At 39.2% G+C, this 72,089-nt stretch overlaps 1 protein-coding gene across 2 annotated transcripts; it reads right to left on the bottom strand.

Annotated features, from left to right (window-relative positions):
* Positions 1–513: 513 nt before the first annotated feature.
* EFEMP1 (EGF containing fibulin extracellular matrix protein 1) lies at positions 514–50,084 on the bottom strand. 2 transcript variants are annotated; one of them, XM_055725361.1, is made up of 11 exons: positions 49,973–50,084; positions 49,398–49,485; positions 46,391–46,439; positions 45,952–46,212; positions 13,441–13,563; positions 9,686–9,805; positions 7,220–7,339; positions 5,662–5,781; positions 4,090–4,213; positions 3,772–3,967; positions 514–1,779 (listed from the first exon to the last, which is right to left on the bottom strand). In XM_055725361.1, the coding sequence occupies exons 2-11, from the start codon at positions 49,476–49,478 to the stop codon at positions 1,621–1,623; spliced, it is 1,353 nt and encodes a 450-aa protein (XP_055581336.1). In that variant the 5' UTR covers positions 49,479–49,485; positions 49,973–50,084; the 3' UTR covers positions 514–1,620. The 2 variants fall into 2 exon arrangements, with proteins under 2 accessions (XP_055581336.1, XP_055581337.1); XM_055725362.1 differs by lacking the exon at positions 49,973–50,084 and adding an exon at positions 49,575–49,901.
* Positions 50,085–72,089: the final 22,005 nt, after the last annotated feature.

Genomic DNA, 72,089 nt, shown 5'->3' on the forward strand with positions numbered 1-72,089 from the left:
TTATATTCTGGAGTGAGTTTTTGCTTTCTTGCTGTGCAGGACTTCTGGATGCCAAGTCCTCCAGCAATGCTTATTGCCTCTCTGGGCACATCCTCTGAAAGCAATCACTGAGGGTGACTGTAAATACGAATCAGTGGGTCTGCATCACAAGGGGTTTTTTTTGTATAATCTATGCACTATTCACAAATATGCAAATATTTTCTACAGAAAATGAATTTTAAGTAGAAAAGAGGCTCCTTCCTGTAAATGAGCAACTAACTAGCATTATATGTATGTTGGTGTATTTTTTCTTCTTTTAATGACGGTAAACCTGCAACTCAGTAGGTAGTATGTTTGTCCCTCTACAAAGGAATTGTGGTTTTAGTCTTCCATGAACTAATACCATATGGACAGATATCTGGTTCATTCTGACTGCAGAACTTGACGGGGCTTTGCTGACTCCCACAGTAGCTGACAATTCAGCCCTCTAATGCGGCCTCAATAATAAACTACCTTAAAAAAGACTAAATACAATATGGTAAGTGATCTTTATTAAAAATTTTGTACATCAAAAGATTAACTACTATGTTTTAATCAAGAAAGATTTTACATATTACAAAAGATGTTATTAGTTCTTGAATTAGAAATAAATTTTATGAACACTGTACATGATAAATCTGAGTTGTAAGAGCAGGAATAGGACCGAGTGCCTGAAAATGATATAACTTATTATTGCAAATGCACTCAATTATTAGTATACAACATAATATTTCTGGAAAAATAGCATGTTAACTTCTGTCTGAAAATGCTGTATTCCTTTAACCAGTAACTACCAACAGTGCTCTGTCTGGAAACGCTGTATCCCTCTAACCAGTAACTACCAACAGTGTTTTCAGGAGAAAGCATGGACACATGTGCCCTGCGTGCTGATTTTCCATTTGGAGTTTCTTTCCCTGTCGGAGAAATTTTCTTCCTATGGTCTATTTTTCTTGGAGAGAGCAGAATGTTATTCTGTGGTATGGTTAACGCAATCTGCATATAAAAACCCAATGCAAAATGTTTCTCACAATGTAACTTTGCCTCCAACCCAGATTACAAAAACCAACTGTGATAGCACATAAATGTCTACAGAAATAGATTTTTATTGACCATTATCTTTTGTTACAAAATAGTTAAAAAGAAATATATTTTAGCTTATCAGATAACCATTACTTTGTGTATCACTCATACTACATTTTTTTTTTTCTTTTAGAGATTGTCAGTGTAGCTGCATTAGCATTTGAAATAAAAAGAACACCTCATAATTGAATGACCTTATTTGGCTAGGAAGGATGTGTGAAGTTTTACAGGATAGTATGAACGTACAGTTTTCACACAAAAGTGTAGTATGTATCTAGTCCAAGAAAGGTAATAAAAAAGATTTAAATCTTTATACAGAAAGTGACAATGCCCATGTTATACTATGGAACACATCTACTAATTTTGAATTACAGGTGTAATGTGTGGATTAAAGATATCAACTTACTAAACAAATCTTAAAAAAAAAAAAAGAGCAGAATCTATAAATAAAATAGTAAGTGCTTTCTTTAAGATAATATTCTTTGGCTGCTTTAAGTGCCAGTGAAGGGTTATTGAAAACCACTAAAATGCATAAGGTCCCACTATTATTGTTAATCTTAACACCGAGCTTGTACGATAATTCAAACTGTTGACTGTTAGCATCTCCAGGTCCACAATGTGTTCTCTTGGTCCTGATAGTGATTTCACCAGTACAAGCATTGCACTTACGGCGCTTGTTTGCTGGAAGAACAACAGAAAAAAAAAAGTTTAATTCTGTCGAATCTAAAACGATTTCCTAGTTACTAGCATGAAGAGAGTGCCTGTGTCTTACTACACAGTAAAAATGCTCTGTCTCAGCACAGAGATATATAATGCAAGTATTCTTTTAACATTTTTAAATGGCCATGACTAATCTCACACCTGGCTTTGCTGCAGGGAACACTTTACCTGACTAGGGCTCAGAGGAATAAACTGCACAGCAAAATCTGTTTCTGGTTATGCTGCCTCTTCTAAAGGACATGAAAAGTGGTAATCTATCCCAGGATGGTCTTTGTTTTTATCCCCATCTATCAGCTTTTAAAATATATGGAGAATAAGTAAAACAAGAGAGATCTAATATCTTTAACAGTGATGTAGCTTGTTCAGTGGAGGGAAACTCTATCTCATGGTTTGTAGTCCAGAGGAAGTCGTGCTCCCCTTATAAACACTGGGAATTTTTGCAACTGGTATGCCTATTGCCATCCCCATATTGTACTGCTCTGAAGCTCTTTTCTCAGTCTGGGATCGTGCTGCTGGGGAACATTGACAGGCCTTGTCTGTGGCATGCTGCTAGTCCATTAAACAGTTTTGTAATATACTGATGATAATAAAAGGGTAAACTCCATCTCTCCCTTTACCTACTACAAATATTTTCTCACCATGTCAAATAAGGGCATACAGATGAATCCAATCCATCTGCTGTATCTGAAACTCAGCTCAGAGTTTTACTAAAACAATGGGAATAACTTTTAAGTAAGCCTTTGTTTACCACAGTCCCTTAGCAGGAATAAACACACGCTTCCTTATTTAAGGCTTGCGATTTCTTGTTGGGTGGCAACAGAAGATTGGAATTGTTAGTCTAAAGAAAGTCAGTCTGAAGGAAGGCTAGGTTGGGGTTTAACCCAAACTAGAGCTGGAGTGATCTTTTTTTTTAAGCAAATAACTGCTTGTATTTTTGGGGTAGGTATGGGGTTTTGATCTGTATTAAATCCAGAGAAAAGCACTGGATTATAAATTATACCAGAACAAGTGAGATACACAGATGAGTAGTTCCTTGTTCCCATCTTGGGGAAATGTGATTTACATAGGCAATGCCATATCTTGGTACACTTTGTGGATGTACTATCAAAACTTCTGAATGTTCAGATTTGAAGAAAAATAAACAAAAGTGAAACCCTTCCAATTAATGTAGTTCTGATTGAAGCTTTTTGTGCTGATTGTTTTACTGAGTGCCAAGCCACATATGAAGCAAACAGGATTTCCCAGGAATTTGTAAATATTACAAGTGTCCAAGAAAATCAGATTTCTTCCAAAAAAATCTTAAAAAGCAGATGTTATAGACACTTTCACTCATGTGTATCTACTTGAATGCGTTATACCAACAGGAAATACTGCTATTGTAAGTAATTTAAACTTTTGTGGTTTTCTGGATTAGTTGCAGCAACATGGGGAAACAGAGGTTTAAGCATGTCTCAACACAAAACCTTTGTAAGTTGGCCTGAACTTAGCGCTCTAGAAATCAGTGCCCCATCTCAAGCTACTATTGATTTCTTTACTTTTTTTATAAAAATGAGAAATGTGATTAAAGTAATTGTAAAACTTTCTTTTAATCCTCCCCTAAATACAGGTATGTGGTGTGTTAGTACAGAGTGAAAAGCACAGAGATATCTCATTTGAATCCAACATGGGTGTCCCAGGATTGCTAAATGTTCGTGATCACTACTAGTGTTAATTTGAAAGAAATATTTGGCTCTCAGTTCAGAGGTTTCAGGTACAAAAGTAAAAGGCTTTTCAATATTAGGAAACTAAGCACATTTAATAAGGAAGCATCAAAAAGCTGATAAACCTTGGGATGCTGTGATAATCTTACAGGGGATGTTTGATGGGTTTGTCAAAATGGCAAGATGCTATAACACTTAGTAGCACTGGTGGTTTTTATAGCCCGCTCAGGGTCCAACTCCCACTGATACTTACTCTCAGGTAAAATTCTCCATTTTCGTTTCCAGACTTGATCCGGAATGTGTTAATAGTATTAGGGTAAATAGTGGTTGCCTGAATCTGGAAGATATCGGAGGGTACTGTTCTGTCAGAACGGATGCTCATGTATTTGTACACAACAGAGTAAGGCAGCTCTCGGCAAATGGCATTTGATACAGGGCAGACACAGCGGCTGAAAAACAAAAAAGGATGAAACTGTGATAGCTGCAAACAAATGGTACTTGCTTTCTGTTGTATTTGGTCATATTGCCTGTTGAGGAGGATCCTGAAAAATGAAAGACATCTTTCTCTTACTTCTCAGATGTAAGGACGTAGGGCTCTTGACAAGGATTTCTTGGGTAACAACGAAATCCTCCATGGTAATTCCAGCAAATTTCATCCTCTCTGCATTCATTCGTAGTCTCGCATTCATTTATATCTAGGAGGAAGGAAAAGGGGCTGTGTCAAAGCAGATGGAAATGGGTTTGCTGAAAACCCACAATGTCTTCAAAATAACAACAAAAGGTACCTGCTTGTCATCTTTACCCTGCTTTTCTAGGGCCTGGCTATAAAGGATTTCTCTATGCAGACATGTTTATTGAGTGTTAATTAAGCCTGAAGATTTTTTAGTTGGCTGAAGATGCACGTTAAACAAATGTAATGAAACTGTAGAAATACTTTGGCAAACAATGATGTTATAGCAGCAGGTATCTTGTAGACAGAGAAAGGTTTGAAGGAAGAATTGTGATTTCCTGCCTTCTGCTGGTTCTCATCTTTAGTTAGATGATGAAACACTAGCAATTAAAGTGCTTAGTTAATGGCTACATTTTAACTAAAATAGCCTTGAAAGGAATAATGAAAACTTAAATTATTGTGTAAAGCAGAGCTGCTTCTTTTGCTTGGGAAAATAACCCTGAATAGAGGTGGGGACTGTCAGACTTGCACTACATTAATGCTCTATTATCCTGAGTGTCAGAACCCCACTAGTGTCTACATATATGGTATCCTGAAATTAACAGTGTCATAGAAAGGGTTTACTTAAATGTAATCTCTCGGAAGGCACAAACAGATTTTTAGATGGTCAAACTACCCAGTCCACAATATTAAGTATCAACTGTGGTTCTTAGGAAGGGATAGAAATTATTCTGGATTTTTATAAAAAGCTATTAATAAAAAATGAGTTATTTCCTCATCCCTTCTGTCAATAATTAGCACACCTATTTATGTCTAAAAATAATGACTGTTAAATTGGGTTCTGGATCACAGAAGCAATAATTCTTGCACTTAATATGTTGTTCTGCAATATTCTCTAATAAGATGCAGAGATATTTAACACCAGTGAGGAAAACCTACAAACTTCAAAATTTTGTCATTCAGTGGCACCTGACCAGAACATTTCTTTTTCTAAACACAAATTATCTAAGCTGCACAAGTCTTGCTTTTTTCCCCTCTCCTGTTATCAGAAGAGCTGTATCTTTAATTTCTACTGTGGCTGGATTTAGGAAAAAATGAAACATGATATAAAGCTGTGTTTAGTGTCTGAAAAAACAAACAAACAAACCACAAAAAAGGCCTGATTTTTTTCCGAGATATTTATCTCTGAAACTTAGACTTGCTACCTAGACATCCAAGACAAGTTTTATCTAAGGGTTTCAACAACTGAAATTTTCCTAGTAATCTCAAGGACTTAAGAGTTTGAGCTGAAGGAATCAAATAAGAATTAATATAAGATAGACAATTAATCATCAAATGCTTTATCAACCTATCTTTTGCTAACATAATGATAATTCTGTCCTGACAAATATTTAGATAGCAAGCATTCTTAGTCTTGCCTGAAATGGTGTGATTAATAATACAGTATTGAGACTGCTAAGATGAGACACTTACCTTGACATGTTCTGCCTCCTACTACCTGGTATCCCTCAGGACAGACACATGAGAATTTTCCTGGTTCATTGACACACTGATATTGACATATATAACTTGAGGTTCTGCACTCATCAGTGTCTGCAGAGAGCAAGCGATATTAAAGTTCTTGGGTTTTTTTAACATCTACCTTGTTACAGAACTAAATATAATAGCTAAATGCTGGTTCTAACAGGAAAAAAAGAATGAATTCTGTCTAAAAAGAGTAAGTTATCAAAAACCTGAAATATACCGCTTAATGCCTCAAAGTTGCAAACAGAAGGGCTAGTTCTACCTGTGTTTTATTGATAACCTTCCAAATGAGAATCTTGGAACTGAGGAAGCAGAAGCTAAACTAGACTTCAGAACATATTTGGGAAAATAATTCTTGAAAGAATTTATACTTCTAGTATTCCAAAATGTGAGTACTTTCACAACAGACACAGATGTGAGGTTAGTTCATAAGGCAACAACATTGCCTTTGTACTTGTGCCCTATGCTAATGGAGTAGCTCTTTGGGAAAGAGAGGAAGGCCACTTTCTTATCTTCAAATAATATTCAGTGTATACCATTCTCCTTTGCTTTTTTTATCCTTGTGTAACCCTCCGTCCCTTGCTAGAGAAGTGTAGGGTGAAACAGATTTTAACAGTATATGTCTTTAACAGGAAATTAAATTAAACCCATCAAAACTAGGGAATGGTTTGGAAAAAAGCATAACTCCCTCCTACTACCTCTGAGGTTTGAGCCCAGTTCTTGATTTTATGTCAGGGATGTCCTTGGAGGCTGCATACTTGCTGCTCCCTGTTCTGTTCACTTGCAAGGAGAAATAGCTTAAGAAGCTTGGAAAGGGAGCATCTGTAATAGGTCTGCTGGCTTGTTTAGGAGGGCAGTGGTAAACCAAAACGACCTCTTTGGCTCGAAAAGACTGGTAGAAAGGATATGGGCTTTAAGGGTGAGATCATCATGTATCCAAAAGGAGATTAGAGGACCCCTGTGGAGGCTCTGGCAGAGGAAATAGTGTTGATTGTATAATCGTCAGGAGACACGCTGTTTGTATACACAGGCTTGAAAACACCTCAAAAGCACAATTGTCACTTCCTTAAAATAAAAAATTTGAGGTTTTATTTTCAGAGGAACCTAACAACACACAAAATTACACTTGTTTTTGGTTTGCATTCCTTTCAGATTCATTTAATGGTCATCAGCATTAGACCACACACAATTCAAGTGAGTTTGTGAAACAAGTATTCAGAAGCCTTATTCTTCCCAGCTGTGATCTGAAATGTAATGTCTGTCCTGTTTTGCACTTACTATTAGAGATACCCATATCTGAGTGTACCTGAATGCAGCCACTAAGGTGTGCATAGCAACCACATTTGCAAAAATCAAACAATAAATTTCTTAAGGGTTTTGGCTACAAACTGCACCCACAGGGTGGCTCCACTTGAATTCTATCCCTTAGCTCAAAGAAAGACTTCTGAGAAAATAATTTAAAAAAAACAATAAAATGCTCTTCCAAGACAAAAGAAAAATTGCTTACCTTCACAGTTAATTCTGTCACTGCTTAACTCAAATCCTGGATTACACTGACAGATGAAAGAACCCAGTATATTGTAACACTGTTGTGCACATGGGTTATTGGCATCACATTCATTTATGTCTGAAAGGAAAAATTACAGATCTTTATCTTGTGTAGCTGATAATTAGGCTGATTAAAGGGATTAGTCCTCAGTCTGGGTCTATTGCTTAGCAGAAGCTCAGTTGACTGTATCAATACAGATCTGCAGTCACTGGAACAATGTCAGATCTATGCTTTACATTCCATGTAGAAAAAGAGTGTTTTTCCAGGAATGAGAGTTATTCTAATGTGTGATGAATTCTTCCAAAAATGTTTAGTGTGGCTATTAAACTCCACATTCCAGTGTCTCTTTTTCAGGTATGAAATGCCAAGTCTCTATAAATAATTGATATAAGGAACATATACTGATAAGGCCTCTCAGCATGCCATGGTTAAGATTTGAGCTATTTATTACTCTAAAATTTGTTCTTTTAAATTCCATTACAATTATAACATAAGCCTTTGAGGCCAGTAGAGTTTTGCAATGCTGTAAGGCCTAGACCATATTGGGGGAAGGTATGTTTCTGTGCTAGACTTTTTCCATGATGTGTCCATCCTAAGAACATATGTGAGAACACTATGGTATGAGAAAAGCAATTTTTAATAGGAAGTTTATATAACTGTAATCATCTCTGGAATCTGTAACACTTGTTTTTCATAGGCTGTTGACTAACTGCTGCTCCTCTGTAATTTTCTCTGCAGATTTTAGTGTATTTTCCCTTGTATTACTTCCCTGCATGATTTTAATTCATATTTGTGTTTATCAGATATAACCATTAGTAGAGAGCTGTGTCTGGAAAAAGATAGAGTTCATGGCTTTTGCAAATGCTGATATGTCAGCAACAGTCAGTCATTTATAGATACACCTAAAAACTGACAAAGACGACTAAGATCAGGCATTCACAAAAACTAAACCAATGAGAAGGATATTAATTCTCTATATGATGAACCTCCTAGTCTTGAAAATGAGTGGTAATAGAGGAAAACCGATTACAGCATAGTTTTATTTTTTCTTCCTCTCTTTAGTTAATTTCTGGCAAGAGTGCAAAGAATGTACATCATGACAATGCTACCAGAAGGAAAAAAAAAAGCTAGGCAAAGCCACAATTCTGTTTGTTTTTCTTCCAAGAAATATTGACCCACTTTCAATATATGCAAAAGCTGTAACACAAGTGCAATTGGTGCAGCTGTCAAGTACCTCTTCTGCCAGATGACTGTTGCAGATGTGAAAGTCTGTCTTGATGCAGCAACCATTCATGTACAAATTTTCTTCTTAAGATTTACTTCACCTTTCCTTGTATGAGTATGCTTTACTAGGCTGGGAGGCCAGCAGGTTAGAGAAGGGGTGTTTTGGTGAAGCACCTAACACATGCGCAGCTGTCATGGATTTGTGAGTGTAACTGAAAGAATACACCTTGCATTTGAGCCATGGAAAGGGTCAAATAAGTAACAACTTGTCACATGATTACGTTGTATCCACGTGCAACTCTTTTTATACTATCATTTGGTGAAGAACAAAATTCCTCTGGCTTCTGTGCTATGCAGTGTGCCAGGGCACTTGGTAATACATGGCAACACTTGGAAGTAATGGTAGAAGTTGGAAAACCCAGACTGGTTTTTTATATAAAAATATGTATATAGTATAGATTTTATATATATAAAAATTATAGCCATAAAGGAATTCTGACCATCTCCATCACCAACCTGTTGATTTTTTTTAATGGCCATTCTCTCTGTACTTCAGCAGACAGTTACTTTTTATTATTAGTCTAATTCTTCTAGAACAGAACTTAGTTTCAATCTTAACAGAAGTCTTAGTTTATTGCAAGGCTTCCCTTAGTGTTTGCCTTCTAAAGGGCCACTGTCCTTAGTGACACACATTTTCATTTTTAACATTATTTTCCAGATAGTCTAATGTGACATACATGCTTGCTTTCCTCACCACGTTTATCACGTGCTGAGGATAATCACTTAACTGCAGAGGTACAGTATTGCTTCTCCTGGTTTCCAGTCCCACCCTTTGTTAGATGAACTGGCAATAATATCATGAAAGCCAATGACAATGCAAAGCAATCCAGAAGTGAAAGAATAATTAAATCTAAGATTAAATAATTAATATAAACTTCCAGGGTTCCAGTTGCCAAACTAGATGCTCCTCAGAAACCTGCTATGCAAACAAAGTAAGAGGCTTTCGATAAGGCTCCAATTTTCTTTCTAATCCTTCTGTACTACTTGGATCACTTGCAGTAGTGCCTGTCAATACAGCAACTGATATGTCTTACTCTTTGGTATTTTTTTAAGGGATGAAGATACTTAAATTTTAACTGTGGCAAGTCATCTGTCAGTATTTGTGAACTCATGTGTAAGTACATGCAGAGAAGTTCTTACCTACACAGGTGTGGTTGTTGGATGCTAACTGGAAACCAGCATTACACTGGCAATAATAGGAACCAGGAGTGTTCACGCATCGATGGTGGCAATATGGAGGCAGGGTGCATTCGTCAATATCTGAGTAATCAAAAAAGAGAAATTAATTCAAATGGAGTTATGGTAGTTCACTGTTGATGTCTTGTATCTGAAGAGACTGTAGAGTTTATTGCTCTTCCTGAAAAGATGGGAAAAAAGCTTATGTGAGCTAGGTACTGCTTCCATGGATATTAACAGGAATGGTACTTTACTTTTTCTTCCAGTAACTTTTGTAAATATCAGTTTTATGCTGATTGTCTTCCAGCCACTGAGATCAATTTGCATTCTAACTCTATTTTTATATTCAGCTCCACAATACTGCTTAGTCTTGTTTATTTTAAATAGGTAAAACTCCAGAGCTTTTTGTTCTGCTTTTCAACCAAGATTTCTCATGATCAGACATAATGCTGACCAATACAGTGAATGTGGCTTGTAGGTCTCGTTTTTCCAAAACCTTGCATCCAGCACTCCTAGCATGTGCTAAATCTTTTCAGCTCCATTAGGAAGAGTCCACATTTTCTGTGCAAGTACAGGGGAATGGCGAGGATAGAAGATTAATGGGCCTGAAAAGGAAACAGGTTACGCTTCCACAGGGATTCCCCAGAAACAGGCTTGCCTCCCCAGGGGGCTGCTGTTGCTCCGTTGCCCCTCCGTGCCTCTCCTGCATACCTTTCCATACAGCAGCACTAGCCCCTTGTGCCTGACCGAGGAAGGTGAGCAGACTGGCTGCAGTTGGTGCTATCTCAGGCAGTATTAACTGTCCACAGGCTCTCCTTGCAGATTAGCCCTAGTTTTGAGGTGGAGCAGGCTGCTTTTCCAAGTTTCAGCATTCCTAATGTGCATTGGAGCTGGGTTTTCACCTGCAAACCATACAACATGTGCAACAGCCCATTCTTGTACCTGTCTGCATGTACTTGCATTCTCGAGGAGATGCTGCCTCTGTTTTTGTCTGAAAAACTCATTATTTTTTTATTATGCCATAATGCTGAGGGTGCATGTATGTGCAGCAGCCATCTTTGGTTGTGACCTGCTTGAGCTTGGTGAAGAAATCCGTGCCGTGTTCTGTACATGTACACAATGTGAATTTCAAAGGCTCAATGCTCAGACAAATAAGGCCAGTTTTCACTGGAACAAAGAAAGGCACTTCCCATATCCATGCCAGATCTTGAGTTTCCTACCTCCAGCTGTTTCCACCATAGATGTGTTTAAAAAGAGGCCAAGACTTCTTTTATAATGAGGAAAGTGTTTGTTTTAATATCAAGTGAAAAAATAATCTTTAGAAGTTAACCCTTTCTTTGTCAAATTTTCAGTCACTGTTTGGGGCTAAACTTAGCAGTGGAGGGTTTTGGATGGTTCTGAATGAAAAGGCTTATGCTGGAAAATTCCTGGCTATCTGTACAGTAGCAATTGTTGCTGTAACTCTCTTGCTGCAGAGAAAATTTGGAAGTAGAAATAGACTAAATTAGGAGGCACAGTAAATCTCGTCCATCCTTGACTTTTACAGGACTAAGCTCTTACAAATTGCTGTTTAAAGATCTGATTATACAATACAGACACATGAGCAATGCTTTGCTGCTTAGGCACTGCATTTATGCACACAAATGCTTCCAGGATCTGACTTTAATTCAGTGGGAGTTTTCCTTGCAGGATTAGGCACATCAGCTCCATGCACATCTACAGGCAAAGCATTATCTAATCAATTCAGCTAAATCTTCTGTTTGAAGTAATGCTGGAAAGTAATTCATTCTATCTGCAGTCTCATGTTTCAGGAAAGACTATTTTGCAATATGTGAAGAAGCAAATTTTACAATAAAAATCTCTCAAAAAAGACAGAAATTATTAGTGAATTTACATTAAAATAAAATCAGTTGTTAGAAATGAATCCTTTTCTCCCTCTACCTTTAAGCCAAAGTAGTCTGGAAAAATTTCTTTCAAATTTGAGAAACATTTCCTCCCATATGGAGAACCTCTATCAAGATCTGGCCCCAAGAACATTTTCTGGCAAAGTTGTTATAAAAAAATCCCCAAAGACAGGCTTTATTCTGAAATGCTGACAGTACTAAGTGTAGGGATGGACTTACAATTTAGGTCAGTGTGTAATATGTAACACAGGTGTTATTCTTGGTTTTGACCTAAATAGGAGAAGGGAAATTTCGCTTTCCAGACACCTTCATGTATAGATTTAGATGCATAAATGTATTCACATGTAGATAAAAGGATGTATCATTCTGCTGCTTTTCTTTTCAGTGCTGTAATTGTCCTGCAAAACTTTCAGTTAGTGCCATGGGTCTTGACATTAAATGTGCTATTGCACAGCATTAGAAAAATCTAGATAAACCCCACATTTAAATAGGAAAAAAATAAATAATCAATGACCTATCAAAACTATTCCTCTACTTACATTCCAAACTACTCATCCTATTCTTGCACAAAGAACTGAGAGGAATCGGATTTATCTGTGTTTATACCGATTTGACAGGCCAGTTCAAGGCCTGATCCACATCTCTTTAGGAAAGAGATAAGAATTTTTGGGTTGATTTCTATGGCCTTTGGCTCAGAACCCTAAAGAAAGAGCTGTGCCCAGAAATGTAAGTCAGTCTAGATGTGTACTGAAACTTCCCCCATTTCCTTCCTGCAGCTCTTGTTAGGCAGTGACTGCTTATGCAAGGCTTTTTGTATGAGCTTAAAATTAAAAATTCTTAAACACTTGCAAATGCAGGATCTCTAATGCAAAGAAAAAGAGGAAAACCTGAAGTTCTGTTGTTCCTATTCTGCTGAACAGGAAAAAACCCAAAGCAACTGGAACATGTTTCTTCTAGGCTGCAGAAAACCAGTCTTGTGTCTTATAAGAGGCAGTCTTGAATGTTGCTTCATGATGTATATATTTGATTCTCTTATTTCATAGTTGGTTTTATTATCTCTGACAAACCTAAAGCTTAAGGCTGAAGTGCCTATAAAAGCAATTCGTCGATTGAAATAATGATTAAAGAGGTGTTAAGTAGAGGCTGAAGGAGGACTGAAGGAACAGAATAATGGCACCTTTGCATAATATCAACAAATAAGAATGGAATAGGAAAGATGCAGTGTTCACCCTGCACTTGGATTTAATTTAATGCTATACTTATATAGGTCCCAAGGGTGCTAATAGTTTATTTTGGCACAAATAATAAAGTGTAGTGGCTTATAAGTTGCAAATATCATATACCTGCATTCAGAGTTTCAATCTCTTTCATTTATACTTGTAAAACTGAGTACTGAAACAGACTGTGCAAGGGGACTTTGCAGAGCAGGGATTAGGTCTGTGTGAAGGTGGTGCTTTGTCCTGCATATCTGTCAAGTCTCGCTGAGGTCAGTGCAAAGACATCCTATAGTTTGCTGCTGCAGTAGACTTAGGACGATATCTGGGACACTAGGCAATACCCCAATGCAAACAATAAACACAATGGTAACTATTAGGAAAATAAATCTTGTGAAGTTGAACTCAGTGTTGATTATACTTCAGATAGTCTCTAGTTCTATGTTTTAGTGATTAATTACTGTGATAAAGTGATTATTCCATTGTATTTCAAAGTTATATAGCTATTTTACAGTATACATACCTATACACTTTACAGTTGCAAACTTTATTTTGATTACAGATAGCGAAAGAAAATAACTTAATCTAGAGCAACACTTACCAATGCATTGGTCCCCTCGTTTCTGATAGCCTGGAGGACACTGGCAGCTGAAGGACCCTCTTAAATTGACACATACTTGATCAGCTCTACAATTATGGGTTCCAGTTGCACATTCATCTATATCTTTATCGAAAAAAGCAAATATTAGTCATAAAGTTTACTTAAAATATTTAGCCTGTTGAAATGCTTTACGCATCTTCAAGCTACCTATAAGTGAAGGCAGCAAAGTTCAAATATACTCCAAAGTTGTCATCTTGATGCTTATTCCATTTGCAAGCAATGAAATGTTAACAGATTTCTAATAGCTTTTAATTCTGACACTGCATTTGTAAATATTTTCAGATATGGTTATTTTAAACTATCAAATACTTCTATTTGTCAAATGCCGTTACTATTTTTTACTTCTAACTACAGAAGTTTCTGTAAACTTCTTGCAACTTTGTCATGTTTTAATAATTCGACTTTTTTGTTTTATTTCCCATGCTGATTGGCTGTTGCATGCTGAATTACTCTGGAAAATTCCAGCAAGCGTAGTTCAGTCCTTTCTCAAGAATGAGATGAATTAGAAATATGTTATTTTGCTGATATTAAAAAGGCTCTGATCTCTTTTGCGTGATTCCCGTACTCCATACTTTGGGCAGGGGCTTGGAACTTGGTATGTGGTGGCCTTCTCATCAGGAAGATATCTGCCTCTTGTCATTCCCCTGAAAACTCTACTAATTCAGTCAATCTGTTAAAGTCTTTGGAAACAGTTTATGTATGTTTATATTTGAACAGTACAGCTAAAAATGCAAATACTAGACTGATACTTTTCAGTGTAATTCAGGCAGCTTTTAGTTCACACTAAATGCAGGTTTATACAAGTATAAACCCAACATTTTGATTTTGCCTGTTCATTATAACTGCTGGAGGTACTTAATTATAATTAAACTGCATGTGCTGACAAACAGGTTGCTTAAAATGGAATTACAGTTTGCTTTCTCATCTGAACATCCAAAACGCTGGAAAGCTTTTTATTGTAACCTGACACAGTAAGTGAAAGAACTTTTTAATTTTGGCATTGTACACAATTTGGAGACTCTAGGCTGAATAAACAAATTCCTTAAAACTTATGATCTCTAGTTTACAAATCTCAGCTGACCTCTCTATTTGTATAGGCACTGGGGACGTTAGAACATCACCAGTGGCAGATTCTGGGTGGTGCTTTGGAAAAAATGATGGATACTTTCTCATAGCAAATGAAAACAATTTTGACCACAAGATTCAATAAAAAAAAAAGCCATCAACAGTTTGAATTCTCAGTATTGGCCCTTTCCACAAATGCCCAAATATTTTACATATATCTTCTCCTTATCTGACAGGAGACATAAAGTCCTTTTATGTTAGCCTGGTCTTTGTATTTCTGCGTAATATCGGTCCTAAAGCTGCTGTGTTGATGCAGGACTTGCTGACTGCATTGTTCTGTACTGACAGCTGAAAAGCACATTCTCAGGTGTAAAGACTTTCAGAGACTATAGCTGGCTGCCTCATACCAGCCTGACACATCATTAAATGTTTAAGCCAAAGCATGGTGGAGTTCAATGCAAGTCTTTGCAGGGACTTCGCTGGGCTTTGCATGTACTCCTAGTTTCTACAAAAGCTGAAAATAAAATGGCTATAATACGCATGCAGTTCAAATCCTTTTTGTCACAGAGTGTGCTGGAACAAAGCACGCTTGATCTTTAGGAACTTCATATGTGAGTAAACTTAACTAAGCCATCTTAAAAGGTAACTCAAAATGTATTAAGTCCTTGTGTTTATCCATGGCTCGATTTCCACTTATTATTGTATAGAAATTAAGCTAAGCTACTCCAGCTAAAATGAACCAAACTAGATTGACTTATGTGCTCAGGGTCTTTGATTTTTTCCCAATGGTAAGTTCAGTTTGAAAGAAAAACAGTTATTCAAACATAGTGTTTGACTGCTAGCTGCCTCCTTGTTTGGAAACCTTTGGAGGATTTGATGTTGTGGCCAGGAAGATCTGTGTTAATGAGAACAACTTTTTCTTGAGACTTTTTGAAGGAATCCTTTAGAGCTCTCCTGATCAAGTTAAGATCCTGAATTAGGTTGAGTATTAGCTGTGACTGTATGTCCTGTCTCTTTAGCATGCCATGAAAAGGCATACAGCTATGTGGCATACTGTTAGTGGACTTCAGCAGAGTTTTATCAGTGGTGTTAACTCTGCATTTGCATGGTAGTTTATTGCTATTTGGATTGTCTTTTGGGTGGCTTTTGTTGAAATGAGTCCCTAGGCAAACTACGGAAAAGATACATGGAATGAAGTATTGCTGAGAACTCTCAGAGAACTCCAATTCTCTTCCATCCCCCCCCCCCCCCCCCCCCCCCTCCTGTGAACTTTACCAAACTGCCTAAGGTGGGGAAGTGATGGACAGGACAGCAGCCTCTAGCCTTCACTGGGGAAGGGCAGTAGGTTGCCATGCTTGGAGCAGTTCTGCTCACATCTGTGCAAAGAAATCAGTAATGTTAGAGGAAGGCTGATGGCCTAAAGATCATGTTTAAGCGCTTCAAGGAAAGTATCGTGGGAGAACAACAGGCAGCTAGAAAGGTTTCAGTGCTGGAATGTTCAGTTCTGAAATCTCTAGTACTGTAATAATTAGATATGCCTACTGTTGTGACTGATGCAAGGGTGAGGAGTGAGTGGAAGACTTCAGCGCTGAAAGCAGTGCCAAATGTGAATTGAATTGGTGTGACACCAGAAGCAGCCCCAGCCATTGTGGAGTACTGAAAGAAGCACTGGTGGATTTTGCCATATGATGTTGCTGCACAGATCTCTGCATCTATGCCTTTGAGTGAGGGCCAAAGAGAATTCTCCTGCTTCTTGGCACTCACTGTGACCTGAATTGTCCTCCGTTAGTGAAAGTCTTTCTTTCTAACTGTCCTGAGAGTTATTGGAGCACTGAAGAATTGGAATTCATAGAAGTAAGCACATCAGCATTGCAGGTCTCCTTGGGATAATCAGCTCCATTTTTTTTTTATTTTTTTTTTTTTTCCTGAGGTGGCAGTAGTTATCTATCATACATGTGTGCCCACACACACACTTCTCTCCCTATATGAAATAGCATTACACTGGTGGTGCCAATATTCATCTGGGATTCCCACTTGTGTTCGTGGTTCTTGAATGGGTAGACTGTCTAACTGCAGTTGTTTAGGATGACTGAATGCTGATCAGAAGCTCCCAGATTGTTTTTCCAGTTATGTCCCCTCTGTATGGCAGCTGGTAACTCCCAGGTCTTTGTTCCATTACTCTAGTAGCTTTTTCCAGTTTAAATCAGGCTCTTCCAATCCATTAGATTCCTTTCTTGTTCATTGCAACTTGCACAGTGCCCTCTGATTCTGTGACAGTGAGCTGGAAGATTCATCAATTCCTGCTTTTAAGTCTGTATCAAGTGCCATAATGTGGGGATGAGATAGTGGTTACACAAAGCACGTTTTCCCTTAAATTCTACCATCTCATTCCATTTGATCTTCTGTGACAAAATCACTGAATTTAAGTGCGAACAGTAAATGAGGGTATTTGGGATCCATACTTTTGGTTTCTGCTTATCATAGACACCCATGACCAGACTGATGTGGTATCTGTGAAGACCCAGCAAGCTGGGGCAAGGGTGTGACAGAACATCACAGAGCTCACCAGCCTTAATCCTAAGAGCAGGATAAATTTTTCTGACCTTTCCCCTCTAGCATGAATACTTAATAATGTGTTACGTGCATGTGTATTTATAATAATTAAAAAAATTAAAACAAGACACTCCACTGCACACACTTATGTCTCTGGGGAGAGGGTGAGAGAACAAACATGTGACAGATGTTTGTCATGTTGCTTAATGCACTACTGGAAAGCACTCAAGATACCACAGTGATGAGTGCAGTATAAGAAACAGATCTAGAAAGAAAATAATGGGCTTTTACAAGCTCATTCTTGAGCATCTTTCCTCTGTATCCTCTTTTCCAAACTTGGTGTCATCATGATGAAGTTTGTTTCTGTAAGTGTTTCAGCAACTGATGCCATAGGCTGAAGCTTCTATCTTAAGCGTGTATCTTGTAAGCTATACCTGAAAATACCCTCAACTTATTCCTCATCAACTTTGTTTAAATTTCATTTCTAGTGTTACACATACATTTGTTCATCTAGGTAGGCAATGTAAATTACCTTGGTAACCAGTAATGAAAATTATCTTTTTTAACATTCCCCTTTTTTTCTAATAATTTCTAACTGATATTTTCCTAATAGTGGTTAATATTTTAAAAGGTTGTACTGTTGACTACGGATAAACAAGAGCTGTAAGTTTGTATTAAATCATTAAACAACCTGACTGGTATTTGATTATTGATGCATGCAACCTGTGAGATACTGATTAATTCTTAACTGGTTGTATCTCTGATCCAAGATGTTGCTCAGATCTTTATTCCCAGACAGTTATTCTCTGGACAGTTACAGCCTATGTAGTTGGAAAATTTCCTCTGAAACAGCCTGGGTGTCTGCAGATTGATCTTAATTGAAAATGGAGCTGGCTTACCTTCAGTGTCTTGATCACTGTAATAACTGAACTCGGATAATTATGTAGTCTTTCCATAAGTCACTCAAAAGCAGACTTCTTATGGGATTTATTTGTACTTCAAATTATAAAAATTTAACAAAATTTGTCAAATGTGTTTGGATTGAGTTCTTTAATTTCCATATGTCATGGGTGTTACGTCCAGAATACTACACTGTAAGAATGTGACAGTTTCAAAGTCAAGTACTCGAGGAATTGCAAAACACAGAATTCAGGTTCTCTGAACAGTGTGAATTTAGATCCATTAAGTATCATCACGCAGTCTTTCATTATGTAAATCTCATAGTCTGTCTTTTTCCACAGGTTTGTGCTCAGTCAAAGCTTACCATTCCCAAAATGGGTTAGGTGGTATGGACCTCTATAAATTGTCATGATTACTGTTTTATTAAAAACCTTAAATTTGATTTAAAGAGTCAGAGTCAATAGAGAAGTGGGGGGAAGAACACTGAATTAAGGACACTGGTCTCTCAATTAAATTACATGTAAGCCCCACTGCTCTTTCAGAAAGGTTTATGAAGTGCTCAACTCTACTATGGTAAATATGGCCATCAGGCCCCAATGACTCATTCTAATACAACCAGGGCTATTCTAGAAAGTTCATTTTGGAAGACTTTCAGATTGCTAACTATCTGCAGGCTAAGATAATACTCTGATTTGCAGAAGCTATTGTCTGAAGTTTGCAGGGTGCCACAGAAATGATGCGAGAACCACGGAGGGCAGCAGAGCTTGCTCCTGTATTCCTTCAAAATATAAATTGACTTGCATTTCATAGTTCTAATTCCACAAGCCTCACTAATAGCTATACCCAGTGATTCCCTCACTTTCCAAAAATGTACCCGCACTCCCTCTTGAAGTGATTTACACAATTATGTCCTTCCATTGCTGATGTTGGCAGCCTGCTCTGTATTCAACCACCAGTTGTGTACAAAAAATTGTCTGACCTGCTTTTTAGTTATAGCTTTCTCTAAATCTTGTGTATCGTCCCCTGTTTTAGAGCTAGTTAGTTTTTCCACTTCTCTACAGCAGTCCATTCTGTCAGGCTCTTATCTACATCCATAAAGTTCTTTCCTAGTCTCTCTTTCTGAACTACAAACCTGGCTCCATTCCCTTCATGCTGTGACTCATTTTTCCCAAACCCCCTGACTCATGCTGCTCACTCACTTATGCAACCGCTTAATCTCTGTAATTTTCTTCATATCATTATAAGAAGTACATAAATTCACAAGATGCATTTCACTAGTGCTTCAAACTCTTGCAGGAAAAGAAAATGCAATCGAAATCTACCCTTCATCTTATTTAACCCACTTAAACGTCTTCTCCTCTAGCGTATACCTGTTACATTGTGCTCAGAGCTGGAGAACTGTATTCTTAACTCGCTCAAGTACGTCTTGCTCCTGTGACTGGAGTGCTCAGCTTCCTGCTGTTCACTGGCTCTCAACATATTGCAATTTACTACAGAATTTTCATGCTCTCCTTGTTTGGGTATATATTCATCTGTTCAAACAAGTCACAAAATCTATTCTGGTCTGTAGAAATTTAGTAAGCAGAATATTCCATCAGATACAAAAGAGGGCTCTTAAAATGATCTTATGGGATTCAAATTCTTATTTCTGCCCACACCAATGGACCAGCTTCTGAATGGCTTATACAAATCTAAACCCAGAATGATTCCACCGATGTCACTGTTGCACTTGTCATTGACTCCAGTAAAGCTGTTCTCAATTTGTTTTGAATGTAAATGATAAATATTGTTTAAATTTTTTTGAGTTCTCAGTATGAGTGAGAGCAGAAAATGACTTGGTCTGTTTTTTCTAATAGATTCATCTGAACTGAAAACGCTGCCTCCTACATAAGCAATGGCACCAGTGAGTCTGATATCGGACATACAATGACCTGCACAGTACTGCAGGTGGTATGGACAATTTACTTCTAGATTCTGTAAAAATCTTTCACTTTCTGTCCACTTCATTAGTTTTCCTTCTGTCTGTGAGACATTCTATATTAGTATTTTTCGGAAATAACCAGCTGAAGGTAAAATACTTGAAGAAATTAGACCGCTATAGTTCTTCCATGCATATAGGCTTACTTTATTTTACTAAATTAAGTTTTCTGTCCCTTATTTATGTTTCTTATATTGTTCTTGCAACTGAAGCCAAGCTCACTGCTATGTCGTTTCCTGGATCCTCCCTGATCCTTTCTTACACATAGGAACAACATTAGCAACCTCCAAATTCCCTGGTTCCCTCTCCAGCCTTAGCAAGCTATCAACAATTTCTGTCAAAGGCTTTTCTATTTCCCTTGCTACTTCCTTCAACATTTGGGATGTTATTCATCTGGGCTGGATGCCCAGACAACTTTTAACTCATTGGTGTTGGGAGGCTGCGCTTTGCGGTGGTAAATACCAGCACAAAATCTGTTACATAACATCAGGTCAGCAGGTACCAAATGACTAAATATTTGGAGAAATTTCTCACTTCTGGAGCAGCAAAACCTGTTAATATAGAGACCCACACTCTAACAGTGCAGTCACTATCCAGTAGTGTCATGAGGTAGCGTCTATAATTCTGTATAACTCTCTAGCAGCCCATAAACTCCCCCTTTATTGCTGTTTTTTTTTTCTCTTTCCCTTTTAAATTTTCCTTTGGCCCTTTCATGTTAAGTATATTGGACTGATTGCCCTGGTAACAAGTTTTCACAGTTGAGCGAAGGTAACCTGCACTAATACTTGTTTGCACAGGAAAAATATATGTAAGAGCCAAGGCCTACATTTAAGCAAATATGTGAGGCAGAATGTTTAAATAAATGAGGTTTTCATGAAAAATAGCATGACTTCTTTTGGTGTGCTGAAACATTTACCCTCTTAAATTTGAGAGTACAGCAAAGCAAGTTCCTTATAGATTTGTCTTTTAGTACTCCTGGACATCATGGCACAACAAAATAGACCTAACGCAAATCATTAACATAGAAAATGTACCAAAAAACCCCTTGAATGCAGTGCAACTTACAGATCCTCATGTGATTTCTGTATTTGGACTGCAAAAGGGTTAGCAAGTACCATGAATTTGGAGAAGTGACCCAACCATGCTGACTTCATGAATAGGATCCTTTTCCTGTACCTTCCTTCCATTAACTCAACAGAGTTAAAAAGGGATCAAGCTGTAATAATCAAGTCTGGACTGCAGTACTTTGTCACAGTTATGTATTGTCTTTGGTATGTCCAAACTGAATTAACTTATCAGATAGAATAGCTAAATAAAGGAGCGAGCCATAGCTTTCAGCGCTAGAACATCACCCACATGTTTGTTTGGGAGTGGCAGGCAGCTGAAAAGGGAAAAAAAATAATAAAATCAATGACTTTGAATTAATGCATTACTTCCTTTCTCCTCCACTTTGCCTCCATCTGTGGTGCTACTACCTTCCTTCTCTGGTGTATGTGACGCAGTGTGTAAATTACACCACAAAATGTAAACGGCTTTTACTTCTGAGGGTTGGTTTGGTGGGGTTTTTTTGGTTTTTTGTTGTTGTTTTTTTTGGTTTTTTTCTTTCAAGATGGAGATGCCATGTGCAAATGAACATGCTTTTTCTATTCTGTACCTTAACTTAAGATCATACTTATAATGGTTACGTTCAGGACATTTCAGTGGTGACAAGGCAAGGGTGCTTAACCTGAATCAGTGCCCAAATGTGTTCTGCTCCTATGCCTTCTGCACAGTAGCTGTCCGTGCTGGAAGTGGCATGGCAAGTTGAAAAGCCCAGTGCTATATTACAACGTTTTCTATGTTGTGCTCTGTACTTTTCCAGGCCCCCACCACTACAAGCTGTGGTTCAACACAGCTTGTGGGAATGCATTCTGATAAAACAATACACTTCATTACAGAATCACAACCATAGTGGATTAAATGAATGTGACACATAAAATACTGTTCAAGTAATACAGTAATTAAAAAGATTATTACAAATAGAAGTGGTATGGCTAATATGACAACAATCTTAATCTGATATAAGGCCATAAAAACTATTCCCAAAAGACATTTAACAATAGTACTTTCTATCCAATGTTACTTCAATGTGTATTCTTAAAACAAGAATGCAGAAATTAACATATGTCTTTGTGTTTAAAGTGTCTCAAATGGAACAGTACTTTTTCCCAATAGAAGACCACAATGTTAACTATTAGCCTTCCTGCTCAATAAAAAGAAAAATATTCCATGTTTTTGATGGATTTATAATAATTTTAAATTTGTATTTTTGGCTTTACTTCTGCTGGGATCATAAATAGGGCTATATTTGCTTTCAAGTTACATTACACTTGATTATCGGATTGTATCTGCAAGTCTCAGAGTGCTTCAAAATGTGAGTTGTCACAATGGTAAACTGTCTGATTTATATTGCAATAGCTTATTTTTACTTTCAGTGGAGTATTTCCTGCTGTTGCTTTCTTGTGACTTTATGCTAGAGGTCTCACAACTTGTGCTTTTTGGTTCATGCCTGCCTAAGTGAGGATCACCCACCCATGATGACCAATACACTTGGACTATACTCAAAAACAACAAGGGTGGATTAAACTATTCCATTATTGCAGATGAAAGAGTTCTCCCCGACATCTGGCATATCATCTTCAAAACTGATATGGAACATTTCCATAAATTCAGCTTAACATTGTTTTTGTGAGTGTTCCAAAGTATTTTTAACATGAAGAAATAGCATGCAAACTAATTTCCTATTTGAAAGTAAATGTCTTGTTCTTATTTCTAATTCACCCAGTTATTAAAAAGAAAAAAAAAAAGAAAAGATGTTCACTTAACTTGAAGCATACTGTTTTGTTTATTTAAGTTAATGGAAAAGCTAGTCAGTGTTTGATGTAAAGCTGCCCCCTTGCTTGAAAGAAAACCAAACAACGGGTTATGAATTATGAATACCTCCTAATAGTTTCCAGAATTATCTGAAGGATGTATTTTTTTTCTTAATTACGTACACTTAAAAGTTCCAAGTTCCCTATTCATTTCCATTTTGTTTATTTCTCTCCTTGGAAACCTCATAAGTATTTTCCTTTAGCTAGGCTTGACTGAACAAAAATATTACTGCTACAACCTGTAATATTAGGGAAATAAAGACCTGAAAGCTCATTGTGGTTTTTAATTAGGAAGTTGAAGAATCGCTCATTAAATCTTGCAAGCCTTTTCACAGCACTTACACTGGCAGCTGCTGGGTCCTTGCAAAGGAAACCAAAAACTTCCACCCAAAAAACTGTGCTTCAGAGCACGCTTTAAAAAGCAACTTTTATTCTGAGACAACACAGAAAACAGTTCCAGCAAAAACCTCTTGCTTTTCTTCTATGTTGGCACATCTTCAACTGCTTTAGTCCTAATCAGACCATTCCTCTTGTGAGGAACCACAGTGTCTCCTCATGGTGAGGGAGGCATATCCATGTGGGAGTTGCTGGCAAAGGTTCTGCAGTGGGGGATGCAGTCAGGTGAAAACCTCATCAGTCTGTGTGGCACTACCATGGTTTGCATGTCCTTCCGCCAGTAAAGGCAGCTAGTGATCAGCTGAACAAAATCTAATTAACACAGCAAGCAAGCTGATGAATTGAGCATAACCCATGTGATATCCAACCCTAGCCTGAAATACAATAGCCCAATTTTTTGCGTTGGTTTTTTTTTTTTGGTAGTGAATGCATAGTTCATCAGTGCACAATTTGCTAACTTAAGAAACAAGGGACCTTAGGATATGAGGGACTTAAGATGTAAAGGCAAAGGACTTAAAGTATCTGATATAAGGGTTAATTTTATCAATAAAATCTTATTCTCCTTCAGCTTTTGCAGGCTAAACGATCTGTTCTAGGAATTATAACTGTGGTTCCCAAGCTGAGAACACTTAAGTTCAAGTCAAGTTCAATAGCAGCTATCAGAAGGAGAAAGCTTATCTAAATGATGATATTGTTTTTAGCACTAATCATCCTATCTGTTGGCAGTACCAACATGCTGCAATCTCTACAGCTCCCTACGTAAATAAGCAGATTCCTGATACCGTTCCAACTTCAGAAATGCCTTTGAAGGCATTATTTAGTTATGAATTTTTCCTACATGGTTATGTGATACTTTTAGCATGTTCCTGTATGTACCCACAGATGCCTTGTTTTGAAGAATATATCTAAAGCTTATTCACTTTCAAAGTATAATTGCCAGGCACTGGTCTGTATTTTAGCTTCTTGTGAAATAAAACCTGAAATGGTTAAAACAAATTCACTTTCATGCCTTCTACAACTTTTAAATGATAGAACAATGAAAGCAAATTATGGAAATAGTACTTAAAAAAAAAAATCAGTTGATTTCGTCCAAAATATACTCTAGGGATGGGAGGAGATTGAAAGAGCTGGGATAGGAAAACACAATGTTCAGGTTGCACAGTTCAAGCAAAGTGGATGTGCAAAAGTTAAGATTTTTGTGGCAATATCAATTTGACTATGCTACAAACAAGCGGTGTTATATGGTACTGATCTAACAAAACTATCAGAAACAGTATCTTGTAAATTTGTCTGTCTGGGCTTATAAATTCACATTAGTTGGCTCTCTGTTTGAACATAAGAGGAAAATCCAATTTTCCATGTAATTCCTAACATGAAGAGTGCTTAAAATGAAGTTTTAAAAATTCTTTGTTTGAAAAAGAATAGATACAAGAGGCAAAGCCAGGATCAAAAGAGAGGCAGAGGCACCAGGGGGGAAAAAAATACTCTATTTTTTTAAGGTAAAAGAAAAAAAAAAAGGCAGTATGAATATTTATGAAGGACAAAAAATGAACATCAAAGTTAAAAGATGTATCATGATAGAGGTGACTAAGTGGGCTCTAAAGAAAAAAATGGGAAAAAAACCCCAAGGCACATACAGAAGAGCCGTACTAATGTAGCTGCTTTTCACTTATAGTGCTTATTAAACACTTTATTAAACACTCAAGACTAGCAGTGTGATCTGATTAGATCACCAAGGTGTTTGCAATGCTCCCTTTTTGATCAGAGAGCTGGCAACTACCTGCCAATGTCTGTATTTTGCTGCTGTTTTCCTGATTTACAGTATAGTTGGAGCTGTTAGAAGAATGCCTAAACTGCAAGTGCTGAGAGGGTACAGTGCACGCTGTGAAGCACAGGAGAATGTGTCCTGCTGTGATTGATACACGCCTGGGCCATGGCAAGAGCAAGACAGGAGCCCAGGGGAGGTTATGGTGGGCTGTGGGCAAGGGGAAAGTGGATGAGAAGGGTAACTGAAGGAAGTTGAGGGTGTGCAGTCTACCGAAGTTTGTAAGTTGGATTGGTGCTTGGGAAGTATTTGTTGTTCTTTCAAAAACCTGACAAAAAAAAAAATCTTAAAACTGAAAATTATTATTATTTTTGGCCCCAAACTAAGATTTTTCTGGGGTTCGGCCACTTTTTTTTTTCTGTGTTTGGGAACAAAAAAGAAAAAAGACACCAAAACAATACTTTGTTCTTTCAATGAGCCAGCAATAAATAAAAACTAACATTTTAAAACCCAGAAGTTTCCTTGGGAAGAGAGTGCTATTTTTTCTTCCAAAATTACTTTGCCTTAACATTGGGATTGACTCTGCTCTCAGCCTAAGGATGTGACTTCCCAGCTGTCTGTAAGCAATCTAAGTAGCAACTGAGACAGCTTTTCTCTTTTTTTTCTTTTTTTTTTTTTTTTTTTTTTCCCCCCCCATCTGGTCTTTGGCTTGGAAGTTACATGGGTTTGCCTCAGAATAGATGCTCTGCTACCATAATCCTGGCACCTTCTATTGAAAATAAGATTTCGGCAGTGTTTCCTAGAGTTAGTAGGCTATTCTTGAAATCTGCTTTGCAGGACTGTTGGTCCAGTGAAATGCAGCAACCTGCTTTGGTTTGCCTGAGCACTTGATTTTATTTTATTTTTTTATACCTTGTGATATTCACAGACTTCTGGCGAAGCTTAAAAGGTTAGTTTGAGAAGGGAGTGGCTATCATTTGTTTAGAAAATAAATAGAAAAAAGTAGGCCAAATACCAGTAAAGTTCCAGTTTTAAAATATTAACCTAACACACAACATTGCTGACCTGAAAAGGTCACATGAAGTAGGAGAAAGGATGTATTTAGACTGATTGCCAGGCAGGACATGGAATCTCTCACTGACTTGGCGATAGATACTTCAGCTCTATTTGCTATTAGTGCTGTTTCTAATACTCCTTGTTTGCTAAGTTCTTAAGTTTGACAAGATCCATGCTTTATTTTCCCGTATTTACATGTATTAAGCAAGTGTGTAAATCCATGCAGAGGGTATCCAGGGCCTATACCACCCCCTTTTTTCTGCTTCATCTTTGGTTAGTAGACAAGATGCTCAGAAACCTGGGAAAAATAGAAGTTTTGAGGGCTTTTCCTTTGGGGTATGCTATCAGATAACAAGGTTATTTGTAACATGTTTAAACTTGCTAAACACGGTGGAATAGGGCCCTTTGCTTCCAAATTTGTCAGCAAGTGTGAAGAAAGAAATGACTACTTAAACTATGATAGAGCTGTTAAAATTTCTTCGGAAGAAATCATGAGACTTAATGAAAATGTAAGCAAACTTTTCTAGGGTACTTGGCTAGCATAAAGTAGAAAACCTAACAAGCAGATAAAAAATTGCTGCCACATCATCTAAGCACATCATTATCACTGCTGGATGAGATGAAAGGTATTTACAAATGAGAGTCTGCCAGAACAGTCAGCTCAAGCTTGATCCAGCTCCAGCTGTAATCAATAGGAGCCTTCAACTAAACTAGAGCTTAAAGAACAAACTAACTTCTTTTTGAAATGTATTATGCTTCGAATTTTGCAAAGTTAAAGCTGGAGCTCATCACAAGTGAGGCACACAGGGATTCAGTGCCTAACAAAGCCCCTCATTTTACTCCATGCATTGTTTAATGGTCTTCAAAATTATACTTTCCACTCTGTCTACTCAAGCCCCTATTTTTCTTTCTCCCCCTTAAATCTCCCACTTTTACTTTCCTCCTGTTTTTCTTCCCCTATTCCTCTGGATTGTGCCCTTCTGATTTTTCAAGGTAGAGACTGTGCCTTTGTGAAGAGCAAAGCGAGTTTATGGCACCCTATTAATTATATTTATGAATCATATCTAACTGAATTTTTCCCATAGCCCAAAGGTGGCTGTTTGCCCAAAGGCACTGCTCCTTTGGTGCCTGTGTTTTCTATTTATAAGGTGTATTTTAGTTTACATCGGAAGATGAGGGAGACTTCTGCTTGATATCGCTTCTGCCAAATGAAACCCACAGAGAAGCTGTGGCCAAAGGAACTCTGTACAAAAGTTGTCTGGGCTCTGTAATTTTGTTCACGTGGGTACATGGTAGTATACATTAGTTGCCAATAAAAACAATCTAAAATAGATACAGCCCTGTGCAAGTCTCAAGATGATCTTAAAATGTACAGAACACAGGTAAATGAGCACTGGGAAAGAAACACACTTTGTCAAAACGCAGTTTGGTGAGAAAATCAGCTTTCACAAGATGGTCATGAAAGGCCAAGAAGCTCCTCCAACAATCCCTTCTACTCCGTGCAAGTTGATGAAATTCCTGAAAGAATAGTTTACAACCAAATTAAAGAAAATTGTTGTTTTTGAAACTATTTGTGGTTGTGACAAAGTGAGGCGCTCCCCAGAACATGTCGATGTTAAGCAGGCGGTACAGCCAAGGACTTAAAGAAGTTAACCATTTCAATCCTCAAAGGCATACTCTAGTATTAGCTACGGCTCAACATCAGGGTCTTTCGGCGCTGCGTCACTGGCAGGTGTTGAAAAGCACCAGCAGCATGGAGCCTAGTATGGGTATAGAAGGAGATCTACTGTGGGACAAGTGCTAATACAGATGCCCGTTCAAACCAGGCTTTTTGCCTCCAGAGACCTGCAGGAATAACTAGAAATCTGCTTCGCAGCTGACTGTAGTCTTCCCCCTTTGCAGGGAAGGAACAGGCCCTGGTGGATTCACTGGACAAGTTTTTAGTACTCTGTGGCATGAGGTGTTTCTCTCGCTCCTGGCCCCAGGAAGAAAGATGAGTGGGAAGCTTTAGGCTTCCTTCCTGAAAAGGCAGCATTGAGGCCCTTCCTTCTCTTCGTCGTTTTTTCAGAAGGTATTTTGCTTGGCTTTCAGTCTCTTCCATTCCCTCTTTAAAAGGCATGAGGTCCCAGATTTTGATTTTTCTTGCAAATTGAGTGTATGAGCTAATTGCCAAGGATATGTAGCCTGTCTGTATCTCAGCATTTCTGAGGGATGCCCAGAACATTATCAGTACATTACTCAGCATAACCGTTTCATTGCCCAATTGTCTCTATCTTTAAGTAGACAGTCATAAATGCTTGATTAAAATCAAATCTAGCCTTTCCATGACCATTGCAGAGGTTAAATAATGAACACAAGCCTACAGGGGAATATAAGGGCCTCATATGCTGTTGAATACAGGCCAGTATTGGTTGGTCAAAATAAATTTTGCTCATAAATTCTCACAGGATGGGAGAAGAGATTTCTCAATTTAGACTTCCATCAAAGCTATTGGAAAAAGTTGTCAGTCACAACCAAGGTTTTCATAGAAGTCTTCTGCCTCAAATGCCTTCCAGATGGATTTAATTCCAGTATGATTGATTGTCCATTTGGCTTTGCAGCTGTGCACTTCAGGGGGAAAGTCCATACCATGCTCATTCATCTGCTGGATGGCAAAAAAAAATATGTCTAGTGGCTCTTCATGGAAGAGCTATCTTCCAATAACTACTGAAGCAAGAGATGAACTGAATGACGAAAAGATGAATCTACAGGAGACTAATTACATCAAAGTAATTAATGCCAAGAGCAAAGAATAGAATTCAAAGGTAAAGCAAGGAGATAGGTACCTAGGTATTAGTAACACGGTTGATTTATAGTAGTAGTATAGTAGTAGTAGGAAAAGTAAACACCTACAAGCACCTTAATTCCTTACCAATAGGATAAGGGGGAGAACTGCTTAAAGTTCTAAAGCTAAAGTGTTTTAAAGTAAGTTTTCGGATAAATTTACGAGTCCTATTACTATTTATGCTACTATGATTTTTGTTAGCTTGAGTAACCTAAACCATTGTTTGCAATATTAAGCCTTCTCCCAGGCAAATCAACTCCATTGTGTAAGCTTAAGAGGTCTAACATAGTACTTTTATTTCTCTGTGCTGTTAGCTTACAGAAGCCCTCACCATGGATAAGGATTTACTGTTCTGCTGATATGCAAACTCTGAATAGAAAGACTGGACCACTTTCAAATAACCTGCAGTCTCAGAGAGGAGAGCATGGAGGACTTCAAAGAACAGGAAGAACCAGTCTGATAGGTAATGATATTTGTGGCCTGTAAAAATTTGTAAAAGTTTTTTGTAAAATACAAGGTTTCCAGAGAGGGACTACTGAAGGGGTGGTGGTAGTGGGGAAGTTTTTTAACAGACTGTAAATATGTAGGCTTAAGTGGCTTGAAAAATTTCGTATATAGCACCTAACCAACTCCACTGATTTAGAGGCTGGTTTTAATTAATCTGATACTACCACTCAGTATGCAAAACACTGGTGGAAGACTGATGACAAGATTGGTTCCTAGCAGTTGGTGGAACATCCTCTGTAGCTAGATCTGTATCTAAACTTATTTAGTATCTAACAGACTTATCAGTAAGCTTTGGAGATTTCATGGACAGGCAAAAAGATCAATATGAAAGAAAAGAAATACAACGTCTCAGTAACAAGACAGGATCTTCTAAACTGATTTCAAAGTTTCAAACACCTCAGCAAAATGAAAAGTCAGTCGTGAAAGTTCTTGTATCCTATTATTTTCAAAAGGACTGGGAAGTGTTCAGTGTGTTTTAGGATCAAGTCCAAATGATTCTTAAGGAGTTAGGTCTCATTTTCAATTAAAGGAAAACAAAAAGGAAGCAAAGCATAATAGATAAGTAATGACTGAATACATATTAAAACCAGAAATCTTTTAAAAGCAAAGAACAATGATGTCTTATCTACAGAATGTTCAGTAAATAGTGTGCATATTGACCTAAAACTCTTGGGCTTGATTTATTATTACTTTTATTTGTGCAGTAATTTTTATTTACCCCATAAGGCTTCATACTTACTACATGTAAGCATGCTCACCCAAAATGTCCGGTACTAGAGAGCAAAGCCTCTCAAGCCAGAAAATGAATCTGAGAAGTTCATGGAAAGAACCCTCTGTGAACATACAGTTACATGTCATTCTGTCCCAAACCAGTCATGTTGCTGCATCATTATGCTCCTCACAATGAAGAAAATGTGTCTGATTTTCAGATCACAATAATTTTACAATACAATTTCTAGAAGGGATAAGATTTTACAGAGAGGATACTGAGGAGATGATTACTTTAGTCAAGCCAGGGATCACTTCCTACAGAAGTGGCATGAAGTATCTAGTTAGTAAAAGTGACAATATTTTTTCATCTGGCACTGTAAGCTGTTCACAATCACATTTAGTCACCATAAATCATAAACTGTAAAGTATCTTGTTTCCTAAAGAAGCAGCTTTATTTCATTAACATTTTGAAACTCACGTTGCGATGCTGCTAATTGTATAGTAAATTATCCAGGATCACAGTGTGAATTGCTGTTTTCAGTCAGTTTTTGGCACTTGTTGCCAGTTTAAGTAAAGAAAAGAGGAAGAGAGAATAAAGAATTAAATAAACACAAAAATGACATGAAAAGTATCTAAAAGGGACAGCACTGCTAGATGTGAGACAAGCTGGGATACTCCGGAGAATTATCTGAAAACTATGTCCCAGCAATGCAACTGCAAGCTGAGTAAACAGCACTGTTCCTTCAGATCAAGGCTACTCCCTCCTATACTTTCAAGCATTTCCTACCCACCCGTGAACGGGATCAGTCTGCACTTGGTATTGCAAGCTTGCTCTGGCAAGTTTTTTAGTGAGGGTTTTTAAAATAAAAGATCCTAGCAACAAGGTGAAGGACTAATTCAGGACAGCATTCCTATTCAGGACAGCATTAAGTAATTGTGTAAATTTAGGCATGTGCAAAGATGTCAATGAAATTGCTGGGATCCAAGGATGTGCTTTAAATACTGGAACACAACTAAATGGGTCTTAATATTGACACCTCAAAGTAAAATCAGTCTCGATATACTTTCAGTACTTGAAAAAGTTTCGTGGGGACTAGCTATGAATATATCTTTGCATTTACTCAGAGCTTTGCATGTTTAGAAGCATAGAAACTGATCAATGAAGCTTTACATTTTGTTTCCTGGTTTGTGGATACATATTGATAGGGGTTTTTTTTTGGTTTTGGTGGTATGTTTTTTGTGTGGGTTGTTGTTTTTTTTTTTTTAATAAACTGAAAAACCTGCAGAGATCCACTTGTAGCAAGAGTTGGGTCATGGGAGGTTGGGAATGACATTCAGCTCACTAGCTAGTCTGCTGCCCATGCAGATGTTTTCATTCAAGCCCAGGGCTGCCCCAGAATTGTGTTACTTTCCCTTATAGAAAGCACTTCCTCACCTTCACCTTTTGTAAGAAAACAAACCAGTCATTGCCACATTTTATAAAAATTTCAGTTCTGAAAAGTACAGTAAGACGCAGCCTTAGTAAGAGGTAAACCCCAAGTAAGTGTATTTTTTAATATTGTTGAAGAAAATAAAGTAGGAATGCAAGCCAAATGTTTAAAAGCACAAATATGGAAAGTTTTCTCAAGTGAGCTTTTTCAATGCTTCTGGTGTGTTTCAGAAAGAAACTTTCATTGGTGACTGGCACCTGCTCCATGCTACAGCCAAAAGAAATAATAAATAATTCTAAATAGCTGGATAAGTAAAATTGAGGGACCAATGCAAATCACCTAGAAGTATAATGGAAAAATTAAGGGAGGGGGGAAGAGAAGCCTGCATCTTTAGCACATCTCTTTTGTCTGTCTCTATCAATCTGGGGTGAATTGAAAGAAGGAATTCTGACTGGACCTAAGGAAAACCTTTCTCACCACTAGGGCAGGGAAGAAGTGGAACAGGTTGCCCGGAAAGATTGTGCACTCCCTATCCACAATGGTTTTCAAGACCTGATGGGATAAACCTCCCTGCTCTGAGCATGCAATCTCAGACCTGACTCTGCTTTGAGCGGGGTGCTGGACTAGAGACTTCCTGAGGTCCCTTCTCACTTGAATTATTCTATGATGCTGTGAATGTACTCTAAGCTATTAACCAGAATGGAGAACTGTACCTTTCTTTCCTCTGATTTACAGACATCTTCAGGCAGTAGTTGACTCAAGTGAGTTTTCTGATTAAAACATTTATGGAGACCGAGTCACAAAATGTTGTTTGGGTTTTTTTTTTGTTTGTTTTGTTTTGTTTTTGTTTTTTTTTAATGCAACGGAAGCACCAAACTAAATAAATTCAGGACAGCTGTGAACTGAGGGGGAAAAAAACCCAAAACTGTAAGGAAGCCATTTGGTCATCACTGGTCTAAATTGTGAAATTAGTGCTAAGAATAGTTAACAATGGGACATAAGTGTTTAATTTTTCAAATTAAGGACAAATGATAGGAATGGAAAAACCTGCATATTATCATTCCAGTTTTTAAGGGCTGTTGTCTACCCAGCCCATCCCAATTGCATCCCAACGGGACAGTAATGCTGTCTTGAATCTGAATTTGTGTGACAGAGACAGTTCTGTAACTCTGTGCCATAAAGCTGGAGTGCGTGTTAGTTGGTGCATTGCGTGAGCTTCTGCGGTGTTCTGTGAAGACGGTCTTGAGTTGATCCAGGCAGATCCCATGGCTGTCCTACTTGGAACGTTACAGCCAAATTAAAAAAACATTTTTGTGTCGCCTTTTTGCTGTTTTTCATATTTTTAGACACTTAGGATCGTTCTTTCTGGCTGAACCCCCTGAGTGGCCATTCAGCCTGTGAAAATCCCAATTGGTCCCTTTGGTGTCTTTAATATTTTGCTTTCAGCCTACTGATCATAGCTGTTGTAGGAGTGTGACTCCACCCTGAGGACAAGGCACTGTGAAATGGCTCCTTAGCCCCTGTTTGGTCACAGATGAGGCATGTGTATGGAGCCCCCGGGGCTCCCACATCATCTACGAGCCAGAATTTGCTGAGGCCAGTTTTTGGCTAGGTTGGACGTGACTGATACTAAAACAAAGAATCAAATGCAAAGAACGATACAAGCTGCTGCTGCTGCTTTTGTCCCAAGTACAACACTAAACACAGCAACAGTGTTGTGTAAAGTTGAGTGCTGCTTAAAGTATGCAAATGCATGTGCTGCTAAGCTTGTTCAAGGCAGGACAGGTTTCCTTCTACATGCAAATGTCCAGAAGAATGGAGTCTAAGTAAGGCCTCTGAAAGCGGTGGCAGTACAAAATGATGTCACTGAATTTCAGCATTGCATGATTTCCCCCACAATAACAAACCGTGAATTCCTATGATGAAAATGTTCTGGTATTAATACCTGATTTATTTTTGATATAGAAATATTTTAAATTGCATTTGACAGCTAACAGTCAGATCAGATTATTTATAAAACACTTTTTCTTAATTACAGAAAACTTTGTCTGAATTTCCCAAAGGTTTTCAACAAAACTGTACGGGTTTGCGTGCTCTAAAAACAGTCTGAACCTTCTGCAGCTTGAAGGGCTGGGAATGGTTCTATTACCATACTGAACATCTGATGTCCACCAGACCGATTAATCAAAGCTTTGGGGAAAAGGCTTTATGCTCAATCCACAGGTAGCTGTCACCAGATGGAGAAAGATGGAAAATTTAGCAGGCTGTTCTTTCTCAAACTGGGAAGCATGAGACACCTCAGAAGGGTACAGGTATTGCCAATCAACCTTCCAACAACCAACCTCATCCTGACATTCTTTCATTATTAACAACTGCCTTAAACATACACATTAGGTTTGTTATCTCTTTCAAAAATTGTTCTTTTTAAACTTCTGGTCACAGTGTATAAAACATCCAAACCTTTGTTTAATTAAGTTCTTAAATTGTTAGCCTTGCTCATATGCTATAGCAGTGAGTTCAGAAAGCATTTCCTTTTCTGGGGTCCTCCGACTATACTACCTTTCAGCATCACAGATTAAGTTTTGAATTGTTGTGTTTCAAAGTGGGAAACAGCAATTGCAAATCTGCTTTCTCCAGTCCCTTAATTCTTTCTAATAGTTTTGCCACACTTATCTCTTTTCTTGACTGTTAAAAATCTCTCTTCATCCTCTAACTTGCTTTCCTCTGCCGTGATCTGCTCCTGTTTTGCAATATTCCCCCTGAAATGGGCTGAGCAGTATTGTGAACAGCCACACTTCTTACGAGCTGTTTGATAGGTAAGAAAATCAAGCAAGTGAACTGTTTCTGCATCACAAACAGCCACTTGCGTAGCTCGGGCTTCTCTGCTAGCTGGGGAATCCCCCAGGAAGCTTTCATGAGGGTGGAGAAAGCAGAGACAAGATCAAGACTAGTGCGCTAAAGCTGTGCTTGGGGGAAGAGGCTGAGGGTTTTCGAGGGTGTTGCTGGGTGGATCTCCTTGGCTAGTTTCTGGTTTTGGCTTTATTACATGGCTGTGCTTTCAATTTATTTCAAAGGTGCCTAGAGCCTTATAAATCTGCATACATAGTAAGGGAGAGACTCTCTTAATGGTGAATACTGAAATTTGAGTGTAATCTTAATGGAGAGAACGTTTTGATTTAAATACGTAAGGAAGCAACCTTTTCATAAAAATATTTTCTAGAAATGGGGAATTTTTGCTTTTATAGGCATACAGAGCCACAGCTCCTGATAGAGGAATACTCTACCTTGGAATAAAAAAAAAAAAACAAAACAAAAAAACAACGAAACCCCAGCCCTCTCCCCAAAATCATAATTTTCCACATGCTCAATGATAGATTAAAATGTATGAGTATATTTTCTGGATTGTTTAAATAATGGTCAAACAATGTTTGCAATGGGAAAAAAACAGATGGCTTTGTCCTGCACCCAACTTTTGCAGTGCACAAGCCATATCAGGAGGATGGTAATAACTCTTCCAACTCATGCTCATTTGAGCTGTAATGCTCTCCTGCTTCTGCAAACACCAGCAGCCCAAGAGGTGCTCAACCAGTACAGTGTTGTTGACTTGTGCCTATTTTTATCTGTTGGTACGGTGATTTCTGCACTAGGTAAAAAATACTGGGTGTAGAAGTGTTGACAATATCTTAGGGTCTTGCAACCATTCCAAACTTCTTTTCTACTCAAGTAACATACAAAGAGTGAGCTGGAAAAAAATATCTGGCATGATCCAAGCCAGATAAGATTGAGGAAGACCTAGATGCAGAGTAAATGCAAGCAGGATGACTTCAGATAAGAATGTGTTTTTTGCTTACCCCTGGGAAATGGGAATGACTTTTGTATTCTGTACGCTCTCCTGACTTAGTCTCCAACAACTTCTGGGAGGAATGAAGTAAGCTATCCTCCACAGCCTACAAAGGCAGATCAGTGGGTGCTCCCAAGCATTGCTTATTTCTGATGTGACTATGCACTAACTGCAACACTGCCTGTTGGAGTATTACTGATTTTAACTAGCCCTAATTGTGACAGGCAATACATTGTTTTATCTGGTTCACTTTTATAATCTAAAAGTAATGTGGAGAACTTGTTCCTGAGAAAGAAGTCCCTTGAGAACAAATTAATCTACTAAGAAAGTGTTTTAAATACTACAAGATATAAAAGTTACAGGTAAGACCTAGTAACACAGGTGCAAAACAAAATGGTTTCAAAATCGATGTAGAACTCAGCAATTTTTTTTGTCACTTGAAAAAGATATCTATTTCCTGAAATGATGCTATCTTTATCAACTTAGATGAACCTTCTCCAAATACTAAACTATATTTGTTGCTTCTAAGTGCGTATTTAATTCCACCTCTCTTCTAGTGCAGCCTAGATACCCAAAATTCTCCATGGAGTAAAGTCTCGACAAGAAAAAGATTGCTTTTTCTATCTTTCTGATCAAGATGGTTTTATAAGCTAAGTCAAGTCAGCTAAAATCATGCTTAAGTTTCTGCTCCCTTTGCTATGTTTTATTCCTTTCCTCTGTGCAAGTCTGTTATTTAATGTTAGCCTATGGGCAACCTTGTTAAAACCATACAGAAAATTGTTACCTGTCAAAAGTCCTTGCATTTTCCAATTCTAATTACTTCTGTTAGAACATGCAACTGTTACAGTATTGATAAGGATTTCTTTTTAAATTGTTAATGCTAAGAGATATGCGGTAATTGATTGTCCATATTACTGTTTTTCTGGCATCATGGTATTTTTTCATCCCATAAAATGTCTTACTTCCCCTCTCCCCCCAGGTTTCTTTAACTCTTGTGAATGTTAATTACTGAAAAACCTAAACCTTCGTATAAACACCAGTTTCACACAGCAATCTGACTTATCAAAGTTTTTCTTCTGATGGAAGTTACAGCTAATAGTGAAATTCAGATGTCAATAGTATCAAAGTAGATGAGATTATTATCTCCTTGGTGGCCAGCAGAAGGCCAGTTCCCCTTTACGAAGACCATCTTTTTGAAAGTAAAAACTCATCAGCAGACAGTGACCAATTACTCTGAAAATTTAGGCTGAAGATTTTACTGGTGTTGATGGACAAAACACATTCCTGAAGTCATTCAGCCTTGAAACTGTAAAAATGACCATACTCTCCACTGCTTTCACTATCTATTGAGGTTTGATTGCACACATTATGACCAGTTACGTGTTAACAGAAATCCTACCCGTGCAGACACATGCATATAAAAATCCTTGAACAAGTTCTGTTTGTACTCAGGAAACCACATAGAACATTTGCTCAGGCATGGACTAGGCACGCTCAAGTGCAATGTCAGATTTACTTATATCTTATCATACCGGGTCATGCATTAGACTAGAAGTTTACTTCAGATTAAATTCAGCTTATAAAAGAAAGCTCAGCCATGTCTTCTCCTTTTCAGAACTGATTTAAATAGATGTAAATGATGTCTAGATATGTCCACTCGAAAGGCATGGATTTTTTTTAATCAGGAGCTAATAAAGACAGATTCACAGCTTCCCAAAGTAAACATCTCTTCCCAAGAGATAAGCCTTCATACACTGAATCCTTTACCATATTTAAGAACTTATTTCTGTGGTTAGCCATCTAGGATCATCACCACTATCCCTGACCAAACAAGTACTGTTTTTCCCAGCACCTGAAAACTAGTGTTTTGACAGCAAGAAATTAAAATGAGCAAGCTGCATAAAAAAACCCCAAAACAACCAAAGCAAAACAACAAACCAACCCAAAACAAACAAAAAAAAACCCCAAACCAACTCATAACAAAAAAACTCCCAACAAACAACCCCCATCAAAAAACAAAACAACAAACCACCCCACGCCTTCTAACTGCAAAATAGTTATGGGGCATTTTTCAGTTACAGGAAGTTACTTATTTAAGGTATTTGGTAACAGCAACAGATAAGGGCCTACTGAATAACTAGTTCTAAAAATGCTTAATTAAGAGATTGGGATATATTATGCCAAAAAGGGTCTAATAGGTCTAATTCACTTCTGGATGTGAAGAACTTTTTCTTAGCATTGTAGCTTACCAAAGTGCGTAACACATGTTGTTCTCTTAGTAACTTTTTTCAGCTTCAAAGCTACAGGTTTTACCGTATAATTATACATAGAGATTAAACATTTCTCCACTATACTTACACCAGAACCTACTTTTAACATGATTTCAGATCAACAAATAACATGTGAATGAGCATAGAAGGTATTTTATAATAACTACATGTATGCTAAACTATAGCTCTGTAAATTGCTAATCCCTCTTGTATTTTTAGTAACGTTAAAATGGAAATGAAAGAAGGTACAAGCAGGATTCTTCTGCATTTAATACGTTCTTTCATCTGAGGTTTTCTTGTATATCGAATTATGGCAAATAGCTTTTTCTCGAAAACTACTGCTTTCTGGATGCTATGAAAACAAAACTTATGAAATTAAAGTTGAAAACAAATACAGTATTTTTGAAATGTCACAGTGTTTATCCATTAACTTTCTATGGCTGATTACATATTTCATATATTCTTGTCACATACAGAGAGAAGAGGTCTTACTAGACAAGTTCAGATCTTTCTGTCTTGGGGATAGAAGCAATTGAACTTTATGACATTTATGTGGCAAACTTTCCTTTGATAAGATGACAGGATGTTTAAATTTTGTATGAATTACTAAAGAACATGCATAAATGATGACAGTCCAGAAAAAATAGCTCAAAAAGCATCACAGAGGACAAAACAGAATAAATATTCTTTAAGTACAACGAAAGGAGACGGCCAATCTCAACTTCCAAGAAATCCATGAACAGTAAGTTCTTACTCTGTTAACACATACACAGGACAAAAGGGTTGCTATGACAAAATGCTGTAACAGAACAGTTGATGATACCACAGAATACGCAGAATGTTTACGGTGCAACCTGGTAAGGTGAACTCAAAAATTACTTTCTCATTGTGGTTTGCACCAAACCAAAAATACCCCATTAGTATGGGGTTCTATAACACTGTTTGTATTATAGACTCATTGGCCTTGACAATAGGAAAATGGCAAAATAGCAAGCCTAAACAACATAATCAATTCAAGTAACAGTGGAGACTGGTTCGCTTGGCTATAGCGCAGCAGATACTCTTCCTTAGTAAAGGATATGCAAAGGAACATAGGCATCACTAAGTGGTACAGTGAAGAACCAAATAGACCACTTCTGTATTTGCAGGAAGCTTTGATTTTCCCATAGGACTATTTTGGCACACGCAGAAAGGCAAAAAGAAACACCAGTTATCATCTTCCTTTGCCAGCATGAAAAAGAAATGAAGAAAATAACTTGTAAATAGAACAAAATAAAGAAAATAACAGTTTTGAACTTCAGCTCTTGAACTAGTTTTCCAGCTTGCTACATTAGCATCCCACAATTGGAGATGCTCAAGAAGTATCTTGGACGCTTAAAAAACTGTCTGTAATGCTGAGATCCTTCAGAAATGTTCTAGGGTTAGAAAAGGTGATTTGGTAACCCAAAACTCAAAAATGAAAATAAACTTCAGATCATTCCATAACATACGAAGTAATCTGAAGCAGGAATCAGGTCTGAAAACAGATAAAATAGTGTAAGTTGAGAGAAAATTACCCTGAGCAAACACCTGGAGAAAGTAGGCACACACCACCTTTCTCAGCAGGCTAAAGAACTACAATGTAGTAGTCCAGGATGAAATAGCTGGAGACATGCTCAAAGCAAACACATTGAGAACATTGCTAGATTCTTTCATGGAAGTATCTATCATGGGATACCAGTATCATGGGAGAAAGAATCTATCCACAAAGTGGCAACAGCGTCACTGTAAAATTATCCAAGAAGGGTGCTAGAAATAGCTGCCAGGGTGCTCTCACCCTGTATCACTGCAATGCTGTAGACTGCAATTTATTGACAGCAGGTATTGAAACAGGGAACAAAAGCTGGCCCGGGCTCCCACAAATCATGTTTTATGCTCCCTGATGCTACTGAATCAAACAGAGAACAGCTGTCATTCCTTGTAGGTTTTTCTGGCTTTTAGGATGCTTGTGTCTGAGTGTTTGCAACAGAAACAGGGATTTCCATGAAGAGAGAAATAAATACTCTGTGCCTTTTAATGGGGTGCCAAGCATACTGGGATGCCCAGTCAGGATCAGACATAAGCACATTCTCAGGTTCTTCCCCTTTGCTATCTGGTGTTCCTGGTTGCATTATGAAAGAGACCTCCAGCTTAGAGAGTGAAATCTGAAGGAGGACAGATGGCTGGAGGTTTGGACCTTTTTCAGGCCATGTGCCTTCTGAATACATTTGCTATGTTTTGTCTGTCAAAACATTAGCATCCTCAAAGCTACTAAGCAAACAGGCTTTACAAACAACAAATCAAACCCAAAAGTATGACAGTCAATGTGACTACTGTACAATCCCATTTTTCTTGAGTAAGAAGCCATGAGAACTGCTAATGAGTTTACTTAAACTTGAAGTCTAGCGCTTGCCTGCATAATCACAATTCAGGAAACTAAGGTAAATACAACTTTCAGAAGCTTGCCTGAACTAGGACACTTGGTGTGATTAGCATATGGTAAGAATCTTTAGCTACAACGTACTGAGCATATTCCTGCCAGGGTCAGAATAATGGAAAAGCAGTAAGTAACTGAAGGAAGTAAAGAGTCTGCTAGTATTTATGCATGTGATGGATGTTCATAGTAAAATGGTCAGACAGAAAAGGGGAGTATCTCTCCAAGGTCTTGACATGACACTCACAGCTGTGCAAATAGCACAGATGGGAGATGATTCAGACTGGCCAAATTTTCAAAATGCCCAAAGCCAGGCCCTCGGGCCCTCAAAAGAAGATGTTTTTTGTGGCCTCCCCTCTGGTCCCTCAAGGCTACTAAAGAGATGCTCCAGAAAGGGCTCTTTGCAGCAAAATGCAGCCGTTTCATAAATTAACAGCTTGAACAATTAGTTCAGGATGAGCTGATGAAAGATGATCTCTGTGATGTACCCAAATGTGCAAGAAATTAATTGTTGTCTATGAGCACTCAGCACAAAGAGCTGTGAAAATGTCAGCTTGTATCCTTCTGTGGATTCTCTTAGACCTGGAGAATTCCTCCTGCTTTTTTAAGTAATTAATATTCAAATGGCATGTGTAACCAGGTCAGGTTCTTAGGGTGGCTACTGCTGGCAACAAGTATTCTCTGCTTGCTGAAGTACTGCAGCAAACATATGTACAACATATGAACTGTGCCTGAGTAAGCACTGTGATAAACTAATGGCATCCTAAACCAGATAATTAGATCATTATTTTTCCTAACACTGCCTCTCTACTCATCCTATCCTCAAATTAAACAGATCTTGTTCCAACAACTCTGGAACTTAACTTGTCACAACTCAGACTCTTTTAAAAGTATCCCTGAAAGCATTTGTTAAAGTACTCGCTAAATACAAAAAGAAAACTTGGGATGGTGCAGTATTTTACAAAAATATTAAAAAAAAATTCCTAGCACCAGCCTAAGAAACTGTTACAGGTGTATTTTAGGTTATATTAACAGATAGCGTGGACTTACAGGAGCAGATCACAGGTTGGTGCAGAGGCTCCAGTGTCCCAGTACACACATTTCTGAGGGTCTCTGGGCAATCTCCAGTCTGGTCCCGGAGCTTGAATGCTCGTTAGCAGTTGCGGTGTACTAGCAGCACTCCTGCAGTGCATTTCAGGTTTAATTTCATCTGAATGGGATCTGTTTGTATGTTCCAAGACCGCTCAGTGAGGCAAACCAAAGTGCATTAAGTGGCACTCATTAGGAGGTGCATTTCAGAAGGGCAGTCTGCACCCTAGCCAAAATGTCAGTGAAGAGCTCTCTGCTGGAGGCATGTCCGGGCTCTCCAGCCTGCACCAGTTCTGCAAAGGGCCAGGCTGAGTGTACCTGCACTTACCCAGTGTTTACATCCTTTATATGCTAGTTGCACATCCCCAACATATACACAAAGTGATTTCTGTATGGAAAAAAACGCATCATGAACTGCTCTCCCTGGTCCCTCTGTCCTTGGGGTGGGGGGAGAAATAAAAAGAAGAATCTAGAGGTGCAAAAGTTAGGCTTATTTCACTTATTTACACTATGTTAACTTCTTGAGGTAAAAGCCTAGACTGAGTACAGTAAGTTACTTTGAAGAGTACTGTGAAACTTAACAAACCCTGTCCCCCAACCCCTACCGATGAAGAGATTCCCAGCATGATTTTGCAGGGGACAAATAACCACAGCACAGAAAACAAGTTCATTCCTTTCCTTCCTGCACAGAAAAGCAAAAAAGCAACCAACATCCGCCAAGTCTAGGCAGCACTGTCTGGAAAAATGTGCATCTCTCTCCCACTCCTCCCTTTAAGAAAGCATAGATACCTTTTATTGCAATCCATCTTCCCACCTGTATTTTTGGGTCACAGTAGCACAAAGGATTATAGAGACTGGAGAAATACTAATATTAGTATTTCTATAATAAATAAAGAAGCTAATCCAGCTGAAGAGCAAAAAAGTTTGCTTACTTTATTGCTTCTATTACCAGCATCATATGAAGGCAAGAAAAAAAAGAAGTGTTTTTCCCTTTCTCAAGTTTATTTGGTACCTTTGCTCGGTCTTTTCTTTTTTCATTCAAGTGTCATTAACATTCTAGGAAAAGCTAGTAATTTCTTGCAGACTAGATTTGACAAAATTGAATTAATTGAGTGATTTTCTTTTGATTTCAATAGGAGCCGACTCAAGTCACAGTACAAATACAATTCAGTCTTGTATGCAGGCAACAGAGTGCAGCTATTTGATTTTTTTTAATCAGGCAAAAAGTATCTGTGAATAATAGCTAAGTCAGTAATTTGCTTAAAAATATTTCTTACTCTGTTTTTTGCTTTTCCCAATTTGGGTGATAATCACACGATGACAGGTCAGAACATCTGAGCAGCTTCCTGAAAGTGCTAGCAGGTGCTGTGTGTTATAATCTACCTTATTGACCAATTCAGCAGCCCTTTGTTAAAGGCAAATTTAGAAGTGACTATGAAATGTGAACTGACTATATAGTGATGGGGAAAAGCAAGGATTAGTTGAGGTCAATAAACTCAGAATTTCAGATACAGTGAAAATGTTTTAAGTTGAAGCACAAAACTTGTGCTCTGTACATATTCTACATAGGAGATCTTCCTCCAGAATAAATATACCCTCATCTTTTCATCAGTCTTGGGGGATCCTGGTACTTACTGCTCCTGTTCAGTATCTTAATAATTTCGCAGGAGATTTTTGCTACCCACACGTCTAACATCAACACAATTATACAAGAACATGCTTCAGATCACTAGTAGTTACAAAAATGATGTATATCATAGGAAACTGCTGTCATTTCCATGGAGCCATCTTCTGCAAGGCAGTGTGCTTTGCTATCAACCTGCCACCTGTGTTACTAATACACAATGTGGTCTCGAATAGATAACAGTATGCATTACAGAGAGAAAATTCTCAGTACTGATAAATACTGTAGTTGTTACTTGTTTTCTTCAGGTCAGAAGTTAAGAAGGCATTAAGTATCTTTTGTAACTCAGGCCCATGGCCATGTTTTGGCAGATAAGGTGCAGAGAATCATGCACCCCTCTGAATGTTTCTCATTCCTGGGAACAGAAACAGGATCTGGCCACACTTCATGCTTTACCCAACGATGAAGCTCAGCACATCACTGAAGCCTCTTAAGTCCGACAGGACCAGTGTCATTGATGTGTGTTTATTCCAAGCACCAAAACCAACGTGAGTGTGTTTGGCCTATCATACCCTCACTATTCGGTGTTTAAAAAGCGAGTGGACATTTGTATTAAAACAGAAGGCCCCTCGTACTCTAGTATGATGTCAGTAATACAGCTCCTTAGAGCATGTTGTTGTTTTAAGCAGAGGTCTCCACACTTTCATATTGGTTATAAAATAGTGCTGCTGGACTGGAAGGAAAATGTCATACATCTGCAAACAATTAGAAGGAGCTGGACTTCATATTTCATTTACTAAACAATAAAACAAGCTTAAGTGTGACTATATGTGTAAGTTACACTCCCTAGGAGCCTCAAGCAGTTATCATAGCAAAGTCTTTTAACCATAATTAAATAAATCCACAGTGGGACCATTGCTGATCAAGATTATCTTTTATAAGATATTTTCAGCAGTGAAAAGCATGAAGATCATGAATTTGAATGCATGCTTTAAGTGCTCCAGAAGTCTTTTATCCTTTCTTTTAAGCACACTGTCCACTACCCTTTCTCCAGCTGGAATTCATTCAGTACAATACATTTCAGCTTTTACAAACTAATATTTCCATGCTTTCTGCATTTAGATTGGAAGTTTGGCATAGGGAAATTAGTAGCAAAAAAAGTCTCATTCAGTCAAGCCCAAAAGATTTCATCGTAGTTTGTGTGTCTGCTAGTTAAAAAAGTTATGGTACTATAACAACAGTTAGTTATTATAAATTAACCAAAGATTTGTAAATTGAATAGAAATGTTTAGTTGCAAGTTTCAGGAAGCCAAAGCATGGAGTAAAATAATAGTAATGTATCACCACCAATCTTCTCTTCTACAAGACAGAACCCTCAGCCAGTTGTCAATCCCTAAGTTAACCCTAACTCTTAACTTTCATTTGGAATGTAAGGTATTGGTACTACACACTTAAACTTCCCTATGCTATCCCCGATTTCTACACCTAAAGCCATTGCAGCAGAAGCGAGGCTCACATTTTGAAGTTTTCTAGCATTTTTAAATAAAAAAATGTTGTTACGTGCTGAAGATGAAGCAGTTTATTGCAATTCACCAGTGGAGATGAATGCCAGCCACAGTAACTCAGCATTGCCTGAAGGAGGGAGTAGCTGGTTCAAACACAGGAGTTGGGTATTCTGGTTTTGGTTCTGCTGCTACTTTGCCAAGTGAAATTAAGGGGGGGGAAAAAAAAAAAAAAAAATCACTTGCCATCTTTGGCATTGATTTTCCCTTTATAACCCTCAGTGAACACTCAGTGTTAAGGGGATCATGGTACTGACCTCCTGCAGTAGGTTCTTTACTTAACATTCTTGAATTCGAGTGACAGAAATGTTGAATATTAGCAGACAATCCAGAAAGGCAACTGAGGCTTTGCCTACAAAAATAACTTATCCAGCCTCCATGATGATTACTATGCTTCAGAATGACAGGGAATTTACTTACTAGTGATAAATAACGTTCTGTATACATGAATACCAGGGAGAAAGGAACTACCACTGTATATTACAGCTTGCCCTTATTATAGTCACTCAAGTACTGTTTTATATGATTATACTGTCATGGGCCACAAAGTGGAAAACATGAACCATGGGGTCAAGTTTTGCCTTCTGTTTGCACGGGTATCCCACTAATGTGCTTGAAAACCAAGTTTGCGAACAAGGAGTAGAATGCATTTTTATGAAAGAAAACAAAACTGGATGAAACATTTGTTACTTCAGCAAGTATAAGAGTAAACTATTTATATAAAATAATAAATGAAACAGTCTCAGTTTACAGCAGTGCTTATATGCATTCAGGAACCAGACTCACAATTAACATTGCTAATACCCTGAGAATTTTGGCCCTGTGTGTGGTGTATGTACACTCAGATGAATGCTCTTCATTGCCATAGTTTCAAAGACTGGCTAGACCATGACTGGAAGTAAACTGGCAGGGTCTGCGTAGAACTACTTCTATAGAGATCAGAAAGGCACAAGCTGTTCAGATGTTTGGTTCTTACTACTTGAGAAATATGCCTCATACATAGTAAAAAACACTGTATTCTTCTGCATTACAATCTGGTCTAAGTAAAAGTTCATATGGTGGTTGTTTTTTGTTCCATACAGCATTCACTTACTGAATAATACAGTTTTGCAAACCTTTATAAATTGTCTATGATATGAGTTGCTGTGCTGCCCACTTTTTTGAAGTTACTGCCACTCCTGGACATACTTAATACAATACAAAATTACTTGACTAAAGTTGCTTACTTGCATTAAGGGTTTTTTTGAGGATCTGTAGACAACTAATTTACTTATTAGTCTGAAATAGATGGAACAGACTGTCAGGCTGCCACAAACCACAATTTCCGTTACCTTGAACAGTAAGAACATGCATGTGTTTTATTTACATATCTTAAGTGTGTATGTGTCCAGTTTAATAGTGCAACAATATATTCTAGCAAATGCAAGAGTTCTAGGCTGTCATTTTCCAGGCATTAGATTTGTTATCACACACACTCCAGTTATACTGTAAGTAAAACACACGGCAGCTTGCTTACCTTGGCACACATTGTGATCACTTTGCTCATACCCAGTTGCACACTGAATTTGATGAGTTGGGTTTGGAGGAGCACGGTGAGGATCAGCTGGAGTCCGTCGAATGACATTGTTTCGACCACTAGTGGATTCAGCTGCTGCTTCTTCTCGCTCATTTACAATTATTTGTGCTGTTCTAGGTAGACAGAGGTATCCTCCATAGTGGTTAACACATTTCATCCCACCTTTACATGCATCTGGGACTATTTCACACTCATCAATATCTGTGGTTAGCAACAACACAAGTCATGCTTTTAACAGTCGAACCTTCTGAAACAGTCAGTAATACAAATAACACAATGAGACATGCAAGCACACCTCCCTGTCCAAAACAGAGGTGTGTAATGGTAATACTTAGAGAATACCAAAGGCAAGTATGTCTTTGAAAATTATTTACTGTACCTTTGCACCGTTGCCTAACAGGATCCCATTCATAGCCATCCGTGCATTGCTATGGAGAAAAAAAAGTTAGGCTACTCAGTATTCTTTATTTTGGAAAAATAATCAATCATATTTCAATGAACTCAAAGTTTGACGCTAAGGGAAATGCAATGTTTGCGTACCTTGGTAGGGTAGAAAAGTGGCTATTGGTACAGCGTTGCTGTGCAGGAACAACAAGTACCTACAGAGAGAGCCTTTGTCTCAGGAGGTTCCTAAGATATCGTTTGTTGTGAGTCAGTAGGTTTTACTGGGGCTGGAGAACAAAGTGAGAAAAGCATCACTGTCTCCTTGCCTTGTTCCTATACACTGTTTTAAAGCATCTGTCATTGGCTGAATCCTGGAATAGATGAACCTTTGGATTGACCCAGGTGACCAGTATGAAAATTTCAGGAAAGAGAAGCAAGGTTTTCTGAATTTTGATCTGGTTCACTGCTTTCCAACAGGTGAACATCTTTCATTCCTGGGGCCAGTTTGCCAGAGGGACTAAATGGGCTTTTATGCCCCTGTACTTTATACTCTCTCCCATTAGCACTCTAGCAATGGGGAAGGATCCCACGACAGCTGGAAATTCATTCACATGCTTCTTAATTACATGACTCCAGGAACTGCAGTCTAGGAAGAACAATTTATAACTGTGAGACATACAATAAACGGTTAGAATTTATAACAGGGGGACTACTTGGATAAATAAAACTTCTCAAAATTCAAACAAGACTATACTCAGCAACTATTCATATCAAAGCAGACTAGTGAGTTCAGGAAGAATTTTAAATATTCTGCCCTGCAGTTAGGTAGGCATTTTCATTATTCCTCTGCCCAAAACCATTAAATGGTCTAGAGGGCAGTAATTTTAATCACAAGTGACAGTTAAAAAAACCTGATTAGCAAAGTATCACAATGCTACCAACTACAGCAAACATTTAAAATATCAATGAATCAACTGAGGTGTACTATGTAAGTGCATATGCATCCTATGCTGCTTAGGATATTACTTTAATGGCCCTATAGAAAAAAAGAATAGAGTCGGCTAATGTAATTAGTCAGAGTCAAGCAAGCTAAGTCTTGTTGCAACTCCTCTGCTGCAGAGGAGCTATAAAAGTGACAAATTTGACCTTCTGACACCTAGATCCACATGTTCCATGTAGTATCCTCAAGTTATTTTGAGGAACTTGTTACTAACGGACACTGACTCAGCAACTGGACTGAAAATATTTTCTTTATTTGCAGGTGACACCAGTGATCTGCCAAATCTGGCAGTGAGTTGTAACTTTGGAGGCTTTTTCTTCCAAAGGGGTAAGTGGACAGCAAACTCTTATTACAATTTTCAATCTCTGAAGGAATGACTAAATGCTGAGTTGACAACACCAAAGTTACTTTAGCTATGAAAATGCAAACCCAAAGGAAAACAGCTAATTCATGCATTTACTGAATCACCCAATTCCTGTTAATACACAACAGAAGTACTGTCTATTTAACTGTAAGGAGCCAAGTTCCTCTATTACTGCAGCTGAAGGGACTTTTCCAATAGAAAAGGATTTGGCCTTAAATGAATACAATGTACGCATGAGAAACAGTAGCATCCTAAGAGTAAAATTTCCAAAAGCTGAGTATTTTTTTTTGTTAAGTAGTTTTACATGATTGGAGTTGAATGATCACTGAAGCACCTACATGCTAAGACCTCTCTGAAAATGGAGTATAGGAACCCAAGTCATATATGCATGCTAGAAATTTTCCATTGCTATAAACCGAACTATGTAGTCTTATCAGAAAATGCTACTTAATTTTTTGAAAAGACGACATAAATGCAGAAAGGAAGGGGGGAGGGGTCCCTATGTTAGTCTGGATTTTCAAAAGGTATTTAGATCTTAATTTTCCACTTAGATATAGGGACTTAAAAAAATCACAGGACCCTCTAAATAAAAGTGCTTCCAACCTTCAGAAAGAAAGAATAATCTATTGCTTCTAAAGCCGTGTTAGAAGTATTTTATGACAGACTTCCTGATGCTCACTTGAGGCTTCCTTAAGCTCTGTCTTCTACAACAAGGTCCAACTCTGCAATATTTACTTGCTTGAGCCATCCCACTGACTTCAGTGGGATTACTTGTATAAGACACAATCTCGGTCTTTGGCTGTGGTTCTCTAACTTTTTGCATGTGTGCAGAATTTTCTGCTTGTGTGGCATTGCGCTGATGTCTGTACACATATTCAGAGGTCCACCCATATGAAGCAAGTTGCAGGGATTACGACTGTAATCAGATGTGAAAATGCGGGTTTTTCCCTGGCCCAAGCCGATGTAATTGCCACTCCTTCTGTGACATGCATTATGCAAGCCAAAGACTGAACAGAAGCAGACTTAAAAAAAGAAACCACCAAAACAAACCCTTAGAAAAAGGCCTTTAAATCTCTTACCTTATCACTTGATTACAAGCAGAACCTATTTCCAGTATTCTTGTACAATTTTATCAAGCCACGCAAAACCACTGCTCAAAAGCAGCTCAGAAGTGACCAGCCCGGCGGTGGCTCCAGAGCTCAGATGCTTCATTAAGAGCACCGCGTCCCGAAGTACTTACATTTTGTCAGTAACAGCTTGAAACATCCAAAAGAAAACACAGAAGAATGTTTGACCTAATTATCTGTCAAATTCCATATATTTCAAACGAAGCTCCTAGGGACCCCGTCTTTATGAAAATGGATTAAAAAAATATTAAGACCTCGTAATTTTGTTCAGTTCATCCAGCTCAGTGCACAGACGAGGTTTTCAGAGCAGGCAGTTGCAGCCCATTCTGCTCAGTCTTGTCAACTCCAGCTTTCGAGCACCGTTTCAGTGCAGGAAGAGCTTATTTTATTGCGAACATTCGAACTCGAAAGACCTTTGTATCGCATGGCAAGGAATTTGGCTTTTCTCAAGGGTCACTTAGGAAAGAATCCCCGCAAAGCAGTAATTATCTCGAACTCTATGAAACCTTACCGTGTACGTTATGGTTTCTTCAGTTTCCTGCGACTGTACTGTAATGAGAATGAGAGCAGCCAAGAACATAGCTGTCAACATCGTGAACCTTGAAAGAGAGAAAAACAAATGAGGCGGGGGTCCCTTCGGCCGTGCCCGGGGCGCGGGTCCCGGGGCGCTGCCGCCCGCCGGCCCTACCTGAGGCGGCCGGGACGCGGCCCCGCGCTCCGGCGAGAGGAGGGTGAGGCTCGGCCGCGCCGCCACTCCGCTGTGTTTTATCCAGCGGGGAGGGGGGGGCCGGAAATAATAATAACTAAATGGAGTTTAAAATAACATCGCACTTAACGCCACACCGAGCCGAAGCGGTGCGCTGCGGCGCGGCGCCGGGCAAGGAGCAGGCAGCGCGACCGCCCCGCTGTCGCACGTTCCGGGGTGGCAGAGGGAGCGCTCGATAGAGGCTCACCGGCCGCCCCGGGAGCGACCCGGCTCCCCGCGGGGAGAAGCCTCCGCCGAGCACCTGCCGGACCCGGCCCTGCCCCGCGAAGCCGCCCCGGGGACGGCGGGGCACGCTGCCGCCCCGCTCTGCCCGCTCCTACCTGAGGCGGGGCCGGTGCTCCCGGCGGCACGTCCCCGCAGCGGCTCGGCCCCGTCCCTCCGCTGGCTCCGCTGCGGTGCCGGCGCCCGCTCGCTCTCCCTCTCCTCTCCCCCCCTCCCGCCGTCCTTCGGCTAAATAGAAACGGTCCCGGCTCCTACCGGAGCCCCCGGGCGCCCCCTACCGGCCCCGCGGCGGCCGGAGCCCTGCGGCGGGGCGGGGCGGGGCGCGGCACGGCCCTCCGCCGCTCCCCGCGCCCGGCCGCGGCGCCCCGAGGCGGGGCAGGTGCGGGGCCGCGCCGCCATGTTGGGGCCGTGAGGGCGCCCCGGAGGAGGCTTGCGGGGAGCGGGCGCGGGCGCCTGCCGGGGAAGCAGTGAGGGGAGAGGGCTGCCGGCCCCGGGGGGCCGCTGCCTCACGGCGGGCACGGCTTTGCCGCCCGCAGCCGGGTGGCTCTGCAGGGGTGGCGGGCGCCTTCGCCACGGGGACCTGTGTGCAGGTACAGGGCGGCCATCGTGTGGGGGCCGCGGGGGTCCCGCGCAGCGGGCTGCGAGTCTTGGCAACTAAGGACGGAGCTGCGTGAGGCTGAGGTGCGAAGGAGGGAACAACACAGCATTTGCTGGTTTACCTTATGTAGGTTGTAGTAGGCCCATTGTAACAGTAGTAGGTTGTAGTAGGCCCATTGTAACCCTACTGTGTAGGCAGCGTATGGCATGGTTGCCGTGCTGAGGCAGGGCCGTGCCCCTCGGAGCACTGCGGTGGTGGCTGGCCTGCGCCGACGGGCGTCACCACCTTCTCCCCCCAGCTTTGGGTGGGCTGGCTCTTGCTGGACGCCCAGCTTGCTCCTTGGAGTGCTTTTTTTTGAAAGCCTGCGTATAAATACACATTTTTTTTTAGTCTAAGCTGAATTGTGACTTTGCAAGCAATAGTATGGGGCTTTGATTGGGTTAGGCAAGTTATTTGCAATTCAAAATAGCAAGTCTGATGTGTTTTCCTGCCCGTTCTGAATTCAGTAAATAAAAACCGTGAGGAGCCCTTCCCAGGGGAATGCCTGTTCCTTTAGACACCATGTAAGTTCCAGCAATCGTCACTTCTAAGAGCTGCTTCTGCATATGAAATGCCATTATTTCCCCACCCAGTGGGAAAGTTTCTGGACTGAAGGGAGGGTGAGGAGCTGTTACAGGGATTTAGAAGCTCTCGTAGGTGGCACAGTTACGACGAGGAGCAGCATGCCAGGGCATTCTTTCTATGGAGGGATAAGCTGGATATTTAAGGCCCCAACTTTGCTTCTTGGGGCACTGTGCCGTAGTAGTGCAGCTCTATATCCCACTAGTTGAACACGAAGCCTTTAACTTAAAGTTTTACCTTCTTAATGTTGACCATGAAGGGCCTGGAGAACTTGAGGTCTCCTGAAAAAACAGCATACTAGGTTGCAGACCTCTGGCACTGCTGGCCTAGAGAATAACTTTCCTATATAATCCCTTAAATTATTAACAGTAAATTATATTTGATCTTACATAAAACATTAGCTTCTTTTTTTATCAGTTCCATACAGTGCACATTAGTTTTGTCTCTGAATCAAGTAAGTTCTTTTCTTACCTGTTTTAGAAGCGGCCAAGCTGGTCGTTTCAGAATACTTTTAGCTGTAGCAATGCTGCACCTCTCTCTTTTTTTTGTTTGTTTTTTTGTTAGGTAATTATGAGAGAAGACAGGGGGTTTCCTCTCTCGCTGCAATTTCTATGCTTAGGGGTAAGTAGACTCCTAAAAATGTAGGACTTGCAGTCCACACACCCAACTGGTAATTAAAGAGCAGAAGCAACAATAGTCGCCATAGAGAAATGTGTTGCCATAGAAAGTAGTGCCACAGAGAAAATTTAGGTTGACTGCATTTTTAGGACATTTGGTGTTTAACAAGCTGTCTTTTGACACCTACTTACCTGGTCCAAAAAAGTTTTCCTTAAAACCTATATGTCATTTTTTAGAAGTACAGCTCTGAAGTGTTAGATTGGCTCGAAGTTATTGACTCCTGTTAGCATAAACTGGATTCATATTTGTAACCTGACCCCTAATATAGTTTGCGGTGTTACAGTTTCAGACTTACAGAAAGCAGTACAGACATTTCTAATAATTGAATGCAAAATAGCAACAACACTTAGTGAGTTTTGCATACATTGTCATATCTGCCACGCAAAGAGAACGGAATTTAACTTGATGGATTCTGGATTAAGTCAAAATTTTAAAAAGTTTTGTCTTAATCTACTACCTAGGGAAACATTGCCTGTATCACAGAACTGCAGTTGGTTGTTTTCACTCTAGAAGCAGCAAAGCACAGAACATCAGAAACACCGATTTTGAGGATGTACAAAGCCAGATGAGCATAGATCCTATACTTGGTTTCAGACAATGTTATACATTTGATGAAATACTGTATTCTGCCAAGGATAGTTCTTGATCCTTTAAATGGAGGTAGTAGACTCAGTTCGTGATTTTGCTGTTCAGATATTTCTTTACTGAGGCAACTGGAATTTTGCCTTATGTAGGATTACAGGATTTAGACCGTTGGAAATGTTGAGGAGCATGTGGGGTGTTGTGAATGAGCTGCCCAGCAGTAGAACAACTTACATATTTGAAATGTCTGAAGATGTCATGTAAGAAGTGGTCAAGCCATCCATTCTTTCTTGCTGACCATACGACATGGCATTTCTGAGGTCAATCCTTTACAACGGTCCCTGACAGTGCTCCCCACTGAGGGGGCCCTGTGAAGCTGGCCCCTCATTATCTGTTTTTTTTTTCTTCTTCTGTAAATGGTACACTCTATTCCCTACTGCTTTAGTGAACTCTTTGTCGCATCTTAGCTTTTGCTTTCTTTAAAAACCACAGTTTTCATACATTCTTTAACTCAAATGTGTTTATGACTTAAAATGTTCACATTTTTTCTTCGTGGCAGGGCTTGTTGCCACCCCCCATTGTCCTCAAAAACCCAAGGATAGGTAGGCTGAAGGAAGACTGTGTGTGGTTAAAATGTCACTGCACTCCAACTAATTCTGGCTGCTAGAATTGTCCCAGGGGCAATAGACAGCTGGACATAATTTAGAGCAGGCTGAGACTGATACTAGAGGTTAGCCTGAAAATGAGGAAAACAAAATTGCAGTTTAATCTCTTCTACTCCCAGATCTGACCCCCTTTTCCTGTTTCAAACACAGCTCACTAGAACAGAAAATCAAGCACACAGCGAATTTAAGCAACTTGTATTTGTCAGCTCAGGGGACTATCAGTGTCAATTTAAGATGATTTCTTTTCCCGAGCATGTCATATCAAGTAACACTGGAGTTGTCTAAACTAAGAGCTGGAATGGGGGAGATGTTATTTTCATGTTGGACTCACAGGAATTTTAGAACATAAATTATTTTGATAACATGGCAGGCTGCCTTTCTGCCACAACTGCCTGCAAATGTCAAAATTTTTTCCACGTTTCAGCTTGGAAATGACATAGCGTTGGTGAAGGATAAATTGTGAAGAATTATATGTCTGACTTTATTGCTGATTAAATATGACAAATGTTGAGTTTTATTTGAGGTGAAATTTTACAAGTTTATTTATCTACAAGGGAGGTCTTGTGAGCATATTGCATGTGGTGTGAGATGTTACTTTACTGTAAACTTAATTTGCAAGAAGAACCACATTAGCAAATTACTCTCACTTTTCGTAGAGAGCTAAGAGTGAGGGGTAAAAATGTGTCATATCAGTTTTTGATCATAGATGTTGAAATAACAAAAAGTTAATAAGGACTGAAATGTCAGTAGCAAAGGACAGAGAACATATTGTCTCCTTCATCTTAGGTCTCTCATTAAAACTAAACATGTATCTATCATTATTACTTGTTTGCGGCTTTGTGTTACAGTAGAGTACATAGGTGGCAGATGATACAGACACATAGTCAGAGAAAACTCCCGACCCATAATTCTTGCAATTTGAAGCATGATAGTTGGATTATAAAATCGACTACCCTAGAATTCCAGCCATTATTTTGCTAAAATTATCTCCTGTATGACAGGTCTTGCATTGGTTTTGTTGTACTGAGGCCATTGGTTAACTGAGACTAACCTGTGATTTAATTTCTGAATGTCTAATAATATTCTGAGGATATCAAAGTATAATGTTGTTGCCATTTTTTATTTTAACTTTTACTAAAGATCCAGCAAAGGGTTTGCAATTTATCAAGCATGCAGTTTGCTTTTCTTCTGCAATTTATAGGGATGTGTCTTGTATGTATGTTTCTGTAAACTCCAGCAGAAATTTGAATGCCCAGAGAATATGGTAATTGTATTCTTACCCGAGTCCTCTGACAGTAAAAGAACGAACATGTGAGTGAGAGAATGCAAGTGAATGAGAAAGGCATCTCCCCAGAAGCTGTCTGTTTTTTTCATTGGTGCAGTTGCACAGCCATAATAAATTAGAAGGTTGAAGGGCTTCAGAAGTGTAAGAAGTTTTCTGATACAGCTGAAAACAACACCTGAAATGAGGATATGATAGTGTGGGGGAAGGACGAGTTCATTTTTTACTTTCCATGTGTGGTTCATGACCTCTTTTGTCTTATGTAATTGGTATTGTTCGTGACTTTAAACCACACCTGTTGATGCTTACCTGTGATGTTAATTTCAGGCTTCCCTTTGAAAAATGACAGAATATGGTTTACAGGTGCTTTCTCAATGTTTTCAAGGGCATAACTTTGATGCTCAACTTACCAAAAGTTTACTCACAGTCCCAGAATGTTTGTGTTTATGGATTAACCATACAGGTAAAGACTATTTAATGTGGTGAGAATTTTGGGTATGACAAGTTTCCACCTTAACTTTAATTGCATCACTATTACTGTGAAGATTTTATTTTGCTAAGTAATTGCATCTGGAATTTGAACAGTCTTCCTATCTTTTGCTTGTATTGGTATTTCTAACCCATTCAATCATTTTATTCTGTGTAGTAGCTCTTTTCCATTGCGCTCTCTACCAGTGATCTTTCCTTCTCTTTTTTTCATGCCAGATAAGAGAAACAGCAGACCAAGAAACATAAATCGGCGCATATACGTGGCGTTTGTAACGCTGTAGTTGTCATTCCTTCTTCCCTTTTTCTGGAAAACTAGCGTTGCTGCATACAGGAGTTTAAGTCTGATGCTATGCTAGGCTTCAATCAGTTTAGTTAAAAGGAGAACAGTCTGGAACCTTTTCACAGAACTGTGACCCAACTGAGGAAGAGACAACCTTCCTGACACTCAAAATAATAGCTGGAATCTATAGATTTCTTCTGATTAGACTATCTCAGTGCAGTTCCTTGCTCTGGCTAAGAGGCAAAATAGAAATGCCAGAATTCAGATCCAGTATTACCCAGAATAAGTTGGAGACAGTTTTCATCTCTAGTTTTGGCTTCTTGTGAAGCTTTGTGCAAATCATTTAATCTATTTCTTGGTAGACTTGCTGTCTGTGAAATGAAGAAAATATGTGATGCTTGCATAGGAAAGTGGGGTGATTGCATATGCTTAGATATCTAGGATTTCCAAAGACAGTTAATTGTCTTAGATACCCAGATCCTTTTCAAAGGCTGTGGAATTTGGATGCTTATCTGTGAGGTTGACTTCAGGCAGCAGTGACAGGGCTTGCCATGGGCACCTTGCCATTGCCTCAACTGAAAGTAGAATCAGGCAGAACTTTTATCTACTGCAACATTCATATTTCAGGGAGAAAAATGAGTGTGGATGAGTAAAAAATCTGTGTCCTTTCTTTTATCTTCACTCTATTGTAGGAAATCCACTTACCCTTCCTCTGAGCGGTAGATGTCTCTTTTAGTCCCATAGCTTTTTTTCATTTCTGAGAAAGTTAAATGTGACCTGCTTGGGATAGAATACGTATATATGACTAGTGTAGATTTCTGATTGGCAGGTCAACTTCAGCAGGCTATTCAAGCTGCTAATATGCCCTGTTTTTAATTTTTGCAGTTTTCCAGTATGGTATTCAGCTCCAGATTTCTTTGAAATATTTTGAATAATTCAACTTTCTTTGTCCTCAGTCAAGAGGACAGACTATTCTTGATTTTCAGAAAGCGCTGAAGACCTTCAAGGTAGACATCCGTATTTGAAAACCTTAACCTAATGCTTTCTGCAGAACCTCATGGACCAAGAATGGAGCGTGACAGTGTTGTGATCTTTCAGCACAACAAAAATGAGACATCTCAGAAATGCTGCAGTGGAAGAGGACCTTAGAAGAAGAGATTTGTGGGGCAGAGCTCTTGCTAATGACTGTTCTGCTTTTTAGAATTCATAAACATCAGGTTCAGTAGATACACTGAACAATAATTTGGTTTCATAAGCATCTTCTGAACTCTCTGAGTTTGCTTTTCTTTTCTTTCCCTTTTGAGAAAAAGTTATTAATACTGGAAAAGCAGCAGCATTTCTTATTTATATTGTGTGTGGGTGAACTTGGCAAACAACCTGCTCAGTTAACCTGTTAATTATTGTCCAGAGACATAACTTTTCTGGTGAATATCTGGATGTTAATACTAAAGGATATATGTCAGAGCATTTTAATTCCCTAGAATATTAAACTTACTTAGTGCTAGTCTGTATGCTGTCATACAGAAAGCAGAAGAAAAACAACAGTGGGGATTTTCTTTTCTGTGAGATTAAAGGAGTTATCCTGTCACCCCTCTTTGCAGATACATGTGGTTGAAAGGCATCAAAATTCTGGAAGAGGCTGGAAGATTATTTGACTAAAAGCTGGCACAGAAGAGTCTGTATCCCTATACACTCTCAAAATATGCTCTGTCGGAGTTTAACCACACCAGGGATAACCTCAGTTTTGGGAGTGAGACAGAGGGAACACCACTGCTCTGAGTCATTGAGGTATCCCTTTTAAGTGGCTGCAGAACCATACCAAACATTTTGTCTGTGTAATAAACTAACACATAACTTACAATATGTACTCATTTTAAATTATGTGTAACATGGGAATTCTTTTTTTATTAATCAGTTCACGTTCTTGTTCCCTGGAAACCCAAAGCCCTGACAAATTAATTCCTGCTCATTCACACCTTACCATGCTGTAAGGGCTATTAAAATTTAGAAGACTGCTAACACCGAAAGTGATAAAGGCCCAGAATAAATTGATCGATACAAAGAAAAACAAATATCCCTCTCCACCCCATCCAGAGCAGCCTAGTTTAGTTCAGTTAACTTGCTTATGTCACTCAAGAAACCTCAGAGCTCTGTTTTGCCAACAATAGTCTCAGTGTGTAAGGGGCCGTGGGCCTCTTTGGCACCACAGCTGCAGGTCGTAAATACAGTTCTGGAGATTAAGATATTAAAGTGTCCGTCTTTGGAGGCTGCAGAACAACGCCTGAGGTATTGCCCCCTGCCTCCAAGGCAGCCTGGTAGCTCCCAGGGCTGTCAGGTGACTGTACGGAGCACACTCAAAGAGGTTCCCACATGGGATTTAGTTCTTCTCAGAAATGACATTTCTGCCATTTCCTGTGTTAGCCAGGGAATGTTTGGTGCACTGTGCTTCCATTTCCTGCAGAAGGCTCCTTAAAGTTGATTAAAGTGGTTTGCTGAACGTGAATTCAGCGTACATAAGACAAAGGATAGGTACATGCTTTAAGAAAAGCACTGGGTGCTTTGTGCAGACAAGATTACAGTTGGAGCACCAGCCTGTCCTCATGTCTTTCCATGCATTTATAAAACAGTAAGAAAAAGAGAAGGGGGCATGTGGAAAAAAAATCACTTACATCAGTGCGAAGGAGGGGCATGTATTTACCTGGATCCTACTCAGTGCCTTACTAGTACTTACTTCTAGACTCCTCATTTATTACCTTTATCCCATTTTATGCAGAAAAGGTTTTTGCTTTCTGCCTCCCTTACTCTTGGAAAAAATGTGCCATTCTCCCTGCACTGTTTGACAGGATTTTAAACAGTGAACTATGGTTGTAGAAATTTTAACTTCTAGAAGCAATAATTAGAATGTGTCAGAATTGTAGGCCTTGGTCATTTATGCTTATGTTCATCGTTCATTTTTCAAATGTATATTTCTTAAGAGAGAACAGATTTTTACCCTATACATTCAACCTCTGCAAGAAAACACTAGAGCAGGAAAAGCATAATTGATTGAGCTTGCCTGTGCTTTTCTCAAATCAGAGGAGAGCTCTTGGTTCAACAATTTGTCAGCAAATTGTGGCTGAGTTATTAATTATCCGTCTCAGTTACAAATCCTTCAAGAAGGCATTTAGTATACGAATCTCTGAATATTACTGGAGCTTCTGACTGGTATCTCTAAGTAAGCTGTCACACTAAGAAACATGCCATCTTGAAGATGAATGAATTAAGCCTGTTGAAGTAGATTGTGTGATTGTAAAATAGCTTTTCTGGCACTTGTTCCTTTAGAACTAAGGGGTCACATTCTTTCTCTGGCTTGCACCGGTGATGCATTGAAACTCTTGTGGTCTGACTGCAGTGGCTGAGGAACCTGTTAAGTTTTTGCGAGTAACTGTGCATAATGGCTTTTGGGGACAGGTCTTATAGTTGCTGTTATGTGGTAAATTCCTTGCTGCTTTAAATGGGAGGGCACAGAAACCAATGGAGGTCACTTTGGCCTTAAGGCTGTGGCACTGCAGTTATTAAAAAGGACCTTTCCTTACTTCAGTCCCCTTCTTTATGCTGATTCAAAAGAAGATTAGCCAAAACCAAAAAGAAAAAAAAATGATTACTGAACCGTGATGTCATTTAGTGGAGTCATTGCTTAAGACTGTTTTCAGGAAACTGTAATTATTACTGAACTTAGCATTAATTCAGAATTGGCGCTCTCTCACCCAGTGTGGAAATAGAATGTAAGTGATGTGTGTCAGTGTACATGTGTATTAACGTGCATGTATGTCACAAGATCAGCGAAAACTCGGGGCAGAGGGTTCAGAGTAACAGGCAATGCACTCTGAACTCTGGCAGTTATCGTCCAAGTACTCAAGACTGCTCAGCCACTGTGTCCTGATCTCATCTACAGGGAGACATCTTACTATAAAGGAGGGAGCTCTTTGTGCTTAATACAGTCTGTTCACTTGGAAAGTCTGCAAAGATAACATTTAATTCTGTCTGTTTTAATGGTGGTTTTGCGATGACAGCACCTAAATTTTATGAGTAGAACCATATGAAAATGAGAAGTTTTCTTAAAAAAAATATAAAATAATCCTGTGAATGGGTGAAAACCTTGTAATGACAGTTCTAAGGATTAGACTGTAAAAGCCTTACCAGCTATTCTTCCTCTAGTTTCTACCAAAGATTTTCCTTTCCTTAATCAGCAGGAAATTTTATAAGAGGATATATAATTCTGTTTCTCTGAAGGTAGAGGGTCAAGTGGTTTTACAACATTCCTTTAGAGCTAATAGTAATTCAGAGCTAACAGTCACGTAACATTTGGTTTAGAACACATGTATAAAAAATACTTCTATGTAGAAAATCACAGCTTGTGGCTGTGGCACAAGGCATTACTTTGAATGGAATTACTCTAGATTCTTGACACACTTCATCCAGTTAACTTCAGTTTTCATCTCCAACATGGCTATCATTATTTAGTAAAAGCCTTTTATAATGCAGGAAATGTAGCTGTGATGTAGGCCTAAGTGTAGCAACTTGTGACATTTAAGAGTTGGCCCCTGTGGGCTGGGTTTAAATTGCTACAACACACTTCGTTGTGTAAGTCACATTTAGCATAGTTGGGTGAAGTGGTAAGGACAGTATCTTCTCTACAGCAGAACAAATATTTCCTTGGGGTGGATTAACAGTTTCTCAGTCTTAGGAGTGTTAGGTTTTTTTAAGTGTGCATTTTAGGAAGGTAAATAGGAGCTATTCCAATGCTTCGTTTGGAGTCACAAGACCTTCTTTCACTGCAGTGCTGCCTTTTCGGAATGATTTCCCAGTGTCAGGCAAAGAATATCAAGGTGGCATGGGTGAAAGTGGCATGGATTTATTCGAAGTAATCTTCATTAGAGCAAAGATCTTGACTTTTCCTCCTTCATTTTCCAAGAGGAAATGAAGATCACATACATTTCCTTCACAAAAAAAGTAGGTTTGTTTTTTGTCCACCTTGAGATCTGAATGAAATCTTTATTCCCAGTTGGCAATATGTGACACAGCATACCTTTTGTCAACAGCCTGGGTAAGGGATTAATCATCTTGTGAATTTATTAACAGCAGTCGTAAGTTATTTTACAACTATTATGGATCCTCAGTAATTTTACTAACTTGAATTTAAAAGTATGCGAATGGTGTGAGAGAATTAAGAGATAATACTAGAGATGTTTGCTCACCATTTAACTTCTAGTTCTCAGGCTATCAGTTGTTTACTGGTCTGGACCAATGAAGTGCTAAAAGCTAAATACTGTGAAATGTTAAACTTTGATGAAAGATATGAAGAAAGAAACTGTTTCTTTTGCCAACACTGTGGTCAACAGCAGTGCCCTGACCTGATTACTTAAGCTGATGTTTTTCCTAAATCTGTCATGAATCAGTAATTATCAAGTTTTGCAATACTCAATGATTCTCTTGTGAATAGCAAAAAGATTTGTTATTGTAGGTTGGTATTTTCTAAAAAGAAGTGTTCAACACTTGCATCTGCAAGCTCTATACAGTATGTTTTGCTTTTTTTGCCTGGAGAACTGTGGAATGCCACAGCAAATCTCCTGAAGAGTTTCACAAAATGTGAGGAAAATTCAACCTGGCCTAATCTGGAAGTGACCCCTCTGGTGTCTTTTAAAATAAACTTTCATGTCAGTGTGTTTTTCCATTCATGGTTGGAAGATATCCAGTACAAGTATTCAGTTGTAGGGCTTGACTTGTAGAGCTTCAAATAGGAAAAGGAACTTGTACAACATATTATTATTATTATTATTAGTGGGGTGTTCTCATGGTAATTTAATATGGTAATCCCAGCAAAATGTCCCTTTTCCCTTGCACCATGTGCCATGCGGTAGTGTGAGGTGTGTTGTGGATGGGGTCAGAAAAAGGACTAGGCTCCTGAATGAGGCTGGGAATTCAATCCATGCTTCCCTTGATTATGGTGGCACAACGCTAACAGCTGGCTTTGAAGCCCCAGCAATCCTTGCAGCTCCTAGCCAAATTTCTGAGAAATAAGGGACCAAAATTAGGGGACTTACTCAGTTAAAGGGAATGAGAGATGTAGTAACAGGATGCATTGTCTGTTTAGTAATTTAAAAAGCAGAGGATGAGATGACAAAACCTTTGTGAGGCTTATTTGAAGGATGCTTTTAGTTTACGTGCATGCAGATCTAGGGCTAGACCCCTGTGGAAGTCGGGCATCACTTCAAGCTGCACGTGAAGTTACTGTGGAGCCTGCCATCCCCCAAAGGCTGTCTAAGAAATGCAGCTGAGTATGAGGCAAGTGGGACTGAGCTCCCTATGTGGCAGAGCGCCTGTGGTCTGATTGACACCCGTTGTTTGTTGCCTGATGGGTGAGCCTTAAAGGGGGAGAGCGCACAAGCAAGCAAATCTTGTTCTGACATTGGTGGAGATTTATCCAGATAATAGGGGAGTTGATAGTGGGGGAAAAAAAAAATAAAGAAAGGAAAAGAAAGGAGAAAATTGGAACCAGTCAGTTCTTTTCTGGTGAAAGTTGCTTCACATGGATTTGTGGATTTAAGTAAATGTACACATTAAAAGAATGCTGACCTTTAAAAATATATTTTTTGATAAAATGCTATTGTTGCTGTTTAAAGCGTATGGACTTACAAACAGCAGAAAATACCATAAACCTGTGAGATTGGGAATGCACCATAGAAACCAACAGCACCCTGGCAAAATAAAGAGATGTTTTCCCAGTGGTGTTCTCCATTAAAAAGTCAACTCAGCATAGTTCCTCTGAAATCTGCATGCGGCGATCCTGCATACGTCAAAAAGGTAAATGCACGATAAACCGGTGAATAAAATGGTAACCACTGTGTTTTGCTTTAAAACAAAGAAGGCTTTGAAAAAGTTCTTGAGCCGAAGTTGTGTGTTGTGGATCCATTGCGTAGGAATGCACTGAACTTAATTCCTCTGAACTAATGAGAAAGATCTCGACATATAGAGCTGCCCTCTAGTGGCAAAACAGCGGCACGAGGCGTGCTTGGCTCCAGTGCTCACAGGGAGTGAGCAAAAGTGGAATGTTTACTGGAAGGCAAACAAAAATGTGCAACTATTTTTGAAGGGATTATATAGTTACAGTTCAAATGTCAGACCAGCAGTGGAGAAGATGGAGTATTAGGCACAGAGCACAGGCATAGTGCCCTCTGGCGAGGCTGGCTTTCACAATTCTCATGCCATATGATGTACAGAAAAGCTCCACAGACTTTATATCCAGAGCTTGTTCCAAAAATTCTCAATGTATTAAAGAAGTTTGAATTTGGACATTTGCTTCAGATCGTTTTGGGAAGAGAGTTCATCTGTGAAACTGGGGTGTAGCTTCATAGCTGAACTTGCCCTAGTCTGGAACTGTTTAAATTGATGGCTTTGTCCAAGGTTATTCTCTGCTAGATGAAAGAACTCTTTCCTGAATGCTACATTAATCCACTTCACATCTAGTTTGCATAGCCTTCTGCTCTGGTTCATGAACAAAGGAACCTTCATGGATGAAATGAGCCAAAATTATGAATCCTCAGAACAGACTTACCTTAAAAAGGAAGATAATGTCTTTATGGAGGGTGCCAGCATATTCTAACATACTATATGCAATTAAACTAATTTTCCTCCTTTAATCTGTGGTAATAACTACCCCCCACCCCCCTTAAGTCAATTTACTGCTTTAAAATTGCATGAAAGAAAAAAGAATCAGAGTAAGTTGTGTAAGTGATGTAGCAAGCTGTTACATACAAACATTATGTCCTTTAAGAGGCTTCATTTGTTGCCTTGTCAAAACAATTAAGTAACCCTCTATACTACAGTTATTTGGAAAAGCCTGTGAGTTTCTGTAAGGACTACAAAGGTGTCTTGCCATGTGATGTTAGGAAGAGCTAGGCTGGTTAGTGAGGGTTAAACTTTTCTGTCTTGGTGTGGTATTTTCTGAAGTTGCAGCTGTATCTTCATCTTCCGTGCAAAATATGGTTTCTGTTCCAATTTGATTAAACAGAAAGTTGGGTAAGTTGAATTAAAAAAAAATAAATCTGAGCCTGGCAAGACTAGGAATCCTAAATGCAAGGATTTGTCTGAAGGTTCAGGTTTGGGGAATAAGAGATTTTCGGATTCACAAAGAGTGCACCACAAGGGACTTTGGGAGTGGCTGTGTTACTCCAGTGTATTTTTGGAGAGACAATGGATACATGTGCAGGAGAAGAGTAAGACAGAGGAGAAGGGTATGAAGGGCTTTTGTTGAGAAGCTTCTTTGTGTGTATTAATATCAGTGTGGATAAAAGGAAAAGTAAAGACAATATTGATTGCAAACATTTTAATCAATGTTTACTGCCTGTGCAGAGTCTTCAAAAGATTAAAGTGAGGGGGGAGGCTTCTGCTCCAGGAAGTCAGTGTAATAAGCAGAGTCTAAGGAGTGTTGATGAATCAGGTTTTCCTTTGTCCACGCTTACCGGGTACATGTTCATCCTATTCATGTTTCCTATGGCCTCTTTTGTTTTCCTCTTGGTGAATGCAATGCTTCTTAGAAGGCAAAAATCAACTTCTGTGGGTGCAGAAGTCCTGGAAGTATGGACAGACCTATGAACACACATGTACACATTCTGGAAAGCACATGCATACATGCATATACACACACATAGAGAGCACGTGCAGCTATGTAAGGACCTGTCTGGTGGCATCTTCTCTATTTGTCCCCATGGGTTCTGTAGAGGCTTCTCTGCGCTAAGCGACACAAAGCAGGTTTGGAGAAAGCAGAAAGAGCAGGTAGCGGGATGGGGCCACCGCATCCCACATGTTGTGAACTGGAATTACTAAAGATAATGGTGCTCCAGGTTATGTTTGGGATTAGGAGCTGGAAGGAGTGCCTTTTAACATGGGTTTAATGTGGCTGTATGACTGGGAAGTCAGAGAGTGCTGCTGGAAGCCACAGTCAGAGACCTCTCTCCAGAAAATCCTGGTCTTCTCTAAACTACTGCAAATGAGGCAAAATTGTCTTTTCCTCAGTGGGCTGATGTTGACTAATCTCTGTGACTGTGTCCCTCCAAGGGCTACTCTCTTGTTTTTAATGTAAGAATGGACGTCTTGACTCAGTTCCTTTGATAAGTATTCTTTGGCCTGTCCTGAATCTGATTGAATGAAGAGGCTGATTGCAGTATCTAACACTGATTTTGGATGTGGGGAGATGTGGGTGCTCCACAGACACTGCTTAGTGATTTCATGGACACTCGGAGGCAGACATGGGATGGAAACTTCCAGGGATAACTAAATCCAATTAGACTCTGTGGTAGTGGTCAGAGAGTAGAATATCTGTTAAATCAGATGCACTACACTGATGTGCATATAATGTTCTTATAATAACAACCTGAGTCTTTAAAACTTATCAGACTTCTGTGCTTAAAATGTTAGGCTCAAGCACATGACAGCTGAAGCTAGTATGTATGCTTCATTTGAAGCAACAGTGAAATAATAATTTGATAATGTTTTGTTACATCTGTCTGTTCACATGGGATATTTTGTTCCCCATCTTACAGCACAACATACCCAGGACTGGGAGGTATTTTCCTTGCTTTTCACATCTGTCCCACCTCCCATACCCACTTGCCTCCCTAAAGTTCAGTGTTCCCTCTCTGTTATTGTGGTTCAGTGCTTCTCATTGATGATAGTTAAAGAAGATAGTTTGGGATATCTCAAACAAAACAAAGCAGTCAACAGAGGAGCAAACAACTGCATTGAGCTTAGGAACGCCTTCACTTTTCATCAAGCCTTCCGGAACTGTTCTGAGGCTGCAACATGAAGTAGTTGCTGGCCTCTTGGGAGCCTGTTTTATTTTGTGTAAGATACTTGATACAGATTATATCTTCACTAGACTACCTGTGGAGGTTAATATGCATGAGAACAACATTTACAGTATCCTTCAGGCATATGGTAGAAGATGCAGCCGTTGAATCTCTAGGGAAGTTCATATTGTCCTGTAGATACAAAGCCAAGAATATAACAGATTCCCAGGAAAGACACGTTCTCGTTCAGGCATTCAGTGGGGAGTATAACCTCTGCAGTGGACCTCACTGTTAGTTCCAACACTGAAAAAACTGTAAGCGTCATGAGCTGTGATTTGTTTTCTGAAAAGGCTTGGCAGATTTCCATGAACACCAGGTATCTGTCTAACTGAATTTGCAAGTTCCTTCAGCTGCCCCCGGGAGCTTGTAAGTTCCTTGAACCTCATTCCTGCCTGCATGGAAGTTACAAGATGTGACTGCTTTGCCAGCAGGACTGGTAAATTCCAAGAACCCCAGATACTGGATTCACAGAAATTACAACCCTGCTGGCCACACTGGTCAAACAAGAAATGTTTTGGAGTTTTGTGAGCCTTAGCTGTTTTTACATGTAATTTACAAGTTCCAATTGTGCATCTACGTAAAGGACTTTGGCACAAACAACTGGAGTCTTTGGTGGTTACAGTCTCAGCCAGCACAGCGGATAAGCAGGACTCAGAGAATTTGCAGTGCTGATGGTTTCTCAGCAGAGCTTGTAGACCAGGTGGTCTCTGTGCAGAACGTTTTTGAGACTGTCTCTCCTGTTGATTTAGCAGAGGAGATGTTACTCTCGTGATCCTCAGCTTCAGGGATGGGGTATAATCTATCACATTATTAAATGACCTTGTACTTTTATTGGAGCCTAAAATGAATGATTCGTGGAGGTAATAAATTCTGCCTCTCAGCTGGCAAGTTTGGAAACCTCTCTATAGTGTCTTGATGTGAAGGAGGATTGGAAATATAAAAATCTAGTTATAAATGAATGAGAATATGAATGCTGTGAATTTTCTATGGAAAGATTTAGATGACAAATCTAGCTTTTGTCAGAAAATTTTCCTCTGATGAGAGAATAGAGATGCTGTATTTAGATGTCAAAGAGAGGGGGTTTTTAGTTTTATAAAGTTAGGGTAAATTGGGTAAAAACATGTCTTACCCAAATGTTTTGTCTCTCAGAATTTAGATGTTCCCTTTCTATTGTAGTATTGCATTTAGAAAGAAGTAACACTGCAATTTTCTTGTAATATCTGACATTTGAAGCATCTTTAGCAAAAGATGCCGAACTTTTCTTGCGGACAGCATTCATTGTATTACAATGTCTGTTTGGACCAAAGGTTCCTACATAATCTTGGCTTGTTTTCCCTTCTTACTCCGTAGATACCATTAAGAGGTAAAAACATCTTTTTTTTGTAAGTGTGTAAAAATATGCACATTGAATCTTGCCACTTCATGACATTTGGAGTCTGCAACCTTAACATTCTTTCAACATTGTTTTTTATGTGTGTGGTTATATACATAAGTGTTTTTATATAACATAAATTGATGTGAACCAGTAGAATATGTTGTATATGTGGCTGCCAGAATAGATAAGAAAATGGCAGGAGAAAAAAAGTTTATAGACAGAATAAGAGAAATTGATCAAAATGGGATATTACTTCTGGCAGAAAAAAACCTTCCAGAAGGCTAAGGCTTCTGAGCCAGTAACCATCCCTTCTGTGACATGGAATACCATTCCTGAACGCGCCACTTAAAACAAAAAGATGTGGTGATGTGTGTCTCTCTCCATCTGTCAGCACCTGCAGTACCCAAGAAAAAATCATGTCCTATGTTATAAAAAATTATTTATCTTACTAAATATTGTAGAGAAAATAAATCCTGTTGTCCTGTTTGCTGATACGTGCTTACAGTGCAAATGATGCTTTCTGAATATAAGTAGGTACCTGAGAATATGCAGTTGCAGAACTGGAATCTAAATGTATAGTTTTGTATTTATTGTTGACTGCATGAAGCGTATGCCAACTGTGCAGAGGGGCTGTTGGAGTTACGTACTTCCACATGCACACATTTTTCTATGTACATTATTACCTATAACTGTGTCTGTGTCATCAGGCAAACAACAGTAAAGATAGAGAAGGAGATTGCTAACTGGATCTGCATTTCCAGTGTCTTCCTTTGTGTTCTTTTTGCATATATGAGCGGTAGAGCTCTGAAGGTATTGCAGTATTGCGGGGAGGTCAAAGAAAACGATCATATAAAATATTCTGGAAATGCTTCCCTTGCAAAGATCTGTCCTCTGTTAGCTGACACATAAGTTGTTAATCTTTCCCCTTTCTCTAAAAAAGGGAATGTGGTAATATATCTTTATGTCAGAGCAGTTTTTCTGTGTCCGTAGTCTCTCTCATTGTAGCTCTGTGCGTACCATTAGTTGAGCTGTGTACCAGTGTAATTTTCTGTGGCCGTCTTCTCTTCTGATGTAACTGTTCAGAATGGTGTGGGCAGTCATCTTCTGGGTGGCTGCTCTGCACATATTTTTTCCATTATATTAGTAGTAAAGTTAACTGGCAGTTGTGGATCTTCTTGCGCCCCTCCCCCCTCCCTTGACTGGCAACTCCTCCTCTCTTTCATAATTACTGATTGAATAGAATTTGCTGGAAGGAGCGAGAGGGCAGATCTCCAGTGATTTGAAAATTGATGTGCATGACACTAAAGTTAATTTTATCAAAGCTATTGATGAATAAAACTTACTTCATGTTTTCCCTTTTTGATTAAAGTTAACTTCTACTTTACAAGCTTATTACTCATCTTGTATATATCTCAAGTATAATGGTGGCAACTGTTAAAAGAGTAATTAAACTTCAAAGCTATGTTATTAAAGACTCAGCAAGAAGACCCCAAAGCAGAAGAATTTGCAGTTAAGGCTATACAAATCCATCCTTAACTAGTCCACAGTGAGTAAGGATTATGTAGCACAGTAATAGCATTTGCTGTACAGAGGATCCCTGCAAAATCTAGACATAATGGACTGCACAGAGTATAGTACACAGCTGAATGTTCCAGGATTATGATTCTGGGATTTATCTTTATTTCTTTTAATAGACACGGCTTTGCCTTAAAGGGTGTAGCTGAAAATCGTTTTAGATAAGCAGGACTCTTCAGTCCAGGATTTTGCCTTGACAGTCATCTGTAAAAAATGTTAGCTGATGTTTCATTCCAAAATAATGAACAAAAGGCTTTACTCTGCTGTTAGAACTGGGTTTATGAATCATCAAAAAGTGCATTAACCTACGTGTGTGGGTGGCTAACCGCAGTGTGTGCCCCAAGCTGTTGCTCCATCAGGACTGTAGAGTCATCCAAAAGGGTGGACGACTTTGCGTGCCTTCCCTGTATGTGCTGAGGTATGGTCCAAGTGGGAGGTGGATTAACCAAAAGTGGGGAGACTGTAGACCTCCGTAGCAGTTACTCATACCCTACTGTCTGAAATGGCATCACTGGAGCACATTTCTTGGGTGTAACTGATTTCATGAGCCTAACAGAATAAATACAGCATCTAAAATCTCCAAGTATGCAGTCAGGAGAGAGGGGGCCCTGTCATTTAAAACAGCTTTCTACTTGCCGAGATACTTGGGCAGAAATTCAAAAGATGTGTAAACTTCTCTGGAAGCCTCATTTGTGTCCTTAAAGTAAGAATTACAGATTCTCTTGTTTGATACAATGACCTGTTTCACCATAGTCACCTTCTTTTCTTTCCTCATTGCCTAGGCTCCCCCCTCCCCCCACCAATGTTTTTTTGTTTCTTCTTTCTCCCATTTCCAGCAGGAATTGTGTAACAGTGTGGTAAAATTTACACAAATATTTAAGAACAACCACTGTTTTTCATATCCATATTCAGCTGCCAGATTTTCAAACAAGGTGAAGCTTGAGGAAAGCTCTACTGAGCAGAGGTACAAAAAGAAGGGTCTTTTCATTACTAGTGTAGTTAAACTGTGAAACTCCTTGCCTCAGGTATTATGGATACTGCAGCTTACGTGGGTTCAAGGGGGTACGGGACAAGTTCATGAAAAATAAATTTGTTATGGATACTAAATGCATGGGAATGTATGTCTTGGGGAGTTCATGAGCCACAAATTGTTGGAGCCTGGAAGAGTTTGGGAAAGTACCACTGTGTTTACCTTGTTCTTGCATCTTGTCTTAATTACTGCCAGGTGAATTAGGTGGATCTTTGGTCTGGCACCATTACGATATTTTTTATTGTAGGCAACACCTGCCTCAGATAATTTTTGTACGTATAGAGATTTCTAGGAAATACCAGTCTGGATTTTATTGCCTTCAAAGGCAGTGAGGACAGAGTGGGAGATGCAACACGTTAGTATTTAATTACTGGTTTATCAAATGCTTCCTCCTTCTCCCCTCTTTATTCTTCTCCCAGGTCATACTTGGCATAAATGAATGTGGTGCTCTGTGGTTAACAAACCTGGTGGAGCATCACATTTGCATGCTGGCCTCTGGCAGAGGCTGAATCAGGGAGTGGGAGCAAGTAATGGAAAGGTAGCTTTCCATCTGAAATGACAAAGGTTTCCCAGGGCAAGAATTACTGGATACTTTTTTGGCAGTGAGAAAAAGGTAAGTGAGGAAAAATACAGTTAATGCCATTTTTTTTGTGACTGTCACTGCAGGCTGATTAGACGGTAGCTGAATTGGGACAAAAGTGTGAAAGGGGAGGAAAAAAAATTGGGGTTTTTTGAGGAAGAGTAATGGTGCCTTTTTGCCTCCTTACCTTTTTCTAGTGGCTTCAGTGTGGGAGCTCAGAAGCTGGCCATAAGCACTCAGCAGGGAGGAGGGAGGCAAAGAAGTTATGGGGAAAAAAAGCAAGAGGAACCCATTGCTGCCTGCTGGTGGGGATGCAGAACGAGACCTTCTTAAGCCCTCTGTTTTCACTGTGAAACGTCATGTTCAAATTGTGTTTCCAACTATGCATCTTTCTGTTTGGGTATGTTTGTTCCTGTCTTTCTGCAAATCCTCTCTGGAGAATGCATAGACATTATTGGGGTTCTGAGAAGCTCGGTGGTTTGTTTTCACAGAAAGACTGTTCCCTTCCCTCCCTGAATCAGCTGAGCTCCCGTGGGGGGGAGGCTTCCTTCCTCATCCACTCAGATGAGTCGGTATCTGTAGGCTGTGGATACAGTTAGCCTGATGCTGTGTGCTGCAACGGCAGCAGCCGTGGCTTTTCTCTGCTGCAGCAAGTGTTGCCTCTTGACGCTGCCTCCCCTGAGGGATCATTAGCAGGGTGGAGGCTATTTTCTTTCCTAGAAACAGGAAGAGAAGAAGAGGATGAGAGATGGGAGGCCTAAACAATCTAGAATTAGATTACAGTGTGAGCTCAATGACATCAGCTCCCTTCAGGCTTCCCACCCATTTGCTCTCTCACAGCATTTCTGTATAGGCTGATTGGGATCTAAAGATAACCTATATTACCATGCTAATTCCTTGGTGGTTAACTGGGTCTGAAACAAAGGCCCAGATCTGCCAGTCCCACTCCCCAGTACTGGGAAGCCTAATGTATAGGTAACTGCATGTTGCCCTGAACAGATAACCTAGATATATCTAACAGGCCAAAAAGCACTAGGTTTCAGAGCACTTCATAACTACTGTCAAGGGATATAGTCACCTTGAAGTCTAGTAAATTAAAATTAAACCTAAAAAAGTAATAAGTTTTGCAGCTTTTGTTTTAAGAGTCTCTCTTTCTCTCTCCCCCTCATTCCCTTCTTGGTGGCTATATGGCCACAAAGTTGTTAAATTCATGGAGTACATTCACATTTAGCAAAACTTAAGATTAAGACTTGTTTAAAAACAACAAAAAAGCTTTTTTAAAGATTGACCAAAGAAAAGTAAAAATTAAATGACTATGAATTAAGATGACTAGCTGTGTGTGTGCTTTATGGCTGTAATAATTTCTGAGAAGGATGTACTGTTATCGGTTAGGGTTGGCATGGCCTCTGTCTAAATGAGAGTCTTGGGCTTTGGGAAGAGAGGGTCGTAACTGCATGCCAGGAGATCAGAGCACAAGTGGCAGCAGGCAGCACTAACTGTAGAGAGCTCAATTCTTTTTGACTTTTCAAATAAATCTGTGATTTTTGGTGTATGGACATGGCAGAAGCTGTCTAAAATTACCACAGCACCTAGACCAGTATCTGTCATGTAATTCTGCATATATGGGTGGTGTAGGATCACTTCTCTCTTTTCCACATGTTGCCAGCTGCCCAGGTTAGCGTGTCTCTTGCAGGAACAGGTATGAGCTTATGGAATCAATGAGCATTATGAACGGGACCTATTTTTGTCTCATCTGGTCTCATTCTCTTTTCTCTTCTCTTCTCTTCTCTTCTCTTCTCTTCTCTTCTCTTCTCTTCTCTTCTCTTCTCTCATATAAAAGACTTAATACATACCTACCTACTAATTATTACTATTAATATTTTCATCCTTTTATTGCTAGCTCCTTTATGAAGCAGTTATTCCTCACATTTGTATGTGCTTGACCTGTAGAACTATGTCATTCGTTCATATGTGATGTGCTGGATACATTTTTGGCACTAGAGAAGGTCAAAGTAAAAAAAGTAATAAATAAAATATGTGGTATATTTAACCTTGAATACGAATGTTTTAAAAAAAGATTGCCAATAGGGAAAAAATAAGTGCAAGGCCAGTGTTTCTAAGTCTTGGTAGTCTTGAAGTATTTTCCCAGGAAGGGCAAAAAAAATGGGCTAAGAAACTACTGTGGTTTCCTTTAGACTGTTCCCTCAGAACCTTAGTGCCAGCTGGAGTCAGCATGGATCTCCATGTGCAAGAATCTGGGATCTGCATGAAGGGAAGAGATTGTAGGTGACTATTTAATCTGATCACAGATACAAACCAACACAGGTGGTATTGATTCCCCAGAGGGGCTGGAATAAATTCTGTGTCACTGCATAATCTGCGATGTTGTGAAACTGGCACTTACCTTTCTGACCTTGCAGACAACATCTGCTTACTCAGGCTTCTTGTCTTACTCCTAAAATTACTCTTGCCACGAGCCATGTTTCCTGCCTTTTAGAAGGTGCTCCATGTCTCTGCATGTACGGCAGCGCCTTTAGACTGCTTTTGTGCTATGCAAATTTCTTTCTCAGTGG

This window comes from Falco cherrug, chromosome 13, assembly GCF_023634085.1.
Source record: "Falco cherrug isolate bFalChe1 chromosome 13, bFalChe1.pri, whole genome shotgun sequence".
NCBI lineage: Eukaryota > Metazoa > Chordata > Aves > Falconiformes > Falconidae > Falco > Falco cherrug.

Excerpts from the sequence above, each read along its gene's own strand:
- EFEMP1 (XM_055725361.1), bottom strand. The coding sequence starts at position 49,478 with ATGTTGACAGCTATGTTCTTGGCTGCTCTCATTCTCATTACAGTACAG. Across the intron at positions 9,806-13,440 it reads ACGAGGGGACCAATGCATTG|ATATTGACGAATGCACCCTG; the intron begins GTAAGTGTTGCT and ends TTGATTACTCAG. Across the intron at positions 4,214-5,661 it reads AGGAGGCAGAACATGTCAAG|ATATAAATGAATGCGAGACT; the intron begins GTAAGTGTCTCA and ends CCTTCCTCCTAG.